General features: G+C 46.7%; 1 long non-coding RNA gene across 1 annotated transcript; it reads left to right on the forward strand.

Annotated features, from left to right (window-relative positions):
• The first annotated feature begins 47,750 nt into the window (after nt 1–47,750).
• On the forward strand, nt 47,751–55,734 carry LOC144167662 (uncharacterized). Its single transcript, XR_013322081.1, has 3 exons — nt 47,751–47,827; nt 48,426–50,885; nt 55,459–55,734. It is a non-coding gene; the product is annotated as an uncharacterized LOC144167662 (long non-coding RNA).
• The last annotated feature ends 16,355 nt before the right edge of the window (nt 55,735–72,089 follow it).

Raw genomic sequence — 72,089 nt, forward strand, 5'->3', positions numbered from 1 at the left:
TTTCTTGTAGTACAATGAACGAATTTTCGACAGTTACGACAGATTATAAAGCTCTAACGGTGCAATGTAAAAATGCTATTTTTGTTGTTGTGTACCGCCCCCCTGATGGAAAACTCGAAAATTGTTTCGCATTTTTAGAAGACCTTCTCAATTTTGTTTCGTCTTATGGTTTACAAATAACTATTGGTGGTGACTTTAACATTAACATATTACAGGCAAGCGCACATTCGCGTGATCTAGAGCTCCTTTTCGGTTATTTCGGCTGCATGAACGTGATCAAAGAACCGACTCGTATGGGCCGTCTTTCCCAAAGTATAATTGATGTATTTATAACCAGTGATACAAGTAGCAGTACCATGTCCGGTGTGACTGGTGTACATATAGGTGACCATTTACCTATATATATATATGTTCTCAATGCACACAGAAATACTCAGATGTAAGCAATGCCCCGAATATTTCACTTTTCACGATAATAATCAGAATACTTTGACTACTTTTCGTCAGAAAATTCCCTCTATTTGGTGGAACCCTTTACTTCTGTGCACCACTGCAGATGATGCCTACGATACTTTTCTAGAATAATATAAATATGCATATAAAAAGTATTTTCCTCTTAAGATGGTCAAGAAAAATAAGAATATAAGGAAACCATGGATTACAGACGAATGTCTGAAGATGATCCCTAAAAAGATTTATTGTACCATAAGTTTGTAAAAACAAAGAACAGGCACGATTTTGTAGCCTTTAAAAAGTACTGAAACTTTGTGACAAAGTTCTTACGCTATACTAAAAAAAATGTACTTCGAACATGTGTTTTCTGAGGCTTCATCCCGGCGGGAGTGAGTGAGTGAGAAACATTTTATTGAGCCGGTGAAGTGGGAGTGGTTCCTTATTCCAGGAAGCTATGCGATGATATGTGGCGGGAATTGAATAAACTTTTGCACCCACTTTCCCCCCGTAACGACGACTTTAAATTGACAGTAGATAATAAACCACTCAAGGGTCAAGAACTGGCAACCAAGTTTAGTCACTATTTAACGAATCTTATGCAATGCTTACACAATGAAAGCGCTATGAGCTTCCTAAAGGATTCTAACCCCCACAGAGCCTTTTTTTATCCGCTAACGCCTAAGGAAATATGGTCAATTTTCTTGTCACTAAAAAATAGCAAGGCCATAGACATCGATAGGCTTCAGATTCGGCCTATTAAGCTTGTACTGGACCTTCTTGTATCGCCGCTTAGCCATATATATAACTTATGCCTTACTACTGGTGTTTTTCCAAAAAAAGATGCAGCAAGCTAAGGTCACGCTACTGTTTAAATCCGGGGACAAAATCAATTTTTTCCAATTATAGACTGGTTTCGGTACTTCCAGTTATTTTAAAAGGCTAGAAAAAGTAATCGCGAAACACCTTGTGTCCTTCTGTGACAAACACTCTATTATATCATCAAAACAGTTCGTTTTCGTAAAGATATGCCAACGAATTCGCTTTACTAACGCAAAAAGAATGAATAATCCAGGGATTTGAAGAAAAGAAGGTAACTTTAGTTATATTTATAGACTTTTTCAAAGGATTTGATAGAATTAGTCATTTAACATTGCTTTAAAAATTATAGCATTTAAGTAACCGGCAAGAGGTCGTAGCAATAAAGGAACACAACTCTTCTTCACAAGAAGTAAGGGCTGGAGTTCCGCAAGGCAGTCTTCTAGGGCCAATCCTGATGAATATTTATATGAATGATATCGTAGAAATTACTGACGTTGCACATTTTATTATTTTCGCAGATGATAGCAACATTTTCTTTCAATCGTGTGATACTACTCAGTTTTTGCATTTAGCAAATATAACCCTCCAAAAGCTTCACAAATGGACTAAAGCATACTCGTTAAAAATAAATACTAAGAAAACTAAAGCGGTGTTATTTTCACCAGCTCAAAGATCTGTTGACAGAAACCTCAGTTCCTACATCGGATCTGAAAAGATTTGTATAGTTAGTGAAATAAAAACATTAGGCATTGTTTTTTAAGAACATTTAAAATGGGATGCCTATGTCTATCACGTCTGCACTAATTTATCTCGAGCGTGTGGGGTGCTTTGTAGGTTACGACCTGTGGTTACATCATATATTAAACTTATTCTTTATCATGCTATATTCACAGCTCACATCAATTACTGCAGCCTCGTATGGTTAACCAGTTCCGCAAAAAATATTAATAAGCTGCATTTATTTCAGAAAAAGGCCATTCGACATATCGCAACTGTACCATATGACTGTCACACCAACGAACTATTTCTGCAGTATAATTTGCTTCCTGTCCAATGTATCTACAACTTTAATCTTCTAACAAAGTATGAAAATAGCTTGCAACACAACGGTGCAGCATATCTAAGTCTATGTAGTTTAAGAAAACCGCTGGACGTACCGTACGAAATTACGGGAAGGAGTACATGGTTCGTGCCGTTTTCAAGAACGAATTATGGCAATGAATGGTTGCAATCCCGAACTGCCCACCTTTTAAATAACCTAGCCTAGAGTGGCATAGCTATAAATACAATTTCTAAGTGAGACTTAAGGAAATGTTTACTGCTGAACATAGAACATTTTTAACTGACAATCTATTAAGCGTTGTATCTCGTGGCAACCTTGGTTTAGCCAAAATTACTTGTAATATTTTTCAAGCATTTTATTGGCATTTTCTTCATTCCCTGCAAACTTTAGCATCTAAAAAGTACCGTACACTGATTTTTGCCAATATTATGTGTATTTATTTATGTGGATACTTCTGTAGTGCAGATTTTGATGAGTGTATGCATACCTGTATATAACATGACTGTTTCTTCAAGGTCTGTTTTTTGCTTTTTTGGTGTCTACACAGGTTCCGTACATATCCAATATTTCTCTTTTTATGTACCTGTGTACCCTGTTTTGTTTTGTAACCTTTATATGTATGTATATACCTATGAGTGCCTATATGCGTGTATGTATATCATTTAATAAGTATCTTTTACAAACTGTGAGCTATACTGCGTTTTAATGCTTTCTTTTATGTTTGTGTGTAATATCGACATGTTAAGGCGAGATTTATTTTCTTAGGGTTATTTCTTGTGCGTATGCTTTAAACTCCTGTTTCTGCTCTGCCACGCCAACCGTAAGGTGCAAACACCTCGTCAAGCTGCAGTTTTGCAGCTTTTTGTGTTTTTCCTCGCATTTCAATGTACGAAATGCTCAATAAAGTTGAAGTTGAAGTTGAAATTAGTTAGGTGAGTGAATGAGCTAATATGAATTATTGGGACTGGTGTGTTGATTAATTTTGATTAAAAAAATTAGCGGGTCAGTTAAGGCGGATTCGACGGTCGGACCAAACATGATGTCTTTGGGGTCCTTGGCATTTGGAAATTTTCTCGACCAATGAGGAAATTTCGACCAATTCGAAATTTCGACCTTCTCGACCAATGAGGAAATTTCGTCACGCACAAAGTAGCCGCAAAGTTATGTGAAGACCGCCTGAATGCTATAAAAGGTCTCTCTTTATGCCCGTACTGCGCTATTATGTTGTTGCTATATTAAAATTGACATCTCGGACTAAAGTTAAAAAATAATTGCCTAATGCATATTGTATATTCATCAAAAAGTTTTCAAAACGTGTGTATATATGAGGGGAGACAGTTGGAAAGAAACTAAACTGCAAGAAAAAAAGGGAGGGACGATCAACTGGTTTGATGCAAGAGCCGCCCGATAGCATTCTTCAGTACCTTCTCTTTGTGTTACCGTTCTGCAGCCTCCCACAGGTGTAGCATCTCAACCGCCGAACACAGCCCCCTCTAAGCTGAGGAAGCGGTGATAGCACATGCGCTTAGCCAAAGCGGCGTTAAAACTCTCATAACAAACCCTTAGCAGGCGTGGCCCAACTTTGCCAACGGTCGATTGCATGTTACAACACTTCCGATGTTCAATGAGAGACCATCAACGAGACCAGTCACGATTGTATGGGCGCCAGCTCATACTGGCATCCACGGCAAACAAGATCACCAACCTCGTGGTTCGAGATTTGACTCGCTTAGCCGGCGCTGATGAAGCCCGGCCCAAGTGCATGCATCCTGCAGTCACAGACCAAGAAGTTACTCAGCACTCTGTCCTCTTCCATAGAACGTACTCCTCCTCGCACAAATCGCTACCGATTAACCAGGAAACATTACTCCGCACCCTGTGGGCATACACCTTCCCACACAACGCCAGACTTCACCTCTTTGACGGGACACAACTCTCTCCATTGCGTTGCTTCTGTGGAGAGCCTGGGAACCTCATACACATAGTAGGCGGCTGCGACTAGTGTGCCGTAGATCCATCCAACCTTCACGTTTCCATAGAGAATTGGGAGACAGCGATGGCCAGCTGCGGCCTGGAAGATCAGTTGCTCTTGATGAAAACGGCTGTCGATTCGGCCCCATCGAATGAGGACGCCTCTCTTAAACATTGCCTCGATTGAATTAAACTTCATTTTCTCTCTCTCTCTCTCTCTCTCTCTCTCTCTTTCTCTCTCTCTCTCTCTCTCAACAAGTAATCATTACTGCTGCTTGTGACTTCACTTGGCTATCCTTGGCTATCATCTTTCCTAGAGCCCAATCGCTGTCACCAGTCGCTGAAGGGCCATTAGCAAGTTCCTATCTCCAGTGGTTCCCTATCCAATGTCGTCCTATACCTGCCGTCCAATGAGTATTTAGAGCCATTCTTTCTTTCTAACAGCTCTGTTAGCAGATAAAAGATGAGCAGTAGAAAATTTTTCTAAATGCCACCTGCCACGCTTGGCAGTCGGCGCCACATACTCGTCACACTACCATAGAACACATTTTGCGGGTACAGTTAAAGGAGCTCTTCAACACCTTAGATAAACTCGCCGCGGTGGCTCAGTGGCTAAGGCGTAGCGCTGATGAGCACACAGACGCGGTTTAGATTCCCGGTCGCGGCGGCCGCTTTTCTGATGGAAGCGAAAAGCGAAAACGTCCGTGTGTCCGAAATTTCGTCGCACGTAAAGATCCCCAGGTGGTCAAAATTAATCCGGAGCCCTCCACTATGGCGCGCCTTGTCGTCGGCGTTGCGAAGGCGCGTTAAACCCAACAATAAATAAATAAATAAATAAATAAATAAATAAATAAATAAATAAATAAATAAATAAATAAATAAATAAATAAATAAATAAATAAATAAATAAATAAATAAATAAATAAATATAACTAGGTAAATAAATAAATAAATAAAAACAGTAAATAAATAAATAAACACTTTCGAAACGCTTTCAATCTTCTTCGCATCTGGAAGCGCTGCGAAAACTATAGCTATTGCCAGCACAGAGCAACAGTGCGTGATTTTCTCGTCGCTGCGGATACACCTTCCGTTTCTGCTTCGCATTTGTGGCTTTTTTTTAGATGGCTATCAAATGCGTTCTATTCTGCAACTTAAGGAAAGCCGGCAAACAGCCGCTACACCGCTGTAATGACGTCATTCAGCGGTCGAAGGACGCGAAGACCGGAAAGGAGAGAAAAATATTTTGAGCAAGTTTCTATGTTATCTGACGAGGAGAGAACAGTCATTTTTGGCTGAGGCACATTGCGACCCTATAGTATAATGCGTTGGTCGACTACTTTCTGCAAGCACTCAAGATTTAGACAAAAGTTGAAAAACGTGTTGCAGGGTCGCTTTAGTTTGGCGAAGACAAAATATTTGGACAAAGAAACCTTCATTATGAATTTGTTGTTATTCCGATTTGATAAGGAAACAAAAAACGAGCACAAAAAATTAACAGAAAAAAACACGCCTGCTTTTTTCTTCTTCGAACCCGTTTGAACCCGTTTGAACCGGTTCGAACGGGTTCGAACCGGTTCGAACCGGAACGGAATGGTGCTCTGGAACTGAACCCGAACCGAACCCGAATGGCTTGAACCCGAACCCGAACCGAACCCGAAAAAATTCCGGTTCGACACCCTGGCGAGAACATTGAAGGACTCTGCTTGTTAAACGTTGCGCGCGCGGGAGTGTGTTGAATCTCCCGGTGAGTATACGCCAGTAACCATCATCATCATGTAGATTTCCCGTGTCATTAAATCTGTCATCCCCGCTAAGGGCAGCCATGGCCCAGGTCTCGCTTCTCTCGTTCTTCTGTTAATAGAGGTTCGCCGCCGTAATCGGTGCAGGTGCGATTCTCTTTCTCTCTCTAGCCCTCCCTTTGAACTGTAGCATATCATGATATCATGGCATTCCAGCCTACTGGTTTATTTTTCTTTTCACTCAAGTGTTCTTTCCACATACAGCTGTGTTCTACTATATAACATTATGTAATTCTAGGCACCAGTGTATCAAACGTCAAAATGCCAGCTGAAAAGATAGCTTTCCTTCGTCTCCTGCAATTTCTACGTCCTATTTTTTTTATTGGCTCTGCGTTTAGTTGCTAAGGGTCAACAAGCCTTATCCCACCGTTCTCAACACTTTTCTTAGGTTCTTAGTTAGTCGCGAAGGTGTGGCACCATAATGTGGGCTGGACATACCTAACCTTCTGCATCTTTTAGCATATCACGTGATTTTGCCACTCCCCTTTTATTGTTATTTAATTTGTTTGTTTGACAGTACATGTTTTTTGTTGACTGTAGCCTTACTCATTGTGCTATTGCACCTGTTCTCCTGAATTGAAACGCGCCTCCACGGACCGGTTCAATAGAAATATCCTAGGGGCTACATAGCAATTATCTCCTTTAGTTTTTGTGTCCTCTTTGTTTCCCATCCTCGACTCTGGTTTTCGTTCTTAGGGAAGGAAGCCTTACCTTACCACTTTCCACACATTTATTGGATGCTGGGGAGGAACAATCGTGGTTCTAGATGTGCAACACAATAATTCCGGCTGAATAAAGACCTCAGAAAATGATACTAGCTGCAGCAAAAATGGTCTGGGGCAATCCTAGAAAGAGCGGAACATGGTTACGGAACACATCTATGTTCACAATCACACTCACTGTAGGGAAGATTTATTTTCACTGATCCTAACTTTTGGGGTAACATCATCCTTCTTTACTCTATAATAAAACATATTGTACCTCTGGGCAGTTACGTGAGCATGCTGATACAAAATTAAGATAACAATGCACACAGGGTGAAAATTCCTGATATGGTGGAAAACTTAAAGGGACACTGAAGTGAATTTGTCAAGCTCCCGTTTTTGCTTGCACTGCGTAGACTGGCTCAAATTAGCACACTTTTCATCGTTTTTACGATTGACAAATCGGTAATTATTTTACAAAGCGCAAAAGAAGAAAAACTACCATGCGCGGTTTGCGGCGGCCGCACCAACTAAAGCTGTGACGTTGGGAGGAGCGGGACCGTGATTGGACGATGCCCAAGGTGAGCAACCAAACAAGTTTCGGTTTCGGTTTCGGTTCTGTAAAACACAACCGTAGGTGTTGTTGGATGGGCATTCTCAATAACTCAGTAATCATCGTACCGCGCTTCTGCCATGTTGTCAGCTGTAAAAATGCATAAAGATAAGCCTCCTAGGACGGCTTGGAATCGTAGCATTCACTAGCCGAATCCTACGCAGTGCATGAACGCCCTCCGCGTACCCGCAGACGCCCAAATGTCATGCGCTTTTCCCCCATATTTGGAGCTTGCCTCCCTCATGCCTGTATCGTAAAAAGCGTGTTCGCACCAGGCCAAGGGTCTGTTCATTCTGGCCTGTGCCCACTGCCTGCAAGCAGTCGGTGCTTATGGCAACAGCACGCCAACGAGAACTCGCTAGCGCGCCAGTGCCAGCCTGCGCGCGTTTTGTGAACTAGTTCGTGGAGCCACGAACGTTGCGGCCCAAAAAAAGGTGAACTCAATATAGAAAACATCGGCGGAAAACGAAAAAGTTAACTTACAGAAAAAAAAAAAGCACGTACCCGCGGGGATTCGAACTCCTGACTTACAAAATACTTGCGATAGCATATCAAGCGCCCCAAACAGCTCGGCCACGGAGCGGGTTACACTGGCAGTGGTAATGGTTAGAGTCACTAAATAAACCTTATTTAGTGACACTAGTAATGGTAACATAGGGTATATATTGTACAACCAGTTTACACTTTTATTTAGTTTTGGCATTTCAAGCAGCTTAGGTGACTATTTGTTGTATTGCGCTCGTGCAGTAAGCGTCGCCCGAGTTTCCACAATAGCTCACGTCTAGCAATTGCATTTCGTAGACGGAAAAGCGTTCGCAGATGTGTGGTCGTGCTGCTGACCGCTGTGCTTGTTCGCCCAGCGCAAAAGTGCTTCCCGCACCCTAGTTTTACGCTGTACGGTAAAAATATCAGTTGATTTTATTTCTTTAGTACCTATATTGACTTCGCTGACTCTTCTCCCGCCTTCAAGAGGCCTTATATTTTCCTACTGGCGTACCAGTCAGCGAAGCGTCGCATGTGCGCTTGTGCAGCACTTGTGTGAAGCGACCTTGACTTGCAGCTAGATACAGTGTACAAACTAACCAAGTAAAGAAAGGCAGATTCTACCATTCACAAACGTGTCCTGGCTTCGTTTCAACTGAGCGAACGAATTGCGACGACCCGTCGGCGGCCGGCGGACGAAACGCTGGGCCGACTGACTGACTGACTGTCTGAAGGCAGGGGAGCCGTGCAGTAGCGCAGCCAATTGCGAGCTGGGCTCCTCTCGACGTCACACGAAAACGCCGCAGAAAATGGGCGAGCGTAAAGAGAGGACAGCATTTTCGAATTAATTTTTCGACTAAATAAAATCGCGTAAACGCGCCCAGGGTGGTCGAAACATGGTCTGGGGACTCCGGACTACAGTTTGCGCAAGTAATCCCGCAATGTTTACATATCACTTCAGTGTCCCTATTAAGACGAACTCGAAGGGGCCTTGACAATGTGTTTGGCTTGTCAGAAGCCTTCTCAAAAAAGAATCGGCAACACGCTGATGTGTATGCAAATATCTTGCTTCAGGACAGTGAATGAAGTCCTGCAATGGAGGAAAAAAACAAAAAAATCATTTGTTTGAGTGCGCAACTTGATAGAAGACTGTCTTCAAGTGCTCTTGCCTGGTTTTATCCAGTCAAAGCAGTGACGGAGAGTGTGCATCCTCTAGCCCAAGCAACAACGCAGCAGAGACAGAGAGAACGCATCTCTTTCTCAGCGGTGATCGACGTGGTGGGAGTTGCGACGCGAACCAACGCGAACTCACATGCTCTCGCTTAGAAATGGCGTTGGTCAGGAGAGCTGATACGTTCGCGAACAGGAAGCCTCCATCATTGCTTTTTACTGCGAAGCAGTATACCTCGAACCATCCAAGGAAATTTTCGTGTCCATGTCAGCAGAAAGCAAGCAGGCTACTACTGGCTACACAAAGAAACGGGAGCCCTTTCTCCAGGTCCTCGGTTCATGGGCGGAGCTTCAACGTCACGAAAACTTCTCTGGGGTGTTTTTTGCTCTTCGGTCAGTGGCGGATCCAGAGGGGGGGCGGTAGGGGCGATCGCGCCCCCCCCCCCCCCCCCCCAAAGCCTGTGTCAACATCCCCCCCTCTCCCCCCTCCCCTCTGTGCCCGTGGCCACCTCCTTGGTCAGGATGCCCCGACACGACTTCCCTAACCGCAGAGGAAGCCGAATGGCTAGAACGGCTGTTATGATCGGCCTTCACTGCTTCAGAGGTAGCTACACGGCAGGCGTAACCGAAGTTAGTCTCCTAAGCGTGGTTATCGCAAACCGAGCTAGGCAAGCACGGTTTACCCTTACAAGCCGAGGAGCTGCAGGTGCACCAGCCGTGAACCGGCCCAAGTTAATCGACAGCTTCGCGGAGCGGCGGGGGGAGCAGCCGTGCTTGGGCTTTCTCTGTGCCCCCGCTTTCTTCGCGCATGCTGTCGTTCAGGAGATTTAAACAAAAAGAGCAGTGACCTGGCACATTTTTGTGTGTTTTTGTATTTATTCAGACGGTGCAGTAAGCCGCGGCCGCCGCTGCGTAGCCGGGATTGCTACAGCCGCTCTGACCGCTCTGTTTTTTTTTTTTTTTTTTTTTCAATCAAAATAAACAATTGTAGTGGACGCGCACTTCACGGCTCACTGAAGGTGCCTTTCTCACGCTTGCTCGGGCGGTTCGCGTTACCTCGCCGCCATTTTCCCATAGGCGAAAATCGTTTTTATTTATTTTCAGAATAAACAGGTAAGTACCGTTGTTGTTCCCGGTGTCAAACAAAATAGACCACAAAATGCGACCTTTGTGTGAAGTTTGAGCGTGAACAGAGCGGCGGATCGCTCAGGAAAATTTTTTAAAGTGTTCCAGTTATCGTTGCAACACCCTGTATAGGAGGCTATGGCCATGCGTACGCATCCCCGCACGAAGCACGTCCACGTTATCAGGTTGGTCGCGCCCGCGCATGTCACAACGGCTGAAGAAATTAACTGCTACTTCGCCGTCGAACTAGAAAAAAACCGTAAAATTGCAGCAAACTCTACGCCACTGATGCTGCCGGTGCCGTGAACGTAAGGTCCCAGGGACCTTACCACCTTACGTGAACGAGCCCTAAACAAGAGCAGAGGAGTGCGGAGTACGTTTACTGCTTTGTTCGCACGCCGGCAGAACCAGCCTAAACATCAAATAGCAGGGAAGGAGTGCGGAGTACGTTTGGTGCTTTGTTCGAACGCACACCGCAACGTTTTTATGGCGCAAGGTTTGTTTTGCATTCAACAGGTGGCGCACCGCAAACGCGCAATTTTTAAATTGTAAGCCGCGGCATTCGCGCTCACGTCTCCGGCTACGGATGAGATTTCTTTTTCTTGGAATGCATTTTTAGCATTTCTGCGCGTACTGTAGCACGATATCACGTTACTGTGATCGCCTACAGCATCAGCAACCATGCTTAAAATAAGACATATTCCCGCTGCATTTTTTATTCAGTGACAAAAAAGTAAATTCTCAACAAGAAAAGTGGGGGGGGGGGGGTTCATTATGAGAGTAAATACAGTAGCTCTCATTTTAAGCACAAAAAACTACACTGAACTTTTTCATGTTTCGACACTTTTTGCACCTCAAAAATTGCTGCTATGCTTAAAAAGAGAATGAGGAAGTAAATCTACTGGGATGCACAAGCGACATAGCACAGGAGCATAGTTCAGTACATCTGCCCAGGAGGGACCTAATGGTTTTAAGGTACACTATAGACGCCTAAAGAGACACTAAAGTGCAAAAGCAAGTTGGCCAGCATCGGTAATTGCAGTGTTGTGAATACAAATAATATGCGACTTGCAGCAGCAGTACTTTATTAGTGCATGAAAATTCGCAAAGCGTCGTGAAAACAGGCACGGCTGCCCTGTACAATGTTCTGCAGACAACTTGTGGCATCACTGATTGCGAATGGCAAGACAAGACTGGTGGATATAGTCGAAGTGTTCTTCTGAAGCAAACACTGATGCAGGGTTATGCAAGTTTAAAATGAGTGTGTGCAAGAACTTTTCCTGGTTATGAGAATTTTAAGACACAAACATCAGCCAGTAAACATAAAATAAGATGCCTCATCCCAGGCTTTCTTGCAATGTCGATTTCGTGGGAATGTTTTGCCTCGCCTAGAAACACAGCCACAAAAATACATGCATGTGGGTGCACTAGAGACTGTAGTACTGTACCTAGCTAGTGACATACAGATAAAGCAGCCAGTGGAAACAGGAAAATTAGCACAATCAACACGAAGCAGGACGGCTTTCAAATGCTTTGATCAATGGCGCATGCATATTCAGCAGCTTTTCCTAGGTGAGTAGCGCCTGCAGGCGTTTCTGGGGAAACATGGTCAAGTAGCGCGGTAAAGACGGGACAAAAGTAGAGACCACACAGGACTAGCGCTAGACATCAACTGAAATTTTTACTACACACATCAAAAGATATACAGGAAGGGCGCATGCGTGAACATGCTCAAAGCACAAAGAAAAAAGACAAGGTCAAGTGGTGCATTTTGTTACGCACGTGGCAAGTTCGCATCCAGATAATCTATTTCTTTTTTGATGAACTAATAGATGCCGTGCTTACACACTTTTCACCGGCTTTCATGATGCACCACGCTTCAAACAATTCACGGCTGGCTTGGTCTTTAAAACAGCACAATGTTACTGTCTTCTCGTAAATTGGAACACAGTGTGGAACGCACCGGCAGCAATGGTCAGCTAAATGGCCCCCCGCAGCGAGCGCTTGAACAGCTGTACGGTGCTCCCAGAGCCTGTCATTTATGCACCTACCAGTCTGCCCAATATAGAATTTTCCACCAGATAGAGGCACTTTGTATACAACACCTTGTTTGCAACCAACAAACAGCGTGGCATGCCTCTTCTTCGGTTACCCTTCTTCTCGCCATTCACAGCAGAGCACATTCGTGCTAGTTTTTCTGGGGCGGAGAACACAACGTCGGCACCACATTTCCCCGCCACCTTTTTAAGGCGGTTGGAGAAATTGTGCACGTAAGGGACGACCACAGGCCTCCTTTCTTTGCGAGGTTCATCTCGCCCTTGACGCCATGCCCCTGACTTGACGTCACGCAATAGGCTTTCAACCACTGCTGCTATTACTTCCCGAGGGAAGCCGGCATCTTTCAAACGTGCAACTTGGTGCTGAACACTATCGGCGACTTGGTGCTGACAAGACTTCTCGAGGGCACCGCGAAGACAGCTAACGCCAATACCCCTTTTCACTATCTTCGAATGCGCTGAACGATAATCCAAAATTCCCTTTTTTGACCGTGGCTGGCGCCCAACACACGCGTGTTCCACAGAAATTAAAACACACATCGAGGAACTGCAAGGACCCATCATTTGGCAATTCATGAGTGAATTCCAAGCCGTCAGAGCACTCCAGAAATGTTTTCTTAACTGTCTTGACTAAAAGTTTACTTCTTCTGGCTTCACCGACCTAGTAACAATCATGTAATCATCGACATATCTAAATATCTTTGCTGTCTTAGCCGTGTCAATATATGCCTCAATGCTGTAGCGCCAGACAAACGTCTTCAAATTTTCCTTCTTCCCACACACCATATCCGACTGGAATAATCTGCCTGTATCTGTTGTCTGCAGCATTGATGGGATTGAACATATAGAAAATTGAGACAGTATGTTTTTATAAGTTACTGTATTTTACCCTGTGTTGTCGGTTTGTTTATATTTGAGTGATTCCTGCTTGGGTCCTGTGTGGGGCCTGCAGTATGTCATAAATAAATAAATAAATAAATAAATAAATAAATAAATAAATAAATAAATAAGCTGGTCCGCAGCAACACATGCAATGTACACTTAACTCTTAAGCCAAATACAGCCACCATAGCACATTGTTTTCACCTGTTTTGCAATTCACACAGTGAGAGCAGAACTGCTTAAATATGCTCCTTCTGGAAGCGTCTTTTGGGAAACTCGTCATTAGGAATGCAATAGTCATCACTTCAAAGGCTCTGTGACAAGCTTAATAACACCCACGCTTTGCAATTGGTCAGCTGTACACTGAATTTGCACACCAGACACTTTCCTAAGCGGTCGCCAGCGACAAAGAAAAGGGGGGTGGGGGGTCACATTTTGAACCCTGGAACAACACATTTAGCAACGGAAGCGCACACCAAAGGGTCATCCTGTCTGACTGAGGAAATCGTCCGAGCAGTAGTAAATCATTGAAGGACTCAGGCCAGTTATCATTGCGCCTGCCGAAACTTTAGCGAGTTACAACTGCGGTTTCGTCAGCACGGAACGCTAGTGAAGAAAAAAAAAAAAAAGAACGAAAGCAACATGGTCGTTTGCGCTATCACAGAAAAACATCGGGGCACAAAATGCAATTTCCGGGCCAAAGGTTGAGCCGATCACATGTAGGGTGAACGGTAGATCTACGTTTGAGAAACAGCCGCTCCAACTACGCGGCGACTGGGAACGGTTGAGGCACTTCGAAATCTACAGCGCCGGCCAACACCCGAGAACGCGTAATCAGAGCATGAGGAGAGGATACAGTAGAGCGCACACTGCGTATCCAAACAGTTGCCGCTTCACGTAAGAGAACGCGAAATATCCAACACAGGCACGGTTGAAGCACTCGTAACTTCGCTAGAATACGAAGGATTAAGCGTTAAATCCAAGGACTACGTAGTGAAGTCCCACCGGAAATTGCTATACGCACTACCCATATAGCGCCATCTAGAGTCACTATAGTGACACTAGCGCCATCTATGAGGCGCTGTCAGAAACGCTCCCGAGCTTGCTTGGTGGCGGGCTGACGTGACCTCCGTACGAACGGCAACGTACCTTTTCGGTCAAGGCAAAGTTTGCGCTGTAGTCATGGGCGTGAAACAGATTATGGCTGCCCACAGGGCCGTTTACGACGCGTTTGAGCTTTTAATCGAGGCAGGTATATCGAGGCAGGAACAGAAATTACGCGGGCAGCCGGTGCACAACATACGGTTAATACGGTGTTGATCAACATATCGTGTTGGATCGAGCCGGCCGCGTCATTTTTTGTTTATTTTATTTTCCGGTCGCGTCATTTTTTTGTTTATTTTATTTTTGAATTTTGTGTAAGCAAGTATATATGTGTAGCCCGAAGCTGTTCATTCCTGGGTATTGCCAACTCTCTAAATAATACCCCACGGCGGCTTTATCGCCTTAAATAAGATTTATCAGGCGCCAGATTGCTCAGATCTCGCATGGTCTCTCATGGCTACAGGGGGTGCAATGTCTCGGGTTCGATTCCCGGCAGCCAAGGCTGCATTGAATTTACGATGGAGGCGAAAAATTACTGTGCATACCCGATGTTTCGATCAACACTAAAGATCCCTGAGTGAGAGATGTATACAACGCTGCCCCGTGCCTCTTAGCGCGTTGTGGTTTCGGCGGAGCACAAAACACCAGTTTTAATTGACTACGCATCAGTTAACTAAAGCATGTTCTACAGGAACTCCTGAGTACAAACGGGAGAACGTGCACCTGTGTGTTTGTACACCTTGCCTCGAGCTGTTAAAGTTGGCTTTTCCGCATGGCGGTTAAGCTGTGCAAGAAAGTCACTGGGGCTAATTGTGATAGTACGAAACGCTTCTGGTGTAAAGCAGCTCATCCATAGTGTTTAAGATACGCTTGGGACACATTCTTTTGCAGTGTGACCTTTAAACGCTTCACACCCCTCTTCCCACTCGGCCTCCTTTTGGTAAATAAAGGCGCTTTCAACATGCAGACACAGGAAAAGGAAACAGGGAGGTGTATAGATCTTTCTTCTTTCACGTATGTACACGTCACATGCTAGCAGTGCCATTTGTCCACCACGTTTTACTTTGTGCATTGTAACAGTTTCTTACCAAGATCCAAAGACTCGCCTTGGAAATTTCACATCACGAATGGTAAAAAAAGTTATCTCTGTCAATTATGTGGAAGCAATGCCCATCTCTTCATTGTTGACACTTTCTAGTTTATCAGAGCTGCTGCAGCCAAGCGTCATGTTACATTTCTAAACTAGAAAATACAGGAAAGAGGCCATTTCTAAGCAGAAGGAATTATATTGATCAGCATCTGCGTTGTTTGAATTGTATGTTTTCCAACTGGCAGGGCAACTGCTATTATTTCTATGCACATATGATGCCCATGATTTTGCTCCAGTATGTGACTCTTAGGTGGTTACATGCTGATAAAAGAATTGTGTGCTATCTTCATTCATACACTCTTAGTCGCGTCCCGGATGGCGTCCTATTTATATGCGGTGGGCAGTCTCAATACCGTGATATAAGAGGCCCTGATAGACTTCTTTTCCGTGACAAAACCTCAGGTAGTTGCATCACGCTTATAAGCTGCGCCAACGGCCCGTGTCACGGCTATAAACTAGCAGACAGCCTGACGCCAGGAATAAAATAAAAAAGGGGGGCAATCGTGAAGCTTCGAGCGATATGTGTGGCTTGCGGCGCATGAGCGTATTCCTGCTCAATAAATAGCCCGCGAGCTTCTTTTGCGGTGGCCGACCACGCGCGCCCGACGGCGCTGCGAAAGCCGAAAAACATTCAAAAATATCTCGCGCGCACATGCGCAGTAGTAGTGGAAAAAAGTTCACGCGCGGCGAGTTGTGATACGGCGATCTGTCTCTACCGCATACGCGCGACAAATTTCACCGCGGAGCAAGTTGGCGGCCCCCGCTTTGACTAAGCTTGCTCTGTGTAGTTCATACTTAGTTCCGAGCGTTCACACTTTCTTGACCCCGTTCGCTTCCGCTGACATCAAATGTGTGCTTCGAGGTCAGTGTAACAGTGGAAACAACTGCAAATGCGATGGGTTTATTAGGGCCACCGGTCACATAAGCCAGGCGGCGGCGCCATGTCTAGCCGGCTGGTGTGTCTATTGCGGGCATAGCCCGGTTGAATACGAAAGAATAGGTAAGTCTCTGGATTTCTTGTTTTTTTTTTATCGAGGCGTGGGGGCGCAGACTGTAAGAATTTGTGTTTGCAGACAACTAGTAAAGGCCATGAAATTATGCCTTTTTCGTCGTCGTAAGAAGCCCGCGCCAAAACCGTTCTGCGATACCCGGGGCCGTACGGTAAATTTGACGTGATTTATATATAGAGGATTCGGTTTTCCTGTGCGGCGGCCGTTTTGGGATCCAGGCGAAAAATGAAAACGCTTGCACATGTCAGGTGCTTCCGTTGCCGTAATGAGTACCGTGGTTTCATAAAGAAATTGCATTTTTTCCACGCGTTTAAGTGTACAGGTCAAGGCACATAAAACCCAGTTTGAATTTTGTATTTTCCAATATTCCATGGCCTCTGCTTGTCATTTTCGGTAGGCGTACCAGAAAGTTATGTAACTTTTTTTCGTAACTAGGTTTTCGCGTCGTCGTTTCGGCTGGTGACTTTTCTCGCGCTTTGAGTAGTCTGTATTCTGTGGCGATTTGTAAACTTCATCACGGTGCGCTTAAGTGGTAAACTTTTCACATGAAGCAGCATTCATGACTAACACCAGCCCCCATCTTGCTGTGTACGCCACAGCTGTCGTCTGTCTGGAGTGTCAACTCGCGGTTTGCAGAAACATGATAGCATTGGCAGCGCAAACGCGGCGCGTCGCCGGCGTGAAGGTCGCTCGAAGCGGTGGCTTCTAATGTTGTTACAGATGCGCTGGCTGTTGCTCGGTGCGCGCAGTTTACCTATGCTTTAGCAAAAGATATTGCTAGCAATTTTGTTCCATATTTAACAAAATATTTTGCGCCAGTCTATTGGTGGAACTTGTTTCATAAAAAGAAACTAGGGCACATTACCTTCCGCGTGTGACAGCGAACAGAGTTTCTTTTCGACGGGCAATTGATGTGTATCCGTCAAATAAAATTATGGCAACGTTTTCTCGCACGCCTTTGCACTGAAAAAGCGCTCAGTCTTTCTATGTATATGAAGAAAACGTCCTTTTGAGAGCGTTTGAATCTACAAGCAGTAAGAAAGAAATAATTGCCTAAACTACAGCGATACACTTACCTGATTTATATTTTCACATATCTGCTAACGCATTGGTGATACTTCTGCTGTGCCCCTTCAGGCTATACTGTTTTACTGCCGATAAATAACACCACCCTTTTTACCCTGGTCACTTATTCACCTGCCGTTTCTTTTCCTCACGCAGTGCCCACACAACAGATTGCTGCCCGTGACTCAACATTTTTTAAATGTTTACAACGGTGTTTCCAATACAGTGCGACGAAATTCCATAAGCAGCAGCTGCCGGGCCAAAGATTGCTTGGGGCAATTCTACAAAGGCCATCTACATCATCGGAAGTGGTGTACCTGGACCATAATTGAAGCCCGGAGAATGTACTTTTTCTTTGTTTGGTAATATATTACATTAAGGACAGGAGATAACCGTCAGCTTTAAGCCAAACGTTGGGCGTTATACAGTCAGTAGCCAGCAAAAAAGACGAGTTTCCTCCCTGTTTTGTAAGCAGCAAGCTGTTGAAAATTCTATAAATTAAAACAATAATTTTATCTGGACAGGTCATTATTTGCTCTTCCACAAAAAAGATTTTCATTTGTGTGTTCCATAACGGCAATCTGCTAATATTTGTATTTATTATTTCACTTAGTCTTTTGTGTTCACATTTGTATCTTGGATATCAAATAAAAAGAAAACATCGTTCCTTGGACATGGTGTCATTTATGTAATTTTCATCTCACACTTGTGCATGCTCATGAATTCGAGAATGACAAAATACTTAACATTTACATACCCAACTCAGTTCTTTGTTCCTCAGTGGCTAAGGCGTTGAACTGCTGAGCACGAGGTCGCGGGTTCGATTCCCGGCCGCGGCGGCCACTTTTCTGATGGAGGCGAAAAGCAAAAACGCCCGTGTGTACGAGATTTCGGCGCACGTTAAAGATCCCCAGGTGGTGAAAATTAATCCGGAGCCCTCCACTACGGCGCGCCTCATCGCCTTCGTTGCGTCGGCGCGTTAAAACCCACAATCAATCAATCAATCAATCAACCAATCAATCAATCAGTTCTCTGTTCGTGTCCCAAGCTTGTATGAGTAGACTACCACTTCAAGATCCGGGTATGTTTAAGCTATACAGATACTTGCTTTACAGCTTTGCTTGTAACATGGCATTATGAATATAGGGAGTTTTTTTATTTTGTGGTATGAGCATTGAGGCCTGATAAATCAGGTGACAAAACACCGAGATTATGAAGGTAGAACCTCATTGACTGAAAACTGAGGTCATGAAGATGTTCCAGAAGGGCACAAATTAAAAATGTTTTGGGGTAATTGCAGCCATTGTAACCCATTTATTTGTGGCATTGGTTTATATGGTCTAAACTTTCGACACAAGGGTGCGTTCATGCCCAAGTGCTATGGTTTTGGTGAAGTGCCTTGAAAATGTTGAAAATGCTGAACCGCGATCTTGCGCTTCTGCGTACAATAATAACTCGCTAATAACGGAAGCGCGAATGAAACGAGACCACTTAAAAAAATTGCATAAATTCAGAGAAATGTCTATTAAAGCGCAGCATTCTTATAGCGCTCTTCTTGAGTGGGAGTCTTTTAGAGAAAATTTTCTTGGTTTTACTAAGTCCTGTCCGTTCAATTATCTCCATTTACCTTATTATAACGATCACAGGTGTTACTTGCGCCAAATCTGCATTTTTTTTGTAAATGAAGGGCGTTACAAGGCTTAACATTTTCGGTAATGTTATATTTTTCTTGTTCTTTAGTTGTTCAAAATTCTGTTCGACCAATTATCTCCATCTACGCTATGATAACGATTACAAGTGGAATTTCCGCAAAATCTGCATTATTGTGGAAATGCAGGGCATTATACGGTTCGCCATTTTCCGTCATTTTTTTATATTTGTATTAATTTTTACTTTTTTTTTTAAACACCCGCCGTGGTGGCTCAGTGGCTAAGGCGTTGCGCTGCTGAGCACGAGGTCACGGGTTCGATTCCCGGCCGCGGCGGCCGCTTTTCTGATGGAGGCGAAAAGCAAAAACGCCCGTATGTACGAGATTTCGGCGCACGATAAAGATCCCCAGGTGGTCAAAATTAATCCGGAGCCCTCCACTACGGCACGCCTCATCGGCTGCGTTGCGTCGGCGCGTTAAACCATACAATCAATACTTTTTTTAAACGTTGTTTGAACAATGATCTTCATTTACGATAGTATAACGATTAAAGGTGGAACTTCCGCGAAACCTGAATTTCCCTGGAAAGGCAGGGCGTTACAAGTTACACGGTCGAGCGCTTATCCGGTCTGCGCGAGAAAACGCTAGAGATTCTTTGTGTGCTAGCGATCCATAAAAGAAAACCCGTGCGCTGGCTGTCTCTCAGTCGGCGCAAGCGCTCGCCTACGGGGACCGCCCCGCTCCGTCCCGAAACCAGTCCCCGAACGCTAGCGCCGCGAGGGAGTCAAGCGGCGGCAAACGTAACCACCGCCACTCACGCCCTCGCCCGTTGAAATCCGGGCGACGCGGCAGGGCGGCAGGCCGCACCTTGCGTGCGCTCTCATCCAGCGGCCGTGCTCCGGCCGTCCCATTTGGCGCTTCCCCCAGCAAAAACATGTAATTTGGCTAACTCCGCCATCCAGGGGGAGCTGGGTTGGTCTACATTTGAGGCGCGAGAGGCTCACAGCAAGCTGGCCTACGATGGCAGGCTCCGCCTAATGGCGCCACACCGTTGGGCACGCCGGGTCTTTGCGTACGTGCACCAGAAATGCATACGCACGGCCTGGACCAAACGAGTACAACACCTGCGAAATAAGTTTGGCTTCTTCGCGAACGAAGTACGTGCAGACACTGCACGCGGGTGGGCCAGGCTGGTTGGGGCCCAGGTACAACGGCAGGAACAGGAAAGCTGGAGAAAGGCGATGGAGAAAATAAGGACACGGCGCGGATGCTGTGCGACGCACTCGACGAGCACGCTACGCCTCGAGGTGCGACGGAGCTGCCTACGGAAGCGACGGTGATGTGCGCGCTGAGGCTCTTCGCTACCGGCAGCTTTCAACAGATTGTCGGTAGCGGTGATACTCTCGGCATGACGCAGCCGTCGGTCAGCCGCAGCATTCACGCCGTTGCCGAGGCGCTGAAATTGGAAGCCCTTATCGGCCATCGAGGTGCAGCGAAGTGTCAACAGATACGAAGGTGCTGTGCGTGCTGTGTCCCTCTTCGCAACTGACAGTTTGCAAAGCGTTTTCTGCCACCATGAAACACTGTCGCACCCCGCCGCCAGTCGCAGCGTTCAGACTGTGGTGTCGGCACTGACGGAGCTTCGACACACGAGGGGTTTGGATACCCCGGCTGCGTAAGCACGGTGGTAAGTACTACTTGTTTCTGACTACGTTTGTTACGGAAGCAAAAAATGATGTAGCCCCATTGTTTTGCATCGAAGGGAAAAGGAGCGCGATGTCTGAAAAAAAAAAAAAGCCGCCCGCATCTTCCCACAGGGGGAACTCGAGTAAATGCGTCGCATCTACTCGAGTCAAGCAAAGCGTCACGTCAAGCGAAAGCCAAGCAAAGACGCCCTTGACTGAATTCCGAACGCGCGCTCCGCCGCTTATATACGTTGAGGGGACTGCGCAAGCCGGTCCCAGTCGACGACGTCGGCGTACTTGTAAAGCGGCGTGGACTCTAGGTGTTTGAGCCAAGAGCGGATGTTGCTTCGCCGGAGAACGGCACACCGGTTATATGCGCAGCGCGCCCGAAGGGGAGGAAACCGCGGAAGAGAGAGTACTGCACATGCGCCAGCCCCAGCGCGTCTGCCGCGGCTATGACGCAACGTGCCGGGGCTATGACGCAACACAATCCACTTTAATCCAATCCAATCCGAATCCAAGCCAATCCATGCCAATCCAATCGAATCCAATCCAATGCCCCTCGCGAGAGAGTGTTCGAATCCAATCCAATGCCCCTCGCGTGAGTGTTCGCTATCGCCTCGACTCGACGCGCATGCGCAGTGAGCGTGCGGACTACGGACGCCAACGCGGGTGACATCGTGAGTTACTGAAATGCTCTGCATTTAAAACACATTATCTGGCCTTCCAACGGCTCTTTATCTCTTTACGCAGCAATTCTGCAGGCGTCGCGACACAATGGTAGGTAGGGTGAGTGATTTAATATTGGTTCATTACATCACCAGATCCGTATTTTACTACCGCCCCCCTATTACAAAAACAAAGGTCAAGGCATGTAACCACACCATCAGAAGAGCTACGACGAGCAGAAAAAATTCCTTAAACCATTTCAGGTTTGGTATACTTGCTACTCGTGACGAGACAGCTCTTATTTTCAGTGCAACAGTGCGCCTTACGTGTTAGTTATTTGCAAGTATTGTCATGGGGGCACTTTCCACCAATGGCCAAGAATACGTTCGGTAACAAGACAGAATAACTGTTATCAATTCCGTTTGCATCGATGGAATAAATCCCCGCACGGCGCATGTTGGAACGGGCACACAGCATGGCAAAATGTTTCCGCTCGTACCAGTGTACTTAAATTCTCGCAAACCGTAGTATTATGCCTCTTTGGTAAAGTGAATCAAAAACGGTGGTCGTAAAGAAAGCCACTCACCGCCGAATGTGTTATTTAAGATTCCTGCTTGACGCGCAACAGCATGTAGAATACTTATAAGCCCATGTTTGCACTTCCGAGCAGCCCGTGGGTCGTGGCGCAGTGGTTATGATATCAGGCTTTTGATGTGTTGTAGTCAGTGTGTCGAACCGGAACCGGAACCGAACCGAAAACCGGAACCGAACCCGAATTTTTGCCCGGAACCGGAACTGAACCGGAACCGTATTTTTTCCGCCATTTTGGAGCTGAACCCGAACCGGAACGAATCGAAGGAACCGTTCCGAACCGGTTCCGGGGCTTCAAAAATGTGATTTCTAGTTTTCCACTTCGGTACCCTACCTTGAAGATATTTTGCACTCTCAAGACAGAAACATGAAATATTTTGCGTAGTCTGCAGTTCCCAAGGCCCATCGTGTTCTCTTCTAATTATTTCCCTCACTTTAATGTAAAGTTGTCCGTATATACTATCAGTTTGCGTTAGGCACTGCCCATCTCTCCCAATTATCTTTTACGTTTAGAATAGCTCAAGTTATAACGCATATTACGAGGCAACATATCATGGAATATTCTTCATGGTTTCTCTACATGGTGTTTAAAATCGCGTAAATTTTTAATGTCTTGTTAATTCGCATGCATCCTTGTCCGCTTGTGAAGGCCTTCCGGGACACCATCAACAATACATCCGTATCTTCCACTTTTAGTTTGAATGGGAAGTTATATACAAACAGCACTGAGACACAAACACTCGCAGTTCTCAAAATTAACGTAACTTTTTCTTGTATACAGTGCCGTTGTGTCTTTCGGTTACTGCTCTAACAGAACATGAGATTAAAAAAAATGGGGAATCCTAATTTCCACTTTTAAAGTATATTTGATAGCATTTTTATGTTATCTCGAATCTGCTTAACCTTAAACTTAAGAGGTGAATGGATTGAAGTCGATTAGTGCGGGTTAGCGGGTAGACTCGCCACACCCCCTCGCCACATCGCCTCGCCACAACCCCTGTTTCCTGGACCACGTGTGGCTTTCTTCACGAAGTGGATCCTTTAAAAGAACGCTCCGTCCACCTCAGCATCACTTGGCAGTGGAGGCAGCGAACAGATAGTCGCCTTCCTATTTCACAGGTTTGAATATTCTGCAGTAATCTTTGTTCGCTTACTCAGTGACTTTTTCTGTTCCCTCTGGTGCCAACCACCCAGTGTCATTGCTATTGTGGGCCCTTGTGTATAATCCCGCATTGCTTTGGTCATGAAAACTGACATTGCTGACCTAAGACGCGAGATCGCTGATCTTAAGCATGAATTTCGAAAAGAAGTAAGGGAAATGCAGAAAAGCTACGAGGAAATTAAAAAAGAATATGAAACCACTAGGAAAGAAAATGTGGAAATGCAAAAAAGCTGCGAATTCTTCAACAAAAGCTACGAGGAAATGAAAGAAGAATGCAAAACTACAAGAAAAGAAAACGCAGCTTTGAAAGTTTCAAGTTCGACGTTGTCATGATAACGGAAACCTGGTATACGAGTGACACAGAAGTGCTGCGCCTTTCGGGCTTCAAAACGTTCTTTCTAAATAGGTCCCACCGCGAGGTGGGGGTGTGTTACAGCTCGTGTCTACACAGCTTTCTTGTAGTACAATGAACGAATTTTCGACAGTTACGACAGATTATAAAGCTCTAACGGTGCAATGTAAAAATGCTATTTTTGTTGTTGTGTACCGCCCCCCTGATGGAAAACTCGAAAATTGTTTCGCATTTTTAGAAGACCTTCTCAATTTTGTTTCGTCTTATGGTTTACAAATAACTATTGGTGGTGACTTTAACATTAACATATTACAGGCAAGCGCACATTCGCGTGATCTAGAGCTCCTTTTCGGTTATTTCGGCTGCATGAACGTGATCAAAGAACCGACTCGTATGGGCCGTCTTTCCCAAAGTATAATTGATGTATTTATAACCAGTGATACAAGTAGCAGTACCATGTCCGGTGTGACTGGTGTACATATAGGTGACCATTTACCTATATATATATATGTTCTCAATGCACACAGAAATACTCAGATGTAAGCAATGCCCCGAATATTTCACTTTTCACGATAATAATCAGAATACTTTGACTACTTTTCGTCAGAAAATTCCCTCTATTTGGTGGAACCCTTTACTTCTGTGCACCACTGCAGATGATGCCTACGATACTTTTCTAGAATAATATAAATATGCATATAAAAAGTATTTTCCTCTTAAGATGGTCAAGAAAAATAAGAATATAAGGAAACCATGGATTACAGACGAATGTCTGAAGATGATCCCTAAAAAGATTTATTGTACCATAAGTTTGTAAAAACAAAGAACAGGCACGATTTTGTAGCCTTTAAAAAGTACTGAAACTTTGTGACAAAGTTCTTACGCTATACTAAAAAAAATGTACTTCGAACATGTGTTTTCTGAGGCTTCATCCCGGCGGGAGTGAGTGAGTGAGAAACATTTTATTGAGCCGGTGAAGTGGGAGTGGTTCCTTATTCCAGGAAGCTATGCGATGATATGTGGCGGGAATTGAATAAACTTTTGCACCCACTTTCCCCCCGTAACGACGACTTTAAATTGACAGTAGATAATAAACCACTCAAGGGTCAAGAACTGGCAACCAAGTTTAGTCACTATTTAACGAATCTTATGCAATGCTTACACAATGAAAGCGCTATGAGCTTCCTAAAGGATTCTAACCCCCACAGAGCCTTTTTTTATCCGCTAACGCCTAAGGAAATATGGTCAATTTTCTTGTCACTAAAAAATAGCAAGGCCATAGACATCGATAGGCTTCAGATTCGGCCTATTAAGCTTGTACTGGACCTTCTTGTATCGCCGCTTAGCCATATATATAACTTATGCCTTACTACTGGTGTTTTTCCAAAAAAAGATGCAGCAAGCTAAGGTCACGCTACTGTTTAAATCCGGGGACAAAATCAATTTTTTCCAATTATAGACTGGTTTCGGTACTTCCAGTTATTTTAAAAGGCTAGAAAAAGTAATCGCGAAACACCTTGTGTCCTTCTGTGACAAACACTCTATTATATCATCAAAACAGTTCGTTTTCGTAAAGATATGCCAACGAATTCGCTTTACTAACGCAAAAAGAATGAATAATCCAGGGATTTGAAGAAAAGAAGGTAACTTTAGTTATATTTATAGACTTTTTCAAAGGATTTGATAGAATTAGTCATTTAACATTGCTTTAAAAATTATAGCATTTAAGTAACCGGCAAGAGGTCGTAGCAATAAAGGAACACAACTCTTCTTCACAAGAAGTAAGGGCTGGAGTTCCGCAAGGCAGTCTTCTAGGGCCAATCCTGATGAATATTTATATGAATGATATCGTAGAAATTACTGACGTTGCACATTTTATTATTTTCGCAGATGATAGCAACATTTTCTTTCAATCGTGTGATACTACTCAGTTTTTGCATTTAGCAAATATAACCCTCCAAAAGCTTCACAAATGGACTAAAGCATACTCGTTAAAAATAAATACTAAGAAAACTAAAGCGGTGTTATTTTCACCAGCTCAAAGATCTGTTGACAGAAACCTCAGTTCCTACATCGGATCTGAAAAGATTTGTATAGTTAGTGAAATAAAAACATTAGGCATTGTTTTTTAAGAACATTTAAAATGGGATGCCTATGTCTATCACGTCTGCACTAATTTATCTCGAGCGTGTGGGGTGCTTTGTAGGTTACGGCCTGTGGTTACATCATATATTAAACTTATTCTTTATCATGCTATATTCACAGCTCACATCAATTACTGCAGCCTCGTATGGTTAACCAGTTCCGCAAAAAATATTAATAAGCTGCATTTATTTCAGAAAAAGGCCATTCGACATATCGCAACTGTACCATATGACTGTCACACCAACGAACTATTTCTGCAGTATAATTTGCTTCCTGTCCAATGTATCTACAACTTTAATCTTCTAACAAAGTATGAAAATAGCTTGCAACACAACGGTGCAGCATATCTAAGTCTATGTAGTTTAAGAAAACCGCTGGACGTACCGTACGAAATTACGGGAAGGAGTACATGGTTCGTGCCGTTTTCAAGAACGAATTATGGCAATGAATGGTTGCAATCCCGAACTGCCCACCTTTTAAATAACCTAGCCTAGAGTGGCATAGCTATAAATACAATTTCTAAGTGAGACTTAAGGAAATGTTTACTGCTGAACATAGAACATTTTTAACTGACAATCTATTAAGCGTTGTATCTCGTGGCAACCTTGGTTTAGCCAAAATTACTTGTAATATTTTTCAAGCATTTTATTGGCATTTTCTTCATTCCCTGCAAACTTTAGCATCTAAAAAGTACCGTACACTGATTTTTGCCAATATTATGTGTATTTATTTATGTGGATACTTCTGTAGTGCAGATTTTGATGAGTGTATGCATACCTGTATATAACATGACTGTTTCTTCAAGGTCTGTTTTTTGCTTTTTTGGTGTCTACACAGGTTCCGTACATATCCAATATTTCTCTTTTTATGTACCTGTGTACCCTGTTTTGTTTTGTAACCTTTATATGTATGTATATACCTATGAGTGCCTATATGCGTGTATGTATATCATTTAATAAGTATCTTTTACAAACTGTGAGCTATACTGCGTTTTAATGCTTTCTTTTATGTTTGTGTGTAATATCGACATGTTAAGGCGAGATTTATTTTCTTAGGGTTATTTCTTGTGCGTATGCTTTAAACTCCTGTTTCTGCTCTGCCACGCCAACCGTAAGGTGCAAACACCTCGTCAAGCTGCAGTTTTGCAGCTTTTTGTGTTTTTCCTCGCATTTCAATGTACGAAATGCTCAATAAAGTTGAAGTTGAAGTTGAAATTAGTTAGGTGAGTGAATGAGCTAATATGAATTATTGGGACTGGTGTGTTGATTAATTTTGATTAAAAAAATTAGCGGGTCAGTTAAGGCGGATTCGACGGTCGGACCAAACATGATGTCTTTGGGGTCCTTGGCATTTGGAAATTTTCTCGACCAATGAGGAAATTTCGACCAATTCGAAATTTCGACCTTCTCGACCAATGAGGAAATTTCGTCACGCACAAAGTAGCCGCAAAGTTATGTGAAGACCGCCTGAATGCTATAAAAGGTCTCTCTTTATGCCCGTACTGCGCTATTATGTTGTTGCTATATTAAAATTGACATCTCGGACTAAAGTTAAAAAATAATTGCCTAATGCATATTGTATATTCATCAAAAAGTTTTCAAAACGTGTGTATATATGAGGGGAGACAGTTGGAAAGAAACTAAACTGCAAGAAAAAAAGGGAGGGACGATCAACTGGTTTGATGCAAGAGCCGCCCGATAGCATTCTTCAGTACCTTCTCTTTGTGTTACCGTTCTGCAGCCTCCCACAGGTGTAGCATCTCAACCGCCGAACACAGCCCCCTCTAAGCTGAGGAAGCGGTGATAGCACATGCGCTTAGCCAAAGCGGCGTTAAAACTCTCATAACAAACCCTTAGCAGGCGTGGCCCAACTTTGCCAACGGTCGATTGCATGTTACAACACTTCCGATGTTCAATGAGAGACCATCAACGAGACCAGTCACGATTGTATGGGCGCCAGCTCATACTGGCATCCACGGCAAACAAGATCACCAACCTCGTGGTTCGAGATTTGACTCGCTTAGCCGGCGCTGATGAAGCCCGGCCCAAGTGCATGCATCCTGCAGTCACAGACCAAGAAGTTACTCAGCACTCTGTCCTCTTCCATAGAACGTACTCCTCCTCGCACAAATCGCTACCGATTAACCAGGAAACATTACTCCGCACCCTGTGGGCATACACCTTCCCACACAACGCCAGACTTCACCTCTTTGACGGGACACAACTCTCTCCATTGCGTTGCTTCTGTGGAGAGCCTGGGAACCTCATACACATAGTAGGCGGCTGCGACTAGTGTGCCGTAGATCCATCCAACCTTCACGTTTCCATAGAGAATTGGGAGACAGCGATGGCCAGCTGCGGCCTGGAAGATCAGTTGCTCTTGATGAAAACGGCTGTCGATTCGGCCCCATCGAATGAGGACGCCTCTCTTAAACATTGCCTCGATTGAATTAAACTTCATTTTCTCTCTCTCTCTCTCTCTCTCTCTCTCTCTTTCTCTCTCTCTCTCTCTCTCAACAAGTAATCATTACTGCTGCTTGTGACTTCACTTGGCTATCCTTGGCTATCATCTTTCCTAGAGCCCAATCGCTGTCACCAGTCGCTGAAGGGCCATTAGCAAGTTCCTATCTCCAGTGGTTCCCTATCCAATGTCGTCCTATACCTGCCGTCCAATGAGTATTTAGAGCCATTCTTTCTTTCTAACAGCTCTGTTAGCAGATAAAAGATGAGCAGTAGAAAATTTTTCTAAATGCCACCTGCCACGCTTGGCAGTCGGCGCCACATACTCGTCACACTACCATAGAACACATTTTGCGGGTACAGTTAAAGGAGCTCTTCAACACCTTAGATAAACTCGCCGCGGTGGCTCAGTGGCTAAGGCGTAGCGCTGATGAGCACACAGACGCGGTTTAGATTCCCGGTCGCGGCGGCCGCTTTTCTGATGGAAGCGAAAAGCGAAAACGTCCGTGTGTCCGAAATTTCGTCGCACGTAAAGATCCCCAGGTGGTCAAAATTAATCCGGAGCCCTCCACTATGGCGCGCCTTGTCGTCGGCGTTGCGAAGGCGCGTTAAACCCAACAATAAATAAATAAATAAATAAATAAATAAATAAATAAATAAATAAATAAATAAATAAATAAATATAACTAGGTAAATAAATAAATAAATAAAAACAGTAAATAAATAAATAAACACTTTCGAAACGCTTTCAATCTTCTTCGCATCTGGAAGCGCTGCGAAAACTATAGCTATTGCCAGCACAGAGCAACAGTGCGTGATTTTCTCGTCGCTGCGGATACACCTTCCGTTTCTGCTTCGCATTTGTGGCTTTTTTTTAGATGGCTATCAAATGCGTTCTATTCTGCAACTTAAGGAAAGCCGGCAAACAGCCGCTACACCGCTGTAATGACGTCATTCAGCGGTCGAAGGACGCGAAGACCGGAAAGGAGAGAAAAATATTTTGAGCAAGTTTCTATGTTATCTGACGAGGAGAGAACAGTCATTTTTGGCTGAGGCACATTGCGACCCTATAGTATAATGCGTTGGTCGACTACTTTCTGCAAGCACTCAAGATTTAGACAAAAGTTGAAAAACGTGTTGCAGGGTCGCTTTAGTTTGGCGAAGACAAAATATTTGGACAAAGAAACCTTCATTATGAATTTGTTGTTATTCCGATTTGATAAGGAAACAAAAAACGAGCACAAAAAATTAACAGAAAAAAACACGCCTGCTTTTTTCTTCTTCGAACCCGTTTGAACCCGTTTGAACCGGTTCGAACGGGTTCGAACCGGTTCGAACCGGAACGGAATGGTGCTCTGGAACTGAACCCGAACCGAACCCGAATGGCTTGAACCCGAACCCGAACCGAACCCGAAAAAATTCCGGTTCGACACCCTGGTTGTAGTAGACCCAGGTTCGATTCTCCGTAGGGTTACGTTTATGTGCTTACATGTCTCGCATGATGTAACATGTGTTAGAGCATTCTTCACGGGGGGATGACGTTGACCTGTCATTGCGAGCGAAAAAAAAAAAACGTATGAAATCAATTCTGTCCACGCGGATTTTTTTCTTTTTTTTTGGTGAAAAGCAAAAAGGCCGCTTATTTGAGGGGCCGTATGATGTTGGAGCCGCTTCGTAAGCGGGAATAGATTAGCATAAGGGGCCGCGTAGAAAAATTACGGCCAGCAGCCCGCCGAACACACGGCCCGGCGTTTAGGTGGCCCTCTGGTTAGGCGGCCCTCAAGAGGGCCGCTTAAACGCCGGGCCACGTGTTCGGTGGGCCACGTGTTTGGCGGGCCGCTTGCGCTCGAGGCCGCCTGAACCACGCTTTATAAGCGGCTTTAAATTGACGCGGCGGCCCGCCTGCATGCGGGTCGTATAACCAGGAATTGACTAAGAGTGTACACTGCAACTCGTCCGTGCTCATGGTGAGCATGCAGGGTGCACGTGTGACGCTTAGCATGGTAAACGTCAGGCGACGTCTGCTAAGTTGTAATGAGAATATGTCTACTCCAGAATACTGAATCAATCGTGAAAAACAGTCAACTCAAAACAACCTGAAAAAAAAAAAAAAAAGAAGCACACTCCACCCTAAAAGAAAAAGACAAGAAGAAACAAATTAACTATTTTACATCGTTTTCAGGTTATCCAAAAATAAGTCTCCATGCAGAAGGTCCAAGAAAGGCTGTTGTTTCTTACACTTTCAAGAAGACATCAACACTGCCATTGTTTTACAATATAAAGTAAATTTTTATTACACCATATCCTCAGCTTCAGTTGGTGTTGTCCTTTCTGGGTGACCTGTAAAACCAAAGGTGCAATATAATTAGCAATACGGCTGTGTTCTTTCTATACATGATAGAAAAAGAGCAAAAAAATATACATGGCAAAACCCAGGACCTTTGTTGCGTTGTTTCTTCATTTTGTGGTATTTTTGTCCTACTGGCCCAATTTCAATTCTTGAAACCAACTTTCGTGAAAAACCTATTGAGCATGACTTTCCATACCAACTCTTATTACATGAAATGGCTGCGTGCAATACTTTTTGCCTGAATGTAAATGTGGCTAAGAAATTTCTTTATTATTATTTTGAAGCAGCCAGTTTTTATTGCCAGTCACAGAAAATTGGGGCAGATGGTGCAGAACTGTATGCGACCACACAGTGTGAAGTGGTGTCTAATTTTTTTTGCAAATCACTTGTTAGCCCAACTGGAACCACACCACATACAGAAGCTGTCGTAGTCTTTGACATAGCCTTATAAATTGACATGAACCTTTTCCTCCTCAGTTAGAACTGATATCCTTTTTTGCTGCCTGGTGCTGTTTACAGTAAGAACTACATTTTTTTTAGGAAAAAGGAATTGCCACCCAAAGAAAACCACTTCTGATTCAAAATAGCAATGTACCATATTATAATCATACTGCAGAATGGGAACGTATACATGTTGCACCCCCCCCCCCCCCCCCCCCTAAGCTACCCCAGCACTTGCACCCTCCCCCATGCCCTCTGCCTCTTCCTTCGTGATACTGGATTTGCCGGACCCCTCAAGATAAAAGCCTGCTGACGCCCATGCTTGTGCCGCTGGCCGAATTGGTTCTCAATGCATAAATACGAGGCAGATTCAAAGAGAAACGATAAGAAAAAGGGCACGGGTGCCTTCATGGTCTGTTCACTACAACTTGGAACGCTGTTTTGGCCCTGAGATAGATATACGCCTCCATGCCTACTTGGCACTAGGAAGCGGATCCAAGCATCAGCACTGACTCCCCCTATCTCCTATTATTACTAATAGCTTCACACTTGTTGATTAAAAAAGTGCTTGTTCTTATGCGTCATCCCACTTATTGTAACAATGCATGCAACGACATTTAACAAGGCGAGGGGAAACGCGCTGAAGGCATACAATACGCGTTCGCAGTGTGAACCACGCGACACGCATGCATGCTCGCGCATCGGCTGGAAAGGCTAGCTGGTGACGGAAACACAAGCTCGGTGGTCGATGCGGGTCTCCTCCTACTTCAACACCAGTAAAGCAAGCGTTACAGGACAAACCAACGAGGCCAGAAATACCTACCTTCAGATTGGGCAAGCCGTCTTCGAACCACTGCGGTGTGTTGACGGCGCGATCGGGAAGTTGCCACGCCAGCTTGACGGCCCTGGCCCGAATCGTGTGCATCAGCCCGGCCCACGACTCAAGACTTGCGCTTTATTACCGTGGTTAAAAAACATTAAAAAAAATTGTTTCTGACAGCGCCCATAGATGGCCCTATATGGGTAGTGCGTATAGCAATTTCCGGTTGGACTTCACTACGTAGTACATATAGCATCGTCCGTTTTAGCGCGGCCGTCGCAGAGAGCGAAATAAAACACGCCGATTGATACACTTGTCGCTTCACGAAAGTGCCCGAGCAGAGGCTAGCGCAGAGCGTACACTTCTCCGGCGATATTCAACGCCGGCAGGGCGGTCCCAGAGCACGCACTGTTTCTTAAACACAGAAAGGTGCATTTATTTTTCTTTCTATACAACCTCAGTAATCAAGTTTTCAGTAGCGCGTTTAAAGGCATTGTCGTGCCTGCGAAAATAAAACAACCCAAACCTCTATGCGCGGCAAGACATGATCGGGCCAGTATAAGAGTATCAAAAAAAAGACACGCATAGCAAAATGTCTAGTCTTTTCAAATCCTTTTTAGACCATCCTATCGCCTGTCCTCGTTTTATGAGGTGCGCATTCCGCCCGGCCAACATGTTTTTTCAAACAAGTGTCTTTAGGCAAGCTTTAATCCGTCGCCGGCAAATATTCATCGCTCTCCCGTGTGTCGACACCGCGTTTCCCGAGAAAAGGTGACATTTTCGAAATTTCGGACGAATAAAGTCCTACCAAATACCTGCCGCTTGAACTGTAACTAATCAACTTGCGGCTTTAAACTGTGCAACGCGGTTTACGTGCTGTGTGAGACGCTTTGTACAAAGCTAACAGGTGGTTATTATCTTTTTGTTGAATATTATCTTTTTTTAACAATGTTTTCGAATATGGAGCATCTTTTTAGATTTGTTATATTGAAAATGTATTGCCTATATCTCATTCAAGAATTTTACCTTCTGGCTGCTTCAGTCACGGCCGGGCGGCTGGATCGAGCGACAGATTGGCAGACTTACATACATACGGACAGACAGTTTTCGTGGTTGAGTAGCCCAGGAAGGACAACCACATCTTTAAAACCCGTGCGCTGGCTGTCTCTCAGTCGGCGCAAGCGCTCGCCTACGGGGACCGCCCCGCTCCGTCCCGAAACCAGTCCCCGAACGCTAGCGCCGCGAGGGAGTCAAGCGGCGGCAAACGTAACCACCGCCACTCACGCCCTCGCCCGTTGAAATCCGGGCGACGCGGCAGGGCGGCAGGCCGCGCCGCACCTTGCGTGCGCTCTCATCCAGCGGCCGTGCTCCGGCCGTCCCATTTGGCGCTTCCCCCAGCAAAAACATGTAATTTGGCTAACTCCGCCATCCAGGGGGAGCTGGGTTGGTCTACATTTGAGGCGCGAGAGGCTCACAGCAAGCTGGCCTACGATGGCAGGCTCCGCCTAATGGCGCCACACCGTTGGGCACGCCGGGTCTTTGCGTACGTGCACCAGAAATGCATACGCACGGCCTGGACCAAACGAGTACAACACCTGCGAAATAAGTTTGGCTTCTTCGCGAACGAAGTACGTGCAGACACTGCACGCGGGTGGGCCAGGCTGGTTGGGGCCCAGGTACAACGGCAGGAACAGGAAAGCTGGAGAAAGGCGATGGAGAAAATAAGGACACGGCGCGGATGCTGTGCGACGCACTCGACGAGCACGCTACGCCTCGAGGTGCGACGGAGCTGCCTACGGAAGCGACGGTGATGTGCGCGCTGAGGCTCTTCGCTACCGGCAGCTTTCAACAGATTGTCGGTAGCGGTGATACTCTCGGCATGACGCAGCCGTCGGTCAGCCGCAGCATTCACGCCGTTGCCGAGGCGCTGAAATTGGAAGCCCTTATCGGCCATCGAGGTGCAGCGAAGTGTCAACAGATACGAAGGTGCTGTGCGTGCTGTGTCCCTCTTCGCAACTGACAGTTTGCAAAGCGTTTTCTGCCACCATGAAACACTGTCGCACCCCGCCGCCAGTCGCAGCGTTCAGACTGTGGTGTCGGCACTGACGGAGCTTCGACACACGAGGGGTTTGGATACCCCGGCTGCGTAAGCACGGTGGTAAGTACTACTTGTTTCTGACTACGTTTGTTACGGAAGCAAAAAATGATGTAGCCCCATTGTTTTGCATCGAAGGGAAAAGGAGCGCGATGTCTGAAAAAAAAAAAGCCGCCCGCATCTTCCCACAGGGGGAACTCGAGTAAATGCGTCGCATCTACTCGAGTCAAGCAAAGCGTCACGTCAAGCGAAAGCCAAGCAAAGACGCCCTTGACTGAATTCCGAACGCGCGCTCCGCCGCTTATATACGTTGAGGGGACTGCGTAAGCCGGTCCCAGTCGACGACGTCGGCGTACTTGTAAAGCGGCGTGGACTCTAGGTGTTTGAGCCAAGAGCGGATGTTGCTTCGCCGGAGAACGGCACACCGGTTATATGCGCAGCGCGCCCGAAGGGGAGGAAACCGCGGAAGAGAGAGTACTGCACATGCGCCAGCCCCAGCGCGTCTGCCGCGGCTATGACGCAACGTGCCGCGGCTATGACGCAACACAATCCAACACAATCCACTTTAATCCAATCCAATCCAAGCCAATCCAATCCATGCCAATCCAATCGAATCCAATCCAATGCCCCTCGCGAGAGAGTGTTCGAATCCAATCCAATGCCCCTCGCGTGAGTGTTCGCTATCGCCTCGACGCGCATGCGCAGTGAGCGTGCGGACTACGGACGCCAACGCGGGTGACATCGTGAGTTACTGAAATGCTCTGCATTTAAAAGACACTCTCCAGCTGTACCGACGATGCAAACCGGACATAAAAGTTGAACGGCTGTACGACAACAGTACGGGCAGCGCCCTCCTCTTCGAGGCGCGGGCCGGCGCGCTGCGTACACTGGAATATCGGAGCCGGTTCGACGCATCAGTGACGAGCACGCTCTGCCGGATTCTAGTTCACTCTACTGCCGGGCCTGCGGGGAGGAGGCTGAGACCACAGAACACGTCGTGCGTTGCTGCCGAAACCTGTTCACCCCGCTGGCAGAGGGCGCTACGCTCCCGCAGCTCCTAGGGAGCCTACATGCGCCGCGCCCTAGCAGCTCCTAGGATTTGGGGCGGGTGTCCCTATTCGCACGCCCCGTGGGAACAATTTTTATTTTTAGTTCGCACGCCGCGTGGGAACAATTTTTATTTTTAGGTCGCACGCCGCGTGCCAACAATTTTTGTTTCTAGTTCGCACGCAACTGAACGGGAGAGGAGGAATACACGTGCAGCGGTCCAGCCAGTTCACTGTTCAGCGTTCTGTGGTTCTGTGAGGCCTCGTTCTGTGAGGCCTCACAGCGTTCTCTGAGGCCTCGTGTTTGTTTGGCGGGTGGATTTGTGACGACGGCGAACGGTACCGATGTTTGTTGTCCCGCGAAGGTTTGCGTCGTCTCAAGTGTGCGTTCGTGCCCTAGGAGTGTCGTTTTCTCCACGCATGTGCCAGCTTGACGCGGTGGGCAAATCGGCTGCCTACGGAAGTTATGTCAACGCTTCCTAAAAATGCGTCATTGGCATTGGAGGCAAGTGAGACAGGCATACTGATGTTTGGCCTTCATCACCCTCGTTTCACTTTCAAAAGTGCCTTTTCCGCGCCAAGAAGTAACCTAGCGGTCCTGTTACCTGGCCTGTTTCTTAACTAATCTGAAAAGTGATTGATTCGTGGTTGTTGTGATCTGAAATGTTAGTTTTTGTGTCGTGTTTTTTATCAGGCGATATGCACCATCTAGCCCAACAGCATATATTACTGAAATGTGACATTAGTGCAAAATTTTTAAAATAATGGGAGTGGTTTTGCTTAAAACTTTTTTTTTTTATGTGTGGTGCAACCCTTTTATGTACGTTGCAGGGTGTTGCAACATATAAGCTGTATACCGCAACACCTGTATATTTCTCATTAGGGGGCAGTATTATAACTGTAGATTATTGCGTAAAAACAGACTTTTTGATAGCTCTGCAGGATGGGACCCTAGACAAGCGCCCTTCCCCTCTCCTCTCAAAACTGTACCTGTGGGCTGATCCGCAAATATGCGCATGAGCACAACACTGAATGCTGTTCGTACTGATTAGCGTCCTCTATTATCACTCCTTTTAATTTTTGCTGTATCTAAAGGTACTCGGACGTACCCGCAAAATTTCTTAGCGATACGGCGGACGTATCGGCAAAATTTTTTAAATTTGTGTTGACGCACTGGACTGCTCTTGACCTCTTCGATTATCAACCACTAATTGTTTGCCACCTTAGCGAGCTGATCCAGGAGCTTTAAGCCACTTGAGACACCGGCCTGGTCACAATTGTTCTAATGCCACGTGATCATCTTGTACAGTTCGATGCTTTCCATACAGATCTGTCCAGACAGAACGCCAGCTGTCAGTAAAGTTCTGTCTAAGTGAAACGCAACTCATGGTGGGAGCAGTCTTTCTTGCTTTTACTCAACCGGCCAAGCCCTTTCGGCGCACTGGCAAGCCATAATCACCGCTAATTATTATTCAATACTAATAATTACAGTTGAACCTCATTATAACAAAGTAGTTTCGTGGCAGTAAATTAGTTTATTGTACCCGATAGGCATTGTAATGGTAGAGGTAAAACTTGGCTTTAATGAATCGGTAATCTGGCTAGTGCAAAAATCCCAGCTACAAAAATGCATTGTTCTAGGCTTTGAACTTACTGTAAACGAGTTAATCCTTAGCTGTCTCCTTGTGGCATTTCGAACTAAATAGGCCCAAACATGAGAACATGAAATTACAACAGGGCAAAGATCTTTTGACAGAACAGGCCTGCATTATTATTTATTTGAAGAAGGATGTGATCTTTGTTCGGTGGCTTTTCATAGCACCGAACAGGATAAAGGTTTCCGCAGTGACCACACACAAAAGGGCCTTTTCTACTTCTACAGTTTTGGGCGTCGGGAGGTTTTTCTTCGTTACAGCCGGTATCGCGTGCAGCTCTTGCAGTTCCACTCTCCGGCACTGAAATGATGCGCGACCAAAGTTTGTATTTAGTTCGTTATAGCCGATAACTTGCTATATCAGTGTTCATTATAATGAGGTTCAACTGTAAAAATGATTGGACTAACTCAGTCCAAACGGAATTCCAAACCGCTACCCCATGCCCGCTTCACAACATGCAGCAACAGCAGTTTTTCTTGATATTCACTCAAACTGCCAAAATGCGTCTCCTCATCGACTAGCCAGAGTCCCTGTTAATTATTAATCATTGTTATTATTGATGATTGGACTAACTCTGGCTTAATTCGGGTGGAACTCCAAGCTGCTACCCTAAGCCCATTCCACAATACAAAGCAAGAGCTGTCTGCCATGATTTTACACAACTGGCCAAACCGCTTCCATTCACTGACTAGCCTGAGCCACTGTTATTAATAAAAACAAATGATTCGGCGTAACTCTTGCGATGGCTACGTCAGCCTTAGCTTCAGTGAGCAATAGCAGTTTGGCCAGTTGTGTAAAAATCAAGACCGACTGCTTTCACTGCGCGAATTGTAAAGCGGGCATTAAGTATTGCTATTACAAACGCTATCCACGGGCATGCACACACTAAAGGAAAACTTGTGAAGATGCGAATCCATCCGAGTTCAACCTAGTGCTCCAAACTACATTTAAAAAATTCTGCGTGCAGCTTTCCCACTCATGGCAGTCCTTTCAACAGTGATTACTCTGTAGTTATTTAGCAAAATGTTAAATTTTTTGCGCAGCTAATATTGGGGGGGAACTTGCTTTGTGCACAGTTTCAAGTCTCGCACGTTGCGCGACTAGGTTCCTGAGCCATGGAAACTATCCCATAGAAATGCATGGGGAATAAGTACACAAAAAATATTCAGAATCCTGGAAAATTATTTTACTGTTTTCATCTTCACGTTGACTTTTTGCTTTGTGCCAAATATCACTTTTTTGAAGTGGTTTTGCTAGGTTCCTGAGAGGTCGGAATTTTGAGCGAGAAAGCTGGGTATGTCTGGCGTATCCTTAAGAAATTTTGCGGGCATGTCTGCTGTACCTTTAGAAAGTAATTAATTTTCTGCACCTTCCACCTACCGACACAATGATCAACTTGCCAGAGCTTTTCCACTAGTTGACCTGCTCATTTTCTTCCATTAAATACTCTTATTGTTGCCCTGCATGCATGCACATTTTAGGTGAAAGATTGGTGTTTCTGACCCTGTTGTTTGGACAGCTTAATGGTTTAGCTGAACATTTTGCGTATGGGTGCTCATATTTTTTTCCCCTTTACATATTTTCGTTTACTTGTGTAAGGCATATATATAAATTTATTAGGCTGCTGTTCTTCGCCATGGTTGAATTTTCTTCACATGCAGGCTGTCCCTGTCGACGTATGCTTCAGCGAAGGCACGAGGGCCATCGTTGTGGCTGGTTCTATGAAAAACAGCTAATTCGGCACCCTCAATTAATTCATTCACAAGAAGCTACTGAGTGTTTTAAAAATATCTTTGAGGTGAGATTTTTCAGCAGAGGTGGAATTTCGTCCTTTGGGCATTCCTTCCTCTCAACCGTGCATGCTGAAAAAGTGTGGTGTGCGTTATAAACAACTGGAGGGACCGCACTGTTGCTCAGAACAGGCTTCAATTTCTCATTGCAGCATGGTGACCATCACTTTAGCTGGGACTTTAGAGATAAAGGGCACCTATATATTTCTAGGGGCAAAGATTAGACACACAGACAGGGTGATGTAAACTTTTATTGAAGCAATTGAGGAATGTGGTGTGGGAGAAGAAGCTTTGGGCAACGAGTGACCATCTTAGTCCGATTGACTGTACGCTGCAGTTGCCCGAGTTCAGGGCCCTCTGATCTTTGAGCAGGTAATAGGAGAGATTTTTTCAATTGGTGCATGTATGTTAAGCAGATATCTGCCTCTGACTGCGGCTGAACTGGCACCAGATTCTCTAAAATAATCATCGTCATTTTGAAGTGATGTGGTATTGGTGCACAAATGCATTGGTTGGAAGTCCCGCACAGGAGTGGAAGATTGTAGAAATCGCACAGTACGTCTTGCTACTGTGCACATCTACTCGACCTTAAAACGACAGGCAGAACAATGCACCCTCATTCTCCTGCTCCTCCACAAAATTCCCTAACCAAGGAAAACATGCACATTATAATGCCACGTTGCTTAAAAATTACAGCCATAATTTTAGAGAATTTAGGCCCTGATGTCTGGTGTTCCATTGCTGTGCCCCATAAATGTGAAAGCAGTGCTTGACTAGGTAGGCTGAAATCCAGCATCGCAACAGAGAAATGGTGGGCAAAATGAATGACAGCCTGGTCACACACACAATGCACCCATGATCTTTCACAGATCTCCAAATACTATATTGTACATAGGCTCATACCGTCAGGCTCAATTGTTATAACCAATAATAAGTGTTTAATAAGCGGTTTATTTTACCATACAACATATAGCGAAGTTTATGGTGCCGTGATTTTATTGTTATGTCCAATGATGTTATGAGTGGGTTGGACTGTATATATAATGTTCCTGTGGGTTGTTTTTATTGCTTCGAAATAATCTTTGGCTGCTACAACTCCCTTATTTTTTCTCTCCAAAACAGCCTTATTGCTGCTCCCAAACAGTCCAAAATGACGGGCCAACCACATCACTTCCAGTGGGTTCCAGTTGCTTTGAGGCCTCTGGACAGCTTGGAAGGCACCCCAGAGCTTGCGACGTGTGGGTAAACCTCCGAGCCAATGCGCGATCCAGCTCATCCCTGCCTGCCAGCCAGTTGGCATGGCATCTGCAGGCAGTGTAATGTGCTGGTAGGCCATCCATTCAGCAATGGGACTTGGAGCACTTTTCCCTACTTTTTACACTACCGCCTTCAGCTGCAGTAGCCTCTGGCCCAGCTTGACATTGGTGACGTGGCACAGTGGACCAGATCCTGGAACAGCTCTACCCCCTTCACCAGCTCCACCATGGCAAGGCACTTGCAGAACTGGACCCCGTAGGCGACATGGTGCTGTGTGGAACGCAGGGCTGGCTTCTTGAGTGGTGTAATGTGCAGTGGTTAATAAAGTTCTCATAAACGCGAAGTCTCAGCTGCAGAAACTGACAACACTGTGGATGAATTCTCTGAGGCGCTGCTCTGTAAACAACATGGGCTGGGCCTCATGCAATTTGCCCACAGTGAGGCAGCACATGTGACCTAACCCTTGTTGTAGCTATCTTGCAGCTGTCACTAGAAGCAGTTATTCCTTGAATAACTTTTAAAGAAGTCATGAAAGTTAATCGTGAGCCTCACTCGTTGCGTCCAATGCTGTGCTCGGCACCAAAAGTGATTTTACGCTCAGTAATCAGTTCTAGTACCAAGGGCCCTTCAGAACTTTGGAAAAAAACCTGTTTGGCAAATGTAACAAAAATGGTGTCAAACATGAGGAATGATGGTGGTGGCATTGTCTCTAGAAAAAAAAACAGCTTTTTTGCAATACTTCGGGCAGCGTCTGCTTACTAACACCTCAAATTTGTCCCCGAGAGTGAGTCCGACTTTCTCTGTGACTGCACAATGGCTTCAGACAATGACAAGAACGACAATGATCGTGGTGATGCACTGGGTAATGCTTGTGAGTAACTATGCATAAGCAACGCATACCTACGCTCCCTTTTTGTTTGGTGTCCGGCAGGCATTGAGGCAGAGCTGCCCTTCATAGCAGTTTTTGTTTCACAGTTTTTAAGTTAATTCTAAGCTGAAACCCATCTTTTCAAATCATAATGCAAAAAAAATTACGATTAGAGAAAATTTTGAGAATTGAATGTTTTTTTTTTTAGAAACAATGTGGAGGAGCTTGGGCTATATACCGAAAAGCATGTAACGATAGAAAGGTGAAGCCTTCTGAGATTTGGGTGCACCCATTGTGGTGAAGGAGAAGGTAAGGCTTGGAAGAGTTCGGGCGATGCAGTTGTCCCTAGTTGACAAGGTAGCGACAGTGCAGTACAGCTGGTCAACGTCGTCAAGGAAGAACCATGAATATGAAGTTTGAGCAAGGGCCAAATCTTCACTGGTTTGATAGACGCGTGGTAATTGGGTCAACCGCTAATGACAGGTGTAGACATTGGGTAGGACACCGCAATGACATCTGGCTGCTGGTACCCTATGCCACTGCCCTTCCATGGTGTCGCCTAGAAGACACATGGAAGGTTGTGCGACCGGCAGCATCAGGTACAACACTGGGGCCTAACGTCGTAACTACACTGGATTTGTTGCAGCACCTCCTGCCTCACAATCTTAGGTAAGAACACTAGAGAAACCAAACTTAACTGTGTGCCTGCCCCTCTCAATTTCAAACATTTCAACAAAGATGGAAAAATAAAATGCACGTCGCGAACCTGTTTGCTCTCTGCTGCTAAAGACAATAAACCATTTATTGTCCGTGTAGTTAATAATGGTTACACTAAAATGTGTGCAGGTCGGCTCCCCCTTGCTGGTTTAAAAGTTCTCCTATCCCTCTGTAGATATCCACAAATCTAATGGTCCTGTGCATAAAGTATTAGCTGTGCATAAATACATTCGCTCCAGTTGGTTCTACCATATTGAACGCAATGAGATGACAGCGGTGCTTCCTTGGCGAAAACAGCCTGCCAAATTCTAACCTCTATTACTAAAAATATTTCCTATCAACACAATACATATTTGGATTCAGCAAGCTGACACCAAAACGACAAAATTTTGATACATCTTTCACATTCCAAAGTTTCTTCTATTTAATCCTACCTAACTGTGGCTTTAAAACGTTGAGAAGTTCATGTTCTGCAAAAAAAAAAAAAAAAAAAACACTCGGAGAATGTAAAATCAATATGTATCACTGCTTTTCCTCACCACAGTATCTTGCACGTGCCTGCTTTACTCACATAAAGTATCAAGCGCTCTATTTCTAGAAATATGCATATTTGAATGAGCAGCACAACCGCTGAACACGATGGTTCTCCGAGAACTGCTCATCGGTCGCATATGATAGAGGCCAGAAAAACTACAGGGGTAGAGATTTTCCCGGTGGGGCAACATCAGAATGCCTACCGGAATTACAAAATAGAAAAATTAAACGGCGGAGATAAGTCAGCTTCAACACTGAACCAGGCCTCTCAAGCTTGGACGTTCCCTGTCTTCCCTATAGGCGGCGTAAAAATCGACGCCCCACGTGACCAACCTAAAGCGCTGTTTTCGACCATCAAGCCCACCAGACGGCGCAGGCAAAATGTTACTTTTGGTATAGAATACAAAACATTCATTCCGTGACTCAAAGAGCCCACACAGTTCGCTTACAATGTGTTATTTAAAAATACTATTAACAAGTTCCGCATCAAACACCCGTTGAGCAAAAATGTACGCAACTTTTTACGAACAGCCGACTGGTGCACCACCTCGTTTCTGAATTCGCAACCACAAAGCCGCCAATTCAAATTGAAACCGCTGCAACGGCCGACCGTTTCAATGTGCGCGGAGCACCGGTTTCGTGACTGTTATTGCTGTTATGTGCTTTTGCGTCCATCAGTTGTTGAGAGGACTGGCAAAACACGGGAATTGAGTGCTTGTGGAATGACAAATGTGGGAAATTCCGCATCGGAAGGCAGCTGTCGAGGCCAGAATATTCGATTCTTCCAACAGAAGGTGAGTGTTATGCACTCCGCTAGAAAGACGGTGCAAAGGAAACCGTTGTCGCCGTCAATACTTCATTTGTGCCCTTCGTTCGAAATATTAGCGCAAGTGAACGAGTTGTTATGGCAAAAAAAAAAAAATGTTGTCACGAAAGCGACGTACAATTGCAGCGATCGAAATGAAATGATGTCCTGGCCTCTGTAAACTTGCGGATGTCAATAAACGATTTGTTCTCACTTGCTGCTCACTGTGGTCTGTGCCAGTCGAGGCCATCTGGTCACCTGGCGTAACATCACTTCACTAGCGCGGCGCAAGTAAACACGCGACCAGCGTGCCAGCCAGGAGCCAGCAGGAGCAGCCACGGCCGGACTCGACGCCCCTTTCGCGCGCGGGAGGAGGAGAGTCGAGTCCGGCCGTGGAGCAGCGAGCCGGCGGCCGCCGTGCGAGGGCAGCCATGTTATTAAGGAGCTCAAGCGGCCTGTGCAAAAAGCATCCGCCATGTTTACAAAGCCGTGTTTACAGCGCCATCAAGCGGGCGTACTGGGTAGTTCACGACGCCGCCACTACGCTTTTTCTGGCACTACAGGCAAAGCTAGACCTTTGCTTCTCTAAAATCCTCCCTGTTCTGTGGCGATGCGGACTACGGACGCCAACGCGGGTGACATCGTGAGTTACTGAAATGCTCTGCATTTAAAAACAGCACACAAAAACACACGAAAGGACAATTTCGGAGAGCTCAGTTTCGTTCTCCGGGGAGCCGGTGCGTACGGTGACGGTCCATCACGCACTATGACTCACGTGCACACACACACTGTCGTTGAGTTCAGGCTACCTTTGCGGAGCGGTTGCTGCAGGTTCAGTTCAATTACCGGCGCACTATGGTCCACCACTCGCTCAGGCGTTTCTTGGCCACCGTCACCAAGGCCCCCGTGGTTTGCTGTTCCGAGCCGCCGTGAGAGGGGCTGTTCTCCAGTGGCTCAAATCCATGGAGGAAAGCTCAAATCCTAGGGTGTCCCTATTCGCACGCTCCGTGGGAACAATTTTTATTTTTAGTTCGCACGCCGCGTGGGAACAATTTTTATTTTTAGTTCGCACGCCGCGTGCCAACAAAAAATAAAAATTGTTCGCACGCCTTTGAGCCTTCGCCCGCTTCGCTTCGCCTGCTTCGCGACCAGCGCGGCTTGCGCTGTCCCTTTCGAATCACTCTGGTCTCTGTTGGCATACCTCAAGCTTAGCATTGTCAAGTTGCCCGCATAGCTGTTGGCTAATCTGTGTTGGTAAGTAGCTCAATAGTTTGTTAGTTACAGCAGTAAATTTGACAAACACGTTGGTAAACATGTTGGATCCGCGGAGCCACACGTCGAGTTGTTCTTGGTTGAATGCGAGCCACACCAGTGGCCACACGTCGAGTTGTTCTTGGTTGAATGCTTGAATTGTGTTTCGGTGAGTTCAGTCACAGAACAGGGAGGATTTTAGAGAAGCAAAGGTCTAGCTTTGCCTGTAGTGCCAGAAAAAGCGTAGTGGCGGCGTCGTGAACTACCCAGTACGCCCGCTTGATGGCGCTGTAAACACGGCTTTGTAAACATGGCGGATGCTTTTTGCACAGGCCGCTTGAGCTCCTTAATAACATGGCTGCCCTCGCACGGCGGCCGCCGGCTCGCTGCTCCACGGCCGGACTCGACTCTCCTCCTCCCGCGCGCGAAAGGGGCGTCGAGTCCGGCCGTGGCTGCTCCTGCTGGCTCCTGGCTGGCACGCTGGTCGCGTGTTTACTTGCGCCGCGCTAGTGAAGTGATGTTACGCCAGGTGACCAGATGGCCTCGACTGGCACAGACCACAGTGAGCAGCAAGTGAGAACAAATCGTTTATTGACATCCGCAAGTTTACAGAGGCCAGGGCATCATTTCCTTTCGATCGCTGCAATTGTACGTCGCTTTCGTGACAACATTTTTTTTTTTTTGCCATAACAACTCGTTCACTTGCACTAAGATTTCGAACGAAGGGCACAAATGAAGTATTGACGGCGACAACGGTTTCCTTTGCACCGTCTTTCTAGCGGAGTGCATAACACTCACCTTCTGTTGGAAGAATCGAATATTCTGGCCTCGACAGCTGCCTTCCGATGCGGAATTTCCCACATTTGTCATTCCACAAGCACTCAATTCCCGTGTTTTGCCAGTCCTCTCAACAACTGATGGACGCAAAAGCACATAACAGCAATAACAGTCACGAAACCGGTGCTCCGCGCACATTGAAACGGTCGGCCGTTGCAGCGGTTTCAATTTGAATTGGCGGATTTGTGGTTGCGAATTCAGAAACGAGGTGGTGCACCAGTCGGCTGTTCGTAAAAAGTTGCGTACATTTTTGCTCAACGGATGTTTGATGCGGAACTTGTTAATAGTATTTTTAAATAACACATTGTAAGCGAACTGTGTGGGCTCTTTGAGTCACGGAATGAATGTTTTGTATTCTATACCAAAAGTAACATTTTGCCTGCGCCGTCTGGTGGGCTTGATGGTCGAAAACAGCGCTTTAGGTTGGTCACGTGGGGCGTCGATTTTTACGCCGCCTATAGGGAAGACAGGGAACGTCCAAGCTTGAGAGGCCTTGTGCATGGAAGATGGTTTTACTTGAACTACTGGGATAGCGAAAGTTATTTCCTACCAAAAAGGCTCGCTAGCGTTCAACGAAGCAGACGACCCTATTCCACCTTTCTGGAAAATAACTCGTTGCTTCCTTGCTCCACACGGTGCCGAAGATAGTCAGAGTGCCTGATAACGCATGGGAAAAGTACCGAAGACTTAAAGAAGCATTTTTACAGGCACAAGTCCAATTGATTCAATCCAAAATTGTAGAACCGAACCGCAGCAAACTTCAAAAAGCGCGCGCTGAGCGGTCACACACAAAAAAGAGAAAAAGACGTTAAAAATTGCAAGTAAAGAAGTAATTTTTTGAATTTAAAAAAACTTGGCTTACAAAACGTTTTTTGCTTTTTATTATGCGAAAATATTTTACTCTTTAGTTTATGCGTTTTTGGTAGTAGTATTCAGCACCACCAGGGGTTCCTCTGTCGCTTCAATTCAAACTGCAAACACAACAACCGTTGGTCGCGTTTGCCGTTCCCATGAGTTCCTCTTGCGTTTGTAAGGTTGTTCGCGCAAAAAATGCTTTTGAGAGAGTAAATAGGTAAATGCTGTTTTCAATGCATCTCCAAAATTCCTTGCTCAAGCCTTTGTATGCGTGAAAACTGCCACGGTTCCCCAAGCGTCCGGAAACGACTCGGCACGAACAAAGGTGAGTAGCTACTAGCGTGATAAGTAGTTTCTTGCGGTCGTCGTTAATGAGCTATCACTGCACAGTACCGTAGTTTGGCGAATTCTGTGCGCAGCACACGCCGGTGCCCAGCGCCACAATTTGTGAAGAAGTACATGCTTGGGCTTGCAAACTTTTGACGTTACCTTTCTCCTTAAAGAAAACTGTTGAAACGGTACAAGCAGTACAACGAATGCACAGGCTATCAGCCGATCTCGCGCTCAGCCTTTATGGACTAGTGATGCACAAAACTTTGCGACATAAATTTCGGTGATGTCGCAGCACAACGATGGAGTGCAACGTCAATCGCTATTAAGGCAAAATGAGGGGGAGCAACTGTACTTTTTTTTAGTCAGCGCCTTTCATGCTGCAACCCCGTTTTTCTTGTTTTTCGCTCACATTATCAGATTATATATGACGCACTGGCCGAGAAGAAATAATAGTAAAAGAAAGCGTCTGAGTCAGAACACGTTGACCAGACAGAGTAGTAGTGTCTTCCAGGCTCCACTGATTGTCTGTTGTGACTGCTACAAGATGACACTAACAAAAAAAAGCAAGAAGTTTGTAGTAAGTCTGCATGTACGCAATGTTTTTCACAGATTCCGGAAAATAGCCAGTAGATAACGCACGTGACTGCAGAGACTGAATCTCAAATCGTTTGTAAGGTCCCTTTGATGTGATAAAATCCTACATAGGTCAATGCGTTTAAGAGCACAGTTTAGAGTGTGGACATTACAAATACTAGACAGTTGTTGCGCATTATGGTGCGTCCGCAAACTAAAACTCAACAATACAATAATCCTACTCACATAACTCCAAAGAAAACAATGGATTAATTGTCGTTGTTCCGAACACAAATTGTTGGGGTTAATACACCATCTGTTTCGTGATCTTCAGAAGTTAGGAGTGCCCCATGCTACATCGGAGGACATTATTTTTCATAGTAACCACTGGATTGTGCGAAGAGATGTCTCATCTCCTACTCGGATTCTTGCAGTCCACAGGACTAAGTGAGGTGTGGTGACATTGCGTGTCTGTTATTTTAGGACTAAGTGAGGTGTGATGACTTTGAGAGATTTGATATGGTATTTTGGACGATTAGGCGGAGCAATTGCCGGTAGCTATGCAAGGCTAAGTCCGCCTTATTCAACAATACTTACTACTACTACTACTACTACCATCTTTCCAAAAACCCGTATGAAATGCATGTCGTGCGATTTTGTAATCTGGACTAAAAATAAAGCTGGAAAGGGGCCAATTTAAGACAATTTGCATTGCCACTGACCGTTACCATATCTCCATGCTGCATTTATTGTTGATGTGATCAGTTGTCTTGAGATATTCGTGATAGGCATATTTAGTGAATTTCTGTCTGAGCTAAAAATGAAGCTAATAGACTGCACATTTGCCTTACTGCTTGTTCCATTTTAGTTGTCTCCTGTCACATAAAACAGTATGACAAAAGGGGAATGGCATATTAACTAGCTGCAAACGTGTGTTTATAAAGAAAGTTTGCAATGGTGTTGCTAGTGTCTGACATATTTTAGTTTTCTTTTGCTAACTCGCATTTGAGTTATGAATAGTACCAGACCTTCCCAAAATATTGTGTGCATGTTCAAGGCACTGCCCTAGAGTTTTATTCATTCCAAGCCTTTCACTGTAGCAGGTTTGAGATTCTTGAATAAGATAAGCTCATTCACAGGCAAAGGCCAGTAAATGAGCTTTTGACTTTTTTGTCCTTGTGCAGTAGGATATTTTCATGTTTTTAGTAGTAAAACCCCTCTGCATCCTTGTTTACCTCGAGATAACAACTTTTGCTTACCTTAAGTTTCAAACTGCTTTAGTGCTCAGTGCTTTAGTTATGTACAGTTTATTATCTCGCATTTTTTCCTGCATCTGGTCGGTGCGTTCAGGGCGCCTTTTCAAGCCCTGGATGTCAACAAAGCTGCCAAGGAGGTGCCGCTGATCAACTTGTCCATGTGTGAGTAGGCCAAGCCGCGCTTGCACAGGGTCAATTAGGATGTTTCTCATTTACAGAAGGTAACCACTTTTTGTGTATAGCTGATGTTGCAATTGGAATTTTCCTTGCAGACCCATGATGTGTTTACAGTGCAATTAACCGGTTATGCTGGATGCATCAGGTTTTGGGAGGATGTGGTATGCGATTTGTGTGCACTAAATGAGAGAGAAGCTGTGCAATTTGTGCTCGCTGCCCTTCGAGTTACCACTTTGCATAGAACTGCCCTTGTGTCTAGTTTTCTTGTCTTCAGGTTTCACCTAGGAATATTTATAACTACGTTCATTGGGTTGTCCTAGTTTGTTATATGTACTCGAGAGTGGCTTAAAGTGGCATCAAAATGATGTTAGGGCAGGAGATGACAAAGGCTTCAATTTCAGTGTCGTACCTGGGAGATCAAGTGGTTGCTGTTTAGCCAGCTGCAGGGCAATTCGACAGGCTTGCAAACCTCAGAGCTTTGTCACTTGTGGCTTAGCAATGTTTACCACACCGTTATATCATATTTCCTAAGGTAAATGTGTGTTTTCCCCTTCTGAACTGCTATTTGTACCGATTGTTCCAGTAATCATAAAATGGCCCAGGTGGTGGCCCCTGTGGATGGGAGGACCCTGGTTGGTCCCCTGCTCTGGTGGCCGAGGTGCAACTGGAAATCCTGGGCAAGCGCAGCAAACAACGGACGCCCCACTGTGGGCAGCTCACCTGGCGTGGGCCATCGTCCGAGACAACCTGAAGGGCCACACCCTGGCCTATTCGGGCGGCTCTGTGCGGCAGCAACAGGGCTTGGCTTCAGCAGGCGCTGTGCTAGGGGAGGTCACCCGGCAGGCGCTGCTGTAGTGCGCTGTGTCCTCAGCCACAGCCGAGCTGGTGGGTGTCAGCCTGGGCCTGACCCCAGCGCTGTGCCCTGCTATGCTACTCCCGGGTGGCCCTGCTGCGCATCCAGAGGGCGACTTTGTGCTCACTCCCGGTGCAGGGAGTGCTATATCGGGGCGCCTGGCTGCGGCTGCAGTGGGAGCCCAGACACAGAGAGCTCAAGGGCAACGAACCAGTGATGTGATATCTGCGCTTAACTGTGCCGAAAGGTAAATCCTGCTACATCCTTCTTCATTTCAAGCAATCTGCGCCAATCTTGTGCCGAAGCTTCGTTTCGCCGGGCTTCCGCGATGTGTTGCGCTCTGGTGGGAGGAATCCTTTACGCCACGGGCGTTGAAGGAATCTTTTACCTAAAATGAGCTGAGTTGCGCGACTGCCGTTCAACGACGTCATTTTGCAGAGCCTGCGCTTCTTAAGCCCACAGCTGAGGAAAGAAAAGTCCTCTAGAGCTCATTTTAGGGTTCTGCAAGTGATCTAACCCTGCGATGAATTGACTTTGATGGATGAATACACGCTCGTCCAGCTTGAACATGTTGATCAGATCCGTCTACACGAATTAACGAGTATTGGCAGCAGAGTTTTGAGCAGAAGGAGGCTGACAACAAAACCAAATTCCCTCTCTTGGCTAGGCTAGTGAAGGCATTGCTGTGCATTCCACATAAAAAAGCAGTGGGAGAAATGGGCTTCAATAAGAACTTCTGGCACCTTAATGAAAGGGCTCAGTGTGCGATACAAACTGTTAATGGCATCAGGCACATTGTTTCATTTTCCAAGCGCTTTGAAGGAGATGCAAGTCGCTTCAATGTGACACCAGAGGTTTTGAGAGCAGTACAAACATCTAGCAAAGACTGATAAGAGCGCATTGCGGCTGAAAAGCTCGGGCAGCTAAGCAGCAGTGTCTTGACCCAGCCAAGGCTGGTCCTGTTACAATGGCCGAGACAGGCTCCAGCAAGAAGTGGAGACCACAACAAATAGGATGGTGGTGAATGCGGAGCATCTAATTAGCCTCGGCATAAAGTCCAAGAGCTTCAGGTATGTCGAAAGCGGGCAGTCTCTTCTAGCTGAGGGTAAAGCTAGAATGGTCGCAGCACTGGACAAAATGGCACAAAAAACAAATTTGGACCTGTCACGATAGTTCTACTTTCATGCATATTTAACCAGAGAAACGTGGGTTTAGCACAAGTGTCTGTTTTGTTTCGTTACATTATGTGCTTACTTAAACAAGTTCAAAGGTGTTTTCACGGGATCTAGTCATAGTGTTTTATTGCCATGTAGTCATTTTAGCTTCAGGATGCTGTTTTCATGTGCATCAAACTGTCGACATTAAGTGACTGTGTTTCGTTCATTCTGGTTTTATGAAATGTTCTGTAGCCTACCGAATTGAATGCTACCCCGATAGTCGTTTTTTAAATGAAAGTCAAGTTCCTTCATGATCTGTTGGCTCGTGTGGTGAATGTACACATCGCAGCAACTCTTTTGGTGCTTGTCCTGAGGCATTTCATAATCGCTGTTAACAGACATCCGTGCGGCAGAAACTCTTCTGCACATAGGCATTTTATTTGTTTAAACATTTCTGTGTGCCCAGGATGATGCTTTTGGGGCTCCTCTTAGTTGTTTTCCTCCCCTTCCAGCAGTATTTCTCAAATCTTAATGCTTGTTCTGGCTGCTCCAAAATTTCTCTACCCAATCACATTACTGCGAGAGGAAAGATGAGCTGCCCTCTCGACCAAGGCAGCCAATGCGACAGAGGATGATGCCTACTTGCTGATCCAGCGGCACGCGAGCACCCACCACCCGCACCCGAGGCTGTGGAGAGGCCGCCGTAGCTGTGTGGGCTGCATGGCTGTCCTGGCAGCAGCCCTCGGCCGTCCTGTGCCCCACGTGGGTGCCCGAGCAGAAAGGCACCACCTGGAGGTGGCTGACAGCCCTGCCTGCTGGCCATGGAGAGTGGCCAGATTTAACAAGAGGGAGGTGAGCTGCTGGCCGCACGGCGGAATCTTCGGCTGCTGAACCAGCTGCTGTTGCTGCCGGGCTGTGCCAGGAAGTGGGACAGAGTCCACAAGGCCCTGGGCTCCTACCTGGACGCCTCAGGAGTCATCCCCACGCTTCGCCTCCCAGCCCGGTGATTTGGATCAACATTGAGGAACTGAGGGTTTGTTTGTTTGTTTGTTATCTTCTCTTGTGCATGTGTGTGTGTGTGTGTCTTTTTTTTTTTAATACCCATTTTTAAGGGACACTGAAGTGATTTGTAAATATTGCAGGAATACTAGTGCGAATTGTAGTCTGAAGTCTCTAGGACATATTTCCACTACTCGCGGCATTTATGTGATTTTATTCGGTAGAAAAAAATCAATTCAAAAATTCTGCCTTCCTCTGCATCCTTCTTGCTGATTTCCTATGCCATTTTGTGTGACATCAAAACAAGATGGTTTGGCTGCACTACTGGGCGGCTCGCCGACCCTCCGACACAGTCAGTCGGTCCAGCGTATAGTCTTCTGGCCGCCAGCGGGTCGTCTTAATTTGTTTGCTCAGTTGAAACTATGCCATGACCCATTTGTGCCTGGAAATATCTGCCTTTAGTTTGTTAGTTTGTAGACTGTAACTCGCTCCACACATGCGACGCTCCGCTGACTGGTACGCTAGTAGAAAAATTCAAAGGCCAATTGAAGACGGGAAAAGCCTAATCAAAGTTAATAAAGGTACAAAAAAGAAAACTGCGCATAAAACGAGGACACAAGAGAAGACGAATAGACACATAGGGTGCAGACTAGCAAGTGATTTTTTATTTGAGTGAAAAACACATCATGAAGGAAACTGCGATAACCTAGTGCACAGAACAAAGATAAACAACCAAAACCAAAGCCAAGAGACTGAGCGCAACACGGGGGGCAAGGAACCCTACTCTAGGCATGTGCAATCGCTTCGCACATAAACAAACAAGGCGAGGGCCGGGGTAGTCCAAGGGCACTAAAAATCGCCCCCAAGAGTCCAGTCACGAAACACAATCTCGGTGCTTAGTAGAGACACCGACGGTGAACTGACGCAATCATTGCTTTTTTTTTTTCAGAATCGAGTACTCTTCAACAATCTCCCTCCTGCGCGCACCCCTGTAACGCTTTGTCACTTCGCATGCTTCGAGGCCTTTGCAGTCTTTACAGTGGGTGGCCAGGGTGCTGCCAGTAAAACTGCGGATGCCGTCGGCGTGTACCCTCAGTCGATCATTAATGCATCGGCCCGTTTGGCCAATGTACGATCACCCACAGGACAAGGGGATTTCGTAGACGAGGCATGCTTGACAGTTACCAAAGCGCTTCTCGTGTCTTTTCCGGCAACCCGCATGTCTATTTTCTTCGGAGTTTACACGCTTACACAACTTGTGTAGCTTGTTAGGTGCCAGAAAAACAACACGAACCCCCGCCTTTTCACTAGTTTTCTTCATCCTGTGCCCAACATGTTGGACGTAAGGTTCGGGCCTCCGCATGAAAGATTCAGCCCAACCAGCTGAGCCAATTCAAGGGGTGTGTGGTTGTTCCTATGTTCCTAAGGACGGCGTATGTATAGGGTCGTGTCTTGCCCCAATACTCAGTGACCTCCTACTCGCACGTTTCGACAGAAAACTTCGTTAGTTGCTTCCGTTGCTCCGCACTGACGTCACTAAGATTTTCCGCTTCGTTGACGACTTCCTAGTGCTGTATCAGCTCAATTCAGAGGGCACTACACATCAAGTTAAAGAAGTGTTTTGAACTCTTTCATTCCACCCTCAATGTCTTTTCGCAAACAATGGAAGCACCGGTCGGGGGAGGATACAGCACTAGGAAGTCGTCAACGAAGCGGAAAATCTTAGTGACGTTAGTGCGGAGCAACGGAAGCAACTGACGAAGTTTTCTGTAGAAACGTGCGAGTAGGAGGTCACTGAATATTGGGGCAAGACACAACCCTATACATACGCCGTCCTTAGGAACATAGGAACAACCACACACCCCTTGAATTGGCTCAGCTGGTTGGGCTGAATCTTTCATGCGGAGGCCCGAACCTTACGTCCAACATGTTGGGCACAGGATGAAGAAAACTAGTGAAAAGGCGGGGGTTCGTGTTGTTTTTCTGGCACCTAAGAAGCTACACAAGTTGTGTAAGCGTGTAAACTCCGAAGAAAATAGACATGCGGGGTGCCGGAAAAGACACGAGAAGCGCTTTGGTAACTGTCAAGCATGCCTCGTCTACGAAATCCCCTTGTCCTGTGGGTGATCGTACATTGGCCAAACGGGCCGATGCATTAATGATCGACTGAGGGTACACGCCGACGGCATCCGCAGTTTTACTGGCAGCAACCTGGCCACCCACTGTAAAGACTGCAAAGGCCTTGAAGCATGCGAAGTGACAAAGCGTTACAGGGGTGCGCGCAGGAGGGAGATTGTTGAAGAGTACTCGATTCTGAAAAAAAAAAGGCAATGATTGCGTCAGTTCACCGTCGGTGTCTCTACTAAGCACCGAGATTGCGTTTCGTGACTGGACTCTTGGGGGCGATTTTTAGTGCCCTTGGACTACCCCGGCCCTCGCCTTGTTTGTTTATGTGCGAAGCGATTGCACATGCCTAGAGTAGGGTTCCTTGCCCCCCCCGTGTTGCGCTCAGTCTTTTGGCTTTGGTTTTGGTTGTTTATCTTTGTTCTGTGAACTAGGTTATCGCAGTTTCCTTCATGATGTGTTTTTCACTCAAATAAAAAATCACTTGCTAGTCTGCACCCTATGTGTCTATTCGTCTTCTCTTGTGTCCTCGTTTTATGCGCAGTTTTCTTGGAGCGTTTTTCAATGCACCTACCAAATTTCATTACTCTATGTAAAAAAGTTTGCTCCGATCCCCACTTCCCCTCTTATTATAGGTGCTAAGGGAATAAGGTCAACTGAAACTTTTACCATACAGGGAAAAATCTGGATGCATGAAGCGCTTTTTTGTGCTGGGTAAACTAGCACAGCAGTCAGCAGCACGATCACACATCTGTGAACGCTTTTCTGCTAAAGGAATGCAGTCACTAAAGGTGAGGTATTTGTGAAAATTTGAGGGACGCTTACTGCACAAGTGCTATTCAAGAAATAGTCGTCTCAGCTGCTTGGAATGCCAGACCTAGATAAAAATGTGAACTGGGTATACATTATATACATTATATTTTTGCCCTTGCCAACACTAGCTTATGGCGGAGTGATCTGGAGCACTAGGTATATTGTTACGCAATTCGCAAGCTCAAATCCCACTAGCACTTTTTATTTTTTTAACTGGTTAATTTGTTTTTGGGCGGCCGTAATAGAGGGTTCCAGAATAATTTTAACCACCTGGGGATCTTTCATGTGCGCCTAAATCTCAAACATGGGCGTTTTTGCGTTTTACCTCCATCAAAAAATCGGTTGCCGCGGCTTGTAATTGAACCCGCATCCTTGTGCTCAGCAGCACAACGCCTTATCCACTGTGCCACCGCGGCAGGTAGAAGTGGTGTGCATGTGTTGGGAAGGGCGGGTAGCCGGGTAGGGCACCTAAATGTTCCTTCTCGCCTACTCTCCATCACAGAGGGGCGATGGGGAGGAATATCCAGGCGCGGACACGGAAAAAAAGTGAAAGAAGACTATGCACACGCAGTATCGTGTATCATGCGTGTATCATGCGTGTATCACTGCGCTCCCATGCGCCATGCCGCCATCCAAACCATGCTTGTTTGGTGGGCGCGCTGATCGGTTGTCTTGGGCGAGACAGGTAGTGCAAAATATATAGGTAAATTTTGTTTCTGTAAACCTGGCAAAACTTTAGGGTGTGCAAATTATGCGAGTAAATGCAGTATTTTACAGAACCAAAACTAACTGGTTTGAATTCTAATCTTGGACATTGTCCAATTACGTAGTAACTTGTATGAATGTCACTGCTTTAGTTGCTGTGGCTGCCTCAGACCGCGCATGGCAGTTTTTCCCCTTTCAGGCCTCATAAAATAAGTACCGCCTTATCGACAGGATAAACGATGAAAGGTGTGTTTATTTGAGCCATTATACGCAGTTCAAACAAAAAAGACAAGAGCTTTACAAAAAATTCGGTGTCCTTTTAATACCCCACAACCCGCCGCTGTGGCTCAGTGGCTAAGGCGTTGTTCAGCTGAGCCTGAGGTCGCAGGTTCGCTTCTCAATTGTGGTGGCTGCTTTTCTGATGGAGGTCGAAAGCAAAAACGCCCTTGTGCTCGAGATCCCGTGCAGGTGGTCAAAATGTTAATCTGGGGCCCTCCACTATGGCGCACCTGATCGCCTGTGTAGCGTCGGCGCGTAAAACATAATCAATACCCCCTCGTGCCTTTGTCTCTCCTCTCTATCTGCCTGTCATGCCCTCCCCCACTCCCCACACGAGTGGACATACTGGTGTCCATGCCTAGGTGTGACAATTTACAGGTGCTGGTGCACATTCCTTTCTGCCTTCCTGGAAATTCATTCATTTTGGTAAAGGATAAAAATTACTGCAGCCGTAATTCTTATACTTGCTTTCTGGCATCTGTACCCATGGATAATACAGTCGAACCCCACTACAACGAACCCTGCTTCAACGAAATTTCCATTTCCATTCCATTCCAGTCCTCGCCCCAACGAACCATTTGTCTGGCTTGCTTTCGCAGCAACGAAATTAATAAGTAGCTGTCTGTCTGATACCTTTCACTGCTGGTACACATTGTAAATGACACAGTGCCTTGTGTTCTATCCAGGTATCCTGCTGGCACGGGGCAACACGGCTGGAGGCAAGAAGCAAGGACACTCAGATTCATGGAAAAAAGCCAGACTGCTGATGACTGCCACATGACGCTATCATCCCTGCTTATAAGTATATAGCGGGTTGACGGATACCTTTTTTTGTGAGAGCTTTCTCCTGTAATTCCTTCTGCTTTTACGCATATACCTAATGTTGCACTACAAATAAAGCTTGGTTTTCAAGAGTTCACAGGTTGATTTTATCATTTTGTTGTACACAGGACACAAAACATGTGATATGAGACCTAGCTGGCATCAACCAACTCTATTCTTGTGAGTTTATGCGAATGCCCCCTATTTATGTTGTGCTAACATCACCTTCAGTTGTGCTGCCCGCTTGATGCTTTCTCTGTTCACACAGGCCGGTTGTGGATGTCGCTGCCAGCTGTCAACAATTAACATGCCCAATGGTTGCTTCCAGAACACTCAACAATGACCAGCCCTTCTCTGATTAAGTATCTTTTGAACTGCGTGCCAGTTTAAGCAAAGATATTTATTCGGAGAAGAGCGGGCAGTCGAGTCAGTGTTCCAAAAGCAGCTGGCAGCCGATCGCGGAGGCCGTGGTTTGTGTCATTTGCTTTGCGACAAATTCGCCAGATGTCGCTACTCGGCAGAGCCGAGTAGCGACATCTGTAGTGCCAGCCCACCAGATGCGCCGAGAGGTGCCAGCGCAGCAACAGGATACCTGAGCCACTTGGAATGGACAGTGTCGCGGCTAGCGCTGGACAAGGCACTCAGCCACATCAGCCCACGCACAGCCCAAGGCCTCGACGGAATCCCAGCCGGCATCGTGAAGATCCTCGGAGACCAGGCAAGAGAGCAGCTGGCCGATATCTATAGTGGCATACTCGCTGGCCAGCCAATACCAGCAGACTGGACCCGAGGCAGGGTAATTTTGACCCCTAAGAAAGGCGGGGACAAAGGGCTACTGAGTGACCACCGTCCACTGACCATCACCAGTGTACTGTACAGGGTGTTTGCTCAAGTCCTAAAGGCATGGATGGTTGCCTGGGCGGAGACTGGCAAACACCTGAGCGAACTGCAAAACGGCTTCCGGCATGACCGCAGGCTTGAAGACAACCTGTTCGTCCTCACACAGTGCATCAAAATCGCGCGAAGCGAGGGACGTGAGCTCATGAGCTGCTTCCTCGACGTGTCAAAGGCATATGACAATGTGCCCCACGACACACTGCTGCGCTCCCTCCAGGCCCTTGAAATGCCACCCACGTGGGTAGATGTCCTGCACCGCCTGTATACTAACAACACTGTAGTAGCAACAGTGAATGGTGCTGTGTCAGACGAGGTACCGGTCCAGAAGGGTCTGAAACAAGGATGCCCACTCTCACCACTCCTATACATGCTCTACACGGCACCGCTGGAACGCAACCTCCTGCAGGCTGACCTCGGTTTCAGACTGGAGTATTCTACCGAGGGACTGAAGAGCGAGTGTTTCCTCCCCTGTCTCGTCTTTGCGGATGATATTGTGCTGCTGGCGAGCACCTCCGAGGAGCTCCAGAGACTGGTGGACATCTGCGCGGACACGCTCGCAAGGCTGGGGCTCTGCTTCAACGCGAATAAATCAGCAGTGTTGTGCTTCGCGGGCGACAAGGACGCAGAACCGGCAATACGGTTGCCTTGTGGGGATCCAATCGTACAGCATACCAAATACCGGTACTTAGGGGTACACCTTAGTACGGAAGCGAAGTACCTCACAGCCCATGAGGACCACCTGAGGCAAGCGTCCAAGAGAGCCAGCACCGTCCTACGCCGACGGTGCCTGTGGGGATTTAATCGTTTCCTCATGGTGCGGGAGCTATGGAAGTCAGTGCACGTCCCGGCGCTTACTTTCGCCAACGCTGTGATTTGCCTGACGTCTCCAACACGCGAGTGGCTGGAGCGCGGCCAGCGCGCTGTCGGGCGCCTGGCCCCCGCCTGCCACGGGCGCGTAGCTAGCGAAGCCATCCAGGGGGAGCTGGGTTGGTCTACATTTGAGGCGCGAGAGGCTCACAGCAAGCTGGCCTACGATGGCAGGCTCCGCCTAATGGCGCCACACCGTTGGGCACGCCGGGTCTTTGCGTACGTGCACCAGAAATGCATACGCACGGCCTGGACCAAACGAGTGCAACACCTGCGAAATAAGTTTGGCTTCTTCGCGAACGAAGTACGTGCAGACACTGCACGCGGGTGGGCCAGGCTGGTTGGGGCCCAGGTACAACAGCAGGAACAGGAAAGCTGGAGAAAGGCGATGGAGAAAAAAGACACTCTCCAGCTGTACCGACGATGCAACCCGGACATAAAAGTTGAACGGCTGTACGACAACAGTACGGGCAGCGCCCTCCTCTTCGAGGCGCGGGCCGGCGCGCTGCGTACACTGGAATATCGGAGCCGGTTCGACGCATCAGTGACGAGCACGCTCTGCCGGGCCTGCGGGGAGGAGGCTGAGACCACAGAACACGTCGTGCGTTGCTGCCGAAACCTGTTCACCCCGCTGGCAGAGGGCGCTACGCTCCCGCAGCTCCTAGGATTTGAGCCACTGGAGAACAGCCCCTCTCACGGCGGCTCGGAACAGCAAACCACGGGGGCCTTGGTGACGGTGGCCAAGAAACGCCTGAGCGAGTGGTGGACCATAGTGCGCCGGTAATTGAACTGAACCTGCAGCAACCGCTCCGCAAAGGCAGCCTGAACTCAACGACAGTGTGTGTGTGCACGTGAGTCATAGTGCGTGATGGACCGTCACCGTACGCACCGGCTCCCCGGAGAACGAAACTGAGCTCTCCGAAATTGTCCTTTCGTGTGTTTTTGTGTGCTGTTTTTTTAAGGTTTGTGTGTGAACAGTTTATACGGTCTGGGCACCAATGTTGGAGCCCGCCCGATACAAAGGGTACGACCACAGATCATCATCATCATCATCGGTAAGCCGGAATGCAGAAACCGCAAAGTGCAATCATTTCGTTTTCAGCGGCAAACGGCTACTCTTGCTTCATTTAACACGGTAAACGGTAAAGCGCGCTAAGGACACTAGGACATAGGTTCATTCAGAAGGCTGGTGCAGCAAACCACACTTTCCTGCGATCATGACTTGATGGGAAGCAATGAAATGAAACTCTTTGGCAGTTGTCGTTACGGGATGAGCATGCTCTTGCCCTTGTCGCGACCGCCGCAGAGAATCAGCTGCGACAGCGTTTGGGCTTGAACTGATTTATTCAGCCCGCGTGAGCGCACTTCAGCGTGCGCCTCGTGATCACGAGCAGTGCCCGGCGTCGTCCAAGCGCTGCGTGCGGAGCTCCTCCTTCGTCGTCGGCGCGGCGCTCCCTTGGCGCGCCGTTCGTTACCACCTCTGAAACAACGTCGAGGCTACGCTCGAAACACAGATGGTGCAAAGAATCCTTTCGGGTACAGCGTCCAAGAAAGCAAATGCAAAGAAAACTGATGATACTCTAACACCAGACACGGAGCGCTGAGCGATCACGCTGGCTGCAAGCGTCGTTGCTACTGCGCTCACTGTATCCTTCCGCCGAGAACGGAGGAGCGTCAAGCCCGGTTTGGCCCGGTGTGTAAGTGCTTTACACTCCGGTACAAAAAAAATATGTGTGACTGTGTAAAAGCACCCACACACAAAAGATGTTTTTTGTAGCTTTCTGATGTTTTTACGCTCGTAAAAAATTGATTAAATCAAGAGCGCACAAACACGTCACGATTAGTTCAAGAAATAGCTGTTGCGCTCCGATACCATCGACCCCCCAAAAAACCCCATCTCAGGGGCCCTTTAAGACTGGTCATTTTACTATTAGGAACTGTTGGCCCGAGCCGCCAGAGCTGCTCAAACGAGCTGGAAGTTGGCCGCGGAAGACACGCCAAAGATAGCAGAATCGGTGGCGACACGCCGACGGTTGATTGATTGATTGATTGATTGATTGATTAATTGATTGTATGGTTTAACGCGCCGACGCAACGCAGCCGATGAGGCGCGCCGTAGTGGAGGGCTCCGGATTAATTTTGACCACCTGGGGATCTTTAACGTGCGCCGAAATCTCGTGCACAAGGGCGTTTTTGCTTTTCGCCTCCATCAGAAAAGTGGCCGCCGCGGCCGGGAATCGAACCCGCGACCTCGTGCTCAGCAGCGCAACGCCTTAGCCACTGAGCCACCGCGGCGGGTGACACGCCGACGGCACGAGATGCAAAGTTCTATATATGTGAAATAAGGAAATAACCCGAAATATCCTCCCCCCCCCCCTTTTAATATGTCAAAATGGAGATAGAGAGAGAGAGAGGGAAAACACTTTATTTGAGCACTAGTTGGGCTAACGACGAGTGGTGACCAGCGCGTTGAGGGTGCCGGTGACCTGAGCTGCTCGTTCAGCAAATCTTTGCTGGACTTGAGGGTCCGAGCTGCGTAACGCCGCCTCCCAGTGCTCTTCAGAAGAGATGAGAGGGAATGAGTTGTGGGGGCATTGCCAAACGATATGAGAGACTGTTTCGGTGGCTCCGCAGTCGGGGCATTGGGGAGAAGGAAATATTGAGGGATAAATTGCATGTAGTCTGGCGCGACAAGGGAGGGTATTGGTTTGTATAAGGCGCCAGTATCGTTCCTCTGCGATAGAAAGCGACCAGTGGGGTGGAGGGTCGCGCCGGCGAGAGGCGGTAATGGCAGGTAATTTCCTGGAAAGTTAACAGGCTGTCACGGGCTGATTGGGCTCCATGGGAAGGGATGCGACTTGGCCCAGCTCGGACGGTTAGCTCTCGAGCTGCAAGGTTAGCCGCTTCATTACCTTCCAGCCCCGCAGTGGCTGGAGTCCAAATCAGCTCCGTGTGGGAGGTGGGAGGATTTTGAAGAAGAATTTTGAGAGCCTGCGGGGAAATGTTACCACGGGCAAAATTTCGAATGGCCGTTTTCGAATCAGAAATAACAATTGTTGGTGTAGGCCGGTGAGTGAGCGCAAGTGCAATGGCCGCCTCTTCCGCAGTGGCAGGGTACCAGCAGCCAGATCTCGCCAGATCTCATTGCGGTGTCCTTTGGCCCTTGCTCAAACTTCATATTCATGATTCTTCCTTGACGACGTTGACCAGCTGTACTGCACTGTCACTACCTTGTCAACTAGGGACAACTGCATCACCCGAACTCTTCCAAGCCTTTTCTCCTTCACAACGGGTGCACTCAAATCTCAGAAGGCTTCACCTTTCTATCGTTACATGCTTTTAGGTATATAGCCCAATTACTTTTCTATTCCCCATTCCCAAGTTTGCACCTTGCACCTCCACATTGTTTCTAAAAAAAACATTCAATTCTCAAAATTTTCTCTAATCGGAATTTTTTTGCATTATGATTTAAAAATATGGGTTTAAGCTTGGAATTAACTTAAACTGTGAAGAAAAAACTGCTATGAAGGGCAGCTCTGCCTCAATGCCTGCCAGTCACCAAACAAAAAGGGAGCAGTAGGTTTGCATTACTTATGCATAGTTACTCACAAGCCAGTGCATCATCACGATCATTGTCGTTCTTGTCATTGTCTGAAGCCATTGTGCAGTCACAGAGAAAGTCGGACTCACTGGAGACAAATTCGAGGTGTTAAGCAGACGCTGCTGCCCGAAGTATTGCAAAAAAGCTCTTTTTTTTGTACAGACAATGCCACCACCATCATTCCTCATGTTTGACATCATTTTTGTTACATTTGCCAAACAGGTTTTTTCCAAAGTTCTGAAGGGCCCTTGGTACTAGAACTGATTACTCACCGTAAAATCACCTTTGGTGCCGAGAAGCACAGCATTGGCCGCAACGAGTGAGGCTCGCGATTAACTTTCATGACTTCTTTAAAAGTTATTCCACTGCTTCTAGTGACAGCTGCAAGATAGCTACAACAAGGGTTAGGTCACATGTGCTGCCTCACTGTGGGCAAATTGCATGAGGCCCAGCCCATGTTGGTTACAGAGCAGCGCCTCAGAGAATTCATCATTCATCCACAGTGCGTCGTCAGTTTCTGCTGCTGAGACTTCACGTTTCTGAGGACTTTATTAACCACTGCACATTACACCACTCGGGAAGCCAGCCCTGCGTTCCACACAGCACCATGTCGCCTACGGGGTCCAGTTCTGCAAGTGCCTTGCCATGGTGGAGCTGGTGAAGGGGGTAGAGCTGTTCCAGGATCTCGTCCACTGTGAGACGCCACCAATGTCCAGCTGAAGGTGGCAGTGGGGAAAGTAGGGAAAAGTGCTCCAAGTCCCATTGCTGAATGGATGGCCTACCAGCACACCACGCTGGCTGCAGATGCCATGCCAACTGGCTGGCAGGCAGGGATGAGCTGGATCGCGCATTGGCTGGGAGGTTTACCCACATGTCGCAAGCTCTGGGGTGCCTTCCAAACTGTCCAGAGGCCTCAAAGCAACTGGAACCCACTGGAAGTGATGTGGTTGGCCCCAGTCATTTTGGACTGTTTGGGAGCAGCAATAAGTCTGTTTTGGAGAGAAAAAATAAGGGAGTTGTAGCAGCCAAAGATTATTTCGAAGCAATAAAAACAACAAACAGAAACATTATATGTATATACAGTCCAACCCACTCATAACATCATTGGACATAATAAAGTCACGGCACCATCAACTTCGCTATATGTTGTATGGTAAAATAAACTGCTTATTAATTACACTTATTCTTATTATTGGTTATAACAAATTGAGCCTGACGGTACGAGCCGATGTACAATATAGTATCTGGAGATCTGTGAAAGATCATGGGTGCATTGTGTGTGTGACCAGGCTGTCATCCATTCTGCCCACCGTTTCTCTGTTGCGATGCCGGATTTCAGCCTACAGGGTCAAGCAGTGCTTTCACATTTATGGCGCACAGCAATGGAACACCAGACATCAGGGCCTGAATTCTCTAAAATTATGGCTGTAATTTTTATGCAATGTGGCATTAATGTGCACGTTTTCCTTGGTTAGGGAATCCTGTGGAGGAGCAGGAGAATCAGGGTGCATTGTTCTGCCTGTCGTTTTCAGGTCGAGTAGACGTGCACAGTAGCAAGACGTACTGTGCGATTTCTACAATCTTCCACTCCTCTGCGGGACTTCCAACCAAGGCACACATGCATTTGTGCACCAATACCGCATCACTTCAAAATGATGACGATTATTTTAGAGAATCTGGTGTCAGTTCAGCCACAGTCAGAGGAAGATAGCTGCTTAACATAAATGCACCAATTGAAAAAATCTCTCCAATTACCCGCTCAAAGATCACAGGGCCCTGAACTCGGGCAACTGCAGCGTACAGTCAATTGGACTAAGATGGTCACTCATTGCCCATAGCTTCTTCTCCCACACCACATTCCTCTATTGCTTAAATAAAAGTTTACATCACCCTGTCTGTATGTCTAATCTTTTCCCCTAGAAATATATAGCTGCCCTTTATCTCTAAAGTCCCAGCTAAAGTGATGGTCACCATGCTGCAATGAGAAACTGAAGCCTGTTCTGAGCAACTGTTCGGTCCCTCCAGTTGTTTATAACGCACACCACACTTTTTCAGCATGCACGGTTGAGAGGAAGGAATGCCCCAAGGACGAAATTCCACCTCTGCTGAAAAATCTCAACTCAAAGATATTTTTAAAACACTCAGTAGCTTCTTGTGAATAAATTAATTGAGGGTGCCAAATTAGCTGTTTTTCATAAAATCAGCCACAACGATGGCCCTCGTGCCTTCGCTGAAGCAAACGTTGACAGGGACAGCCTGCATGTGAAGAAAATACAACCATGGCAAAGAATAGCAGCCCAATGAATTTATATATATGCCTTACACAAGAAAACGAAAATATGTAAAGGGAAAAAAATATGAGCACCCATATGCAAAATGTTCAGCTAAACCACTTAAGCTGACCAAGCAACAGGGTCAGAAACACCGATCTTTCACCTAAAATGTGCATGCATGCAGGGCAACAATAAGAGCATTTAATTGAAGAAAATGAGCAGGTCAACTAGTGGAAAAGCTCTTGCGAGTTGATCGTTGTGTCAGTAGGTGGAAGGGGCAGAAAATTAAACACTTTTTAAAGGTACAGCAGAAATGCCCACAAAAGTTCTTATTAAGGATACGTCAGACATACCCAGCTTTTTCGCTCAAAATTCCGACCTCTCAGGAACCTAGCAAAACCACTTCAAGAAAGTGATATTTGGCATAAAGCAAAAAGTCAACGTGAAGATGAAAACAGTAAGATAATTTTCCAGGATTCTGAATATTTTTTGTGTAATTCGCTGTCAAATCGTACTCCCCATGCATTTCTATGGGATAGTTTCCATGGCTCAGGAACCTAGTCGTGCAACTTGCGCGACTAGTAATCACTGTTGAAAGGACTGCCATGAGCAGGAAAGCTACACGCAAAATTTTTTAAAGGTAGTTTGGAGCACTAGGTTGAACTCGGATGTATTCGAATCTTCACAAGCTTTCCTTTAGTGTGTGCATGCCCGTGGATACCGTTTTGTAATAGCTATACTTAATGCCCGTTTTACGATTCACGTAGTGAGAGCAGTCGGTCTTGATTTTTACACAACTGGCCAAACCGCTATTGCTCACTGAAGCTAAGGCTGACGTAGCTGTCGCAAGAGTTACGCCCAATCATTTGTTTTTATTATTAACAGTGGCTCAGGCTAGTCAGTGAGTGGAAGCGGTTTGGCCGGTTGGGTAAAATCATGGCAGACAGCTCTTGCTTTGTATTGTGAAATGGGCTTAGGGTAGCAGCTTGGGGTTCCACCCGAATTAAGCCAGTTAGTCCAATCATCAGTAATAACAATGATTAATAATTAACAGGGATTCTGGCTAGTCATTGAGGAGATGCATTTTGGCAGTTTGAGTGAATATCAAGAAAAACTGCTGTTGCTACATGTTGTGAAGTGGGCATGGGGTAGCGGTTTGGAGTTCCATTTGAACTGAGCTAGAGTTAGTCCAATCATTTGTACAGTTGAACCTCATTATAATGAACAATGATATAGCAAATTATCAGCTATAACAAACTAAATACAAACGTTGGTTGGTCACGCATCATTTCAGTGTCAGAAAGTGGAACTGCAAGAGCTGCACGCGATATCGGCTGTAATGAAGAAAAACCTCCCAACGCCCAAAACTGTAGAAGTAGAAAAGGCCGTTTTGTGCGTGGTCACTGCGGAAACCTTTATTCTGTTCGGTGCTATGAAAAGCCACTGTACAAATATCACGTCCTTCAAATAAATAATAATGCAGGCCTGTTCTCTCAAATGATCTTTGACCTGTGGAATTTCACGTTCTCATGTTTGGGTCCATTTAGTTTGAAATGCCACAAGGAGACAGCTAAGGATTAACTTGTTTACAGTAAGTTCAAAGCCTAGAATAATGCGTTTTTGTGGCTAGGGTTTTTCCACTAGCCAGATTACCGATTCGTTAGAGCCAAGTTTTACCTCTACCATTACAACGCCTATCAGGTACAATAAACTAATTTACTGCCACGAAACTACTTTGTTATAATGAGGTTCGACTGTAATTATTAGTATTGAATAATAATTAGCAGTGATTATGGCTTGTCAGTGCACCGAAAGGGCTTAAGAAAGACTGCTCCCACCATGAGTTGCGTTTCCCCTAGACAGAACTTTACTGACAGCTGGCATTCTGTCTGGACAGAACTGTATACATCGAACTGTACAAGATGATCACGTGGCATTAGAACAATCGATGACCAGGCCGGTGTCTCAAGTGGCTTAAAGCTCCTGGATCAGCTCGCTAAGGTGGCAAACAATTAGTGAAGAAAAGGTCGAGAGCAGTCCAGTGTGCCAACACAAATTTAAAAATTTTTGCCAATACGTCCGCTGTATCGCTGAGCAATTTTGCGGGTATGTCTGAGTACATTTAGATACAGCAAAAATTAAAAGAAGTGACAATAGAGGACGCTAATCAGTACAAACAGCATTCAGCGCTGAGCTCATGCGCATATTTGCGGATCAACCCGCAGGTACAGTTTTGAGAGGAGAGGGGAAGGGCGCTTGTCTAGGGTCCCATCCTGCAGAGCTATCAAAAAGTCTGTTTTCACGCAACGATCTACAGTTATAATACTGCTCTCTAATGAGAAATATACAGAGTGTTGCAGAGAACAGTTTATGTGTTGCGACGATAACTGGAACACTTTAAAAATTTTTCCTGAGCGATCCGCCGCTCTGTTCGCGCTCGAACTTCACACAAAGGTCGCATTTTGTGGTCTATTTTGTTTGACACCAGGAACAACAACGGTACTTACCTGTTTATTCTGAAAATAAATAAAAACGATTTTCGCCTATGGGAAAATGGCCGCTGATTTGGACGTGCGAGCCAGCGCAAGTTGATGTTTGAACGACGGAACCACCTGCAGAGTGAAACGTACGTTTGGGATTCACGTACGGAGCCAAATGGTGCAGCAGACGATCAGAAAATGCACCTAGAAATGAGCTAACAGACGATCAGAAAACCCGGTTTTCGGGCTCGCACGTCCAAATCGCCGCCATTTTCCCATAGGCGAAAATCGTTTTTATTTATTTTCAGAATAAACAGGTAACTACCGTTGTTGTTCCCGGTGTCAAACAAAATAGACCACAAAATGCGACCTTTGTGTGAAGTTTGAGCGCGAACACAGCGGCGGATCGCTCAGGAAAATTTTTTAAAGTGTTCCAGTTATCGTCGCAACACACTGTATGTTGCAACACCCTGCAACATACATGAAAGGGTTGCACCACACATGAAAAAAAAAAAAAAAGCTTTCAGCAAAACCACTCCCATTATCTTACAAATTTTGCGCTAATGTCACATTTCAGTAATATACGCTGTTGGACTAGATGGTGCATATCGCCGGATAAAAAACACGACACAAAAACAATAACATTTCAGATAACAACAACCGATCACATTTCACATTAGTTAAGAAACAGGCCAGGCAACAGGACCACTTGGTTACTTCTTGGCGCCGAAAAGGCACTTTTGAACGTGCAACGAGGATGATGAAGGCCAGACCAACGTTTATAACGTTATCAGACAGAGTTGGGCGCGCGCTCCGGACGAGCGTACGCCCCGGCGGGGCGGCTCGCGACTGCGCATGCGCAGTACGCTACGTAAACGCCCCGGCGATGCGGTGCTATGCACGCAACGGCGCTTGCGGGGCGCTGCGGACCTGCTGGGAGGCCCCTTGCTTTCAAGATGGCTGCTGCCTCGGCGGTGTCGGCGGCCGGTCGTGGCAGGTGGTTCCCCGACTGAAAACGCGGACCGTCGCGTGTTTTTCTCGTTAGGCGACAACGTTTCAGTTCCAACGGGCATGCAGACCAGAAATGAGCGACCAAGGACAACCTGGATGGCTCCCGAAGCGGGCGGCGGTGTTTGTGTGCGTGTCGCGGCGGTGGAATGCGCGCAGTGTTGGTGCAGATCGGCGGCCTCCATTTAGGGAATTCAAGAATTTTCGCCTGCGCCGTCGTCGCGCCCTCGGGTGCGAGCCGAGGACGTTGCGCTACCGTGTGAAACGTGAAGGATTTGTAGTTGGACTCCACGAATAAGAGGAAGTGAATAATAGGAACGCATCGTGTATCTTATTGAGTTGCTACACCCGGGTGAAGTGTATCACCAAACCGCCGTGCCAGCCTACCCGCTGTTTCATTTTGCGTGTCGCATTAGCGTCGCATGCCATGCTCAGTTGTATTTGTCGCATGGTCCTGCCATATTTCAGAGCTGAATAAAGTGAGTATCCCGAGCACTGCGTGTTGCTTCAAAACTTCGGCGTCGCGCGGTTGAGCAAAACAATCGCGACGGGTGTATCATATTTTTCCTTAATACTGCATCAAGGTAAGAGGGTATTTTTTATCGCACTTGCAAGATTTTTACAGTCGAAACCAGCATTAACGCACTGAAAAAAAAAAAAAAAGAAACGCCGTCCAGCTACAGTTTGCCTTGGTTAGCCCGGTTAGCCACGTAAAAAAGTTAAATTTGGGTACTTTGCGTTGGGTTCAACAGGTGGCGCCGCAAGGTTAAATTTGGGTACTTCGCTTTGGGTTCAACAGGTGGCGCCACAAGCGTTAGCGCACGCTACGAAAAACGCTGTACTAATAGCGTCCTCGATAAACACGCACCGGTGTTGCCCCCAAAACCGGCGCGGTGCACAGTGCCCCACGACGGTGCGTACCGGCACGGAGCGTTGATCGAGGACAAACGGGGCGGTTCTACCCAGGCGCCATCTCTTAATCTAAGAAATCAACTCATAAAAACGTTCACAAGTAACAATACAGCACTGTAATGAGACACAGCGCTATTTGAAAGTGGTATTTATTGAAGGCCAATGATTATATGTACGCACAACTTAAATCCGTCACACATGCGGAACAACGTACCGCCACCGCTTCCACTAAACAGCTACATACAAGCTGCTTCTAATCTTCGTTTGAGCCATAATGCGAGTGCCTGTTTTGTTCCGCCCTTCCGTTACAGCAAAACAAGTAGGTCTTCATCGTCTAGGCACTCCGGTAACAGTTCATGATAATTCCATCGAACGAAACGAATGTCAATCCCCAACTTTCTGGCAATGCATGCAGCCGCCTTTGAAGTACACAAAGTTCGCGTCCTCATTTACAATCACTGGCCGTTGTTACCGCCCGTTAGGAGACTGTCGCATCGTTGCCCGATGAATTCGCAAGCACGCCATCCTTGTCAGCAACAATACACAGCTCCGTCCGCCTTGACACGAGTGCGGCGATGGCGCCGTCGCTGCAGCAGACGGCGGAGGAAGCTCCTTCGCCGGCATGGTCCGCGATGCATCTCGGGACTGCACGCCGGCGCACCGTCGACTCTCTCGGTGCGCGGCGGTGCAACCAAAAATTGCCCCGCGACGGTGCACCCCGGTTTATCGAGGACGGACGGTGCACACCGGTGCGGTTTATCGAGGATGAAAAGGCGCACCGGTGTGCCCCGGTGTACACCGGTGCGGTTAATCGAGGATGCTATTAAACTATCCATGGGCGCGTCGCGACGAGCGTACGCTCCGCTTTACGCCCAGCAATACGCTAACGCCCGGAACGCCCAACTGAATCTGTCTCATGCTCGAAACGCTCGAAAGTGGCCATTTTAAGTTGTTTTTTTACTTCCTTTTTTTTTTTTTTTTTTACTGTCTCACTTGCCTCCAATGCCAATGACGCATTTTTAGGAGGCGTTGACATAACTTGTGTAGGCAGCCGATGTGCCCACCGCGTCAAGCTGGCACATGCGCGGAGAAAATGACGCAAACCTTCGCGGGACAACAAACATCGGTACCGTTCACCGTCGTCACAAATTCACCCGCCAAACTGATAGCATCCTCGATTAACCGCACCGGTGCACACCGGGGCACACCGGTGCGCCTTTTCATCCTCGATAAACCGCACCGGTGTGCACCGTCCGTCCTCGATAAACCGGGGCGCACCGTCGCGGGGCAATAGACAGATTTAGTTGGGCGTTCCGGGAGTTAGCGTATTGCTGGGCGTAAAGCGGAGCGTACGCTCGTCGCGACGCGCCCATGGATAGTTTTAGTACAGCGTTTTTCGTAGCGTGCGCTAACGCTTGTGGCGCCACCTGTTGAACCCAACGCGAAGTACCCACATTTAACCTTGCGGCGCCACCTGTTGAACCCAACGCAAAGTACCCAAATTTAACTTTTTTACGTGGCTAACCAAAGTAAACTGTAGCTGGACGGCGTTTTTTTTTTTTTTTTCAATGCGTTAATGCTGGTTTCGATTGTAAAGATCTTGCAAGTACGATAAAAAATACCCTCTTACCTTGATGCAGTATTAGGGAAAAATATGATACACCCGTCGCGATTGTTTTGCTCAACCGCGCGACGCCGAAGTTTTGAAGCAACACGCAGTGCTCGGGATACTCACTTTATTCAGCTCTGAAATATGGCAGGACCATGCGACAAATACAACTGAGCATGGCATGCGACGCTAATGCAACACGCAAAATGAAACAGCGGGTAGGCTGGCACGGCGGTTTGGTGATACACTTCACCCGGGTGTAGCAACTCAATAAGATACACTATGCGTTCCTATTACTCACTTCCTCTTATTCGTGGAGTACAACTACAAATCCTTCACGTTTCACACGGTAGCGCAACGTTCTCGGCTCGCACCCGAGGGCGCGACGACGGCGCAGGCGAAAATTCTTTAATTCCCTAAATGGAGGCCGCCGATCTGCACTAACACTGCGCGCATTCCACCGCCGCGACACGCACACAAACACCGCCGCCCGCTTCGGGAGCCGTCCAGGTTGTCCTTGGTCGCTCATTTCTGGTCTGCATGCCTGTTGGAACTGAAACGTCGTCGCCTAACGAGAAAAACACGCGACGGTCCGCGTTTTCTGTCGGGGAACCACCTGCCACGACCGGCCGCCGACATCGCCGAGGCAGCAGCCATTTTGGAAGCAAGGGGCCTCCCAGCAGGTCCGCAGCGCCCCGCAAGCGCCCCGGAGCATACGCTCCCAGCCGTTGCGTGCGTAGCACCGCATCGCCGGGGCGTTTACGTAGCGTACTGCGCATGCGCAGTCGCGAGCCGCCCCGCCGGGGCGTACGCTCGTCCGGAGCGCGCGCCCAACTAAATAGACAGATTTAGTTGGGCGTTCCGGGCGTTAGCGTATTGCTGGGCGTAAAGCGGAGCGTACGCTCGTCGCGACGCGCCCATGTATAGTTTTAGTACAGCGTTTTTCGTAGCGTGCGCTAACGCTTGTGGCGCCACCTGTTGAACCCAACGCGAAGTACCCAAATTTAACCTTGCGGCGCCACCTGTTGAACCCAACGCGAAGTACCCAAATTTAACATTTTACGTGGCTAACCAAGGCAAACTGTAACTGGACGGCGTTTCTTTTTTTTTTTTTTTCAATGCGTTAACGCTGGTTTCGATTGTAAAAATCTTGCAAGTACGATAAAATATACCCTCTTACCTTGATTCAGTATTAGGGAAAAATATGATACACCCGTCGCATTGTTTTGCTCAACCGCGCGACGCCGAAGTTTTGAAGCAACACGCAGTGCTCGGGATACTCACTTTATTCAGCGATGAAATACGGCAGGACCATGCGACGCTAATGCGACGCGCAAAATGAAACAGCGGGTAGGCTGGCACGGCGGTTTAGTGATACACTTCACCCGGGTGTAGCAACTCAATAAGATACACGATGCGTTCCTATTACTCACTTCCTCTTATTCGTGGAGTCCAACTACAAATCCTTCACGTTTCACACGGTAGCGCAACGTCCTCGGCTCGCACCCGAGGGCGCGACGACGGCGCAGGCGAAAATTCTTGAACTCCCTAAATGGAGGCCGCCGATCTGCACCAACACTGCGCGCATTCCACCGCCACGACACGTACACAAACACCGCCGCCCGCTTCGGGAGCCATCCAGGCTGTCCTTGGTCGCTCATTTCTGGTCTGCATGCCTGTTGGAACTGAAACGTTGTCGCCTAACGAGAAAAACACGCGACGGTTCGCGTTTTCAGTCGGGGAACCTCCTGCCACGACCGGCCGCCGACATCGCCGAGGCAGCAGCCATTTTGAAAGCAAGGGGCCTCCCAGCAGGTCCGCAGCGCCCCGCAAGCGCCCCGGAGCATACGCTCCCAGCCGTTGCGTGCGTAGCACCGCATCGCCGGGGCGTTTACGTAGCGTACTGCGCATGCGCAGTCGCGAGCCGCCCCGCCGGGGCGTACGCTCGTCCGGAGCGCGCGCCCAACTAAATCTGTCTAATCTTGGTTGCACCGCCGCGCACCAAGAGAGTCGACGGTGCGCCGGGGCGCAATCCCGAGATACATCGCGGACGACGCCGGCGAAGGGGCTCCTCCCTCCCTGTTCTGTGGGCTTCCTCCGCCGTCTGCTGCAGCGACGGCGCATCGCCGCACTCGTGTCAAGGCGGGAGGAGCTGTGTATTGTTGTTGACAAGGATGGCGTGCTTGTGAATTCATCGGGCAACGTGCGACAGGCTCCTATCGGGCGGTAACAACGGCCAGAGATTGTAAATGAGGACGCGAACTTCGTGCACTTCAAAGACGGCTGCATGCATTGCCAGACAGTTGGGGATTGACATTCGTTTCGTTCGATTGAATTATCATGAACTGTCACCGGAGTGCCTAGGCGATGAAGACCTACTTGTTTTGCTGTAACGGAAGGGCGGAACAAAACAGGCACTCGCATTATGGCTCAAACGAAGATGAGAAGCAGCTTGTATGTAGCTGTTTAGTGGAAGCGGTGGCGGTACGTTGTTCCGCATGTGTGACGGATTTAAGTTGTGCGCGTACATATAATCATTGTCCTTCAATAAATACCACTTTCTAATAGCGCTGTGTTTCGTTACAGTGCTGTATTGCTACTTGCGAACGTTTTTATGAGTTGATTTCTTAGATTAAGAGATGGCGCCTGGATAGAACCGCCCCGTTTGTCCTCGATCAACGCTCCGTGCCGGTACGCACCGTCGTGGGGCACTGTGCACCGCGCCGGTTTTGGGGGCAACACCGGTGCGTGTTTATCGAGGACGCTATGAGACAGATCTCTGAGCACTGCTTGAATGTATCACAAGTAGCGTTGCAATACAGTCACAAACAGAGTTACTCAATATAGA

The sequence above is a fragment of the Haemaphysalis longicornis genome, unplaced genomic scaffold (assembly GCF_048455015.1).
Source record: "Haemaphysalis longicornis isolate Haplotype H1 unplaced genomic scaffold, Haemaphysalis longicornis Haplotype H1 scaffold_1, whole genome shotgun sequence".
NCBI classification, from domain to species: domain Eukaryota; kingdom Metazoa; phylum Arthropoda; class Arachnida; order Ixodida; family Ixodidae; genus Haemaphysalis; species Haemaphysalis longicornis.